At 41.6% G+C, this 62,387-nt stretch overlaps 1 protein-coding gene across 1 annotated transcript; it reads right to left on the minus strand.

Annotated features, from left to right (window-relative positions):
* Window positions 1-40,377: 40,377 nt before the first annotated feature.
* SUCLA2 (succinate-CoA ligase, ADP-forming, beta subunit) lies at window positions 40,378-60,658 on the minus strand. The gene is made up of 10 exons (XM_010282738.1): window positions 60,472-60,658; window positions 50,199-50,298; window positions 49,843-50,005; window positions 47,484-47,612; window positions 46,897-47,035; window positions 45,376-45,537; window positions 45,152-45,294; window positions 42,783-42,903; window positions 42,387-42,475; window positions 40,378-41,334 (listed from the first exon to the last, which is right to left on the minus strand). Exons 1-10 carry the CDS (start codon window positions 60,566-60,568, stop codon window positions 41,260-41,262), a joined length of 1,218 nt encoding a protein of 405 aa, XP_010281040.1. The 5' UTR covers window positions 60,569-60,658; the 3' UTR covers window positions 40,378-41,259.
* Window positions 60,659-62,387: the final 1,729 nt, after the last annotated feature.

The following is a 62,387-nucleotide window of genomic DNA, read 5'->3' on the forward strand; positions in this document are numbered from 1 at the left end:
TTCCTTCTTCTCCCCAAAGCTATAGGTAAGGGGCGCTCCTAAATGCTTTCTATGATGTTTCAATATAAGAGAAAGCAAATCGGAACAGGATTATAAGTGAAGGTTAATTTCTTTTTTGAGCATTATAGTCAAGGCATATATTCTGGAGCACAAGAAGAAAGTTCAACAGCACTACCGAAAGCCAAACCAGAACAAGTACTTGCTCAGTAATGCAATAAGGATGGATGACCGGTAGCACATTGTACAGAGCTGAGGAGCAAACATCTGTACTGGCTATGAATTGGCCATATCCGAGCTTTGGGTCAATGTTGGTCTTGTCAAAGCCACCAGTAGGGCTGCACCTGTATTTCAAACATGCCTTTTTGGTGGACCATATAGATCAAAAGAGGTGCTTATTCTAAGGAGGTCTGCACTGTGAAGAGCTGGGACAAAGACAACATTGAACAACTGCAGCAACTTGCAACTATTTGTGCTAGACCCATCTTGAGAAGGTAACATGCAATGTCTGAAATCTTTTCCAACCCTGTTAGCCTCTGGTTTGAATTCTTTTTGGTATAACACAGTTACATTTCATTCATGGTGCTTTCCTGCTGTGCTCTTTTGTCTTCAGGAAAAATTAGAGACCAAGCTCAGACATAAACTTGCTGAAGAAACAAAGTATTTTACGCTCAAATTTTTCATCATAATGTAACAATACGGATGCTGCCACATTTAATGAGGTGGCAAACGACATGATACGTGTCCCCTATATCTGCTCTCAGTCATTTTTAATAATTCTTTGCTGGGACACAGGGGTTATGGTGGAAAGCACCATCTTGCCAGCGGGTGATTTGGGCTCAATTCCCAGGCCCAGACTCTCCTGTTAAACTAACACTATTCCCTCATCTTCTTCGTCTTCTCTGTCTCTCCACTTCTATCCCTGCTCTAAACCTTCAGACAGTGCAATGCCCAGCACGCTTTGGCACAACTGTCATACGGCAGAGAGAGAGGCGTTTAGTTATGTGTGCAGGCAGCACTGAGAGAAAGGTGACACAGCTCATCCCCCTCCTTTCAGACATCATCTGTCATTCAGCTAGAAAAAGCACTACCAGCGGTAGGGAGGCAGAGAGAGAGCTGACGGGCTGCACGTGCTAGCAAGAGCATGCACTTGATGGCTCCTGCATCAAGCCCTTCCTCAGCTTGGGATGCTTCCCACTTCTGTGGACCCTTAGAATAATGGACTGGCAGCTTCTGAAAAGTATTTTGTGCATACTGTTTCTGTCTTAATGTACCTGAGTTCTTTCAATCTGTCACTTAAAACCTTAAACTAAAAATGCTGTGGTGTGGGAAACCCCAGATATGACACTGAGAAAGGGAAAGTTCATCAGCCCCTTTCCCCTCCCTGCTTTCAGCTATACCTTTGGCTGCAAATGCTTGCAGAGACACCCAGGATTTCAAAATCAAAAAGTTTTAAATGCAGTTCTGCTTCTTTTTTATCCTGTAATTCTGTCAAAATGTCAGATGGGAAGTGAGCCAGTAAATTGCCTTCCCGCTGGAGGTACGAGGAAGAGGGGAGAGCAGATTGACAGCAACCACCACCATTTGTGTCATCAAACAAACTCTGCGTGAGACACAGCTTTCACATCTGCTCCCAAACCTGATGGTTCAGAATTTCTTCTGATTAGGAGATTCACAACTATTTTTTGTGATGCAAAAGCAGTTCAGTGGATTGATGATACAGGCTGATGGTAATTAATGACTCCAGGGTAACCAAAACCTTTCCCTCGTTCCTCTGGGTGTCATCTCCAGCAGCACCTACATGCTCTGCACTTCCCCAGTGCTAAGAGGCTGAGGTTGGCCAAAGCCAGGGAGGTCTTGCTGCACCCCTGGAAGAGGGCACAGGGCTGTGAGAGGCCTTAAAACATCACGTGTTTTATGCTCTGTTTTCTCAAACCTTTATAAGGAGTCTATAAGTAGTAGACACTTGAAAAAAAAACCCAAACTTTTGCATCTGAAAACTTTTTCCACACATGTATTTACATGCTTATGGACAAATACAGCTGTTCACACCAAAAAATTATGACAAACTTTGGGTGAAAGCATCAGATACCCTCATTATGCGTATCCAGTTGTGTTAAAACATTTCCCTCGCTCTTTTACTCCTCCCTGAGGAAGCTTGTGGACTATTGTACATGGTTTCTGTATGGCATATACTGTGCCATGGTGTTTCTGCTTTTCCTTTGCAAGTCCCCAAGGAATAACCTACAGTCTTAGTACACCTGAAAAACAGTTTTGGAGACGGCAAAATAAAAGATGGCATAAGATCAGGGTTGTTTATGAAATGAAGAACTCAAAGATGAACCCTTGGCAGGATAGAGCAATTTATAGTATTTATTGGGTGAGTAAACTTGGAACAAAATGCTATCTACCCCACAGTCCCCAGAATTATCTTTTACAGAAATGTCAGCAAACATTTTCATGCCAAGTTTTTAGCAATAGCTTTGAACTACACCATAGAGAAAGGGACATTTTAACAGTTATTCCGAGTAAAGTTATGCTTTGTATCTGCATGCTTACTCCTAAACCATTTTACTTGTGAGTTGATGACATGAGATAATAGAGAGTGTGTATATAAATCTTACATGGCGTGCACTTGATGTCTTCCAAATGTGGATGCTACTGAGATTTGGAAAATAGACAATCCCTTTAAATAAAAGTGTGAAAGTCAGAAGAGGTCAGAGAAGCAAAGGAACAACTTCATCTGCTCCCTAATCCCTGAGATAGAAATGGGTAACGTGGTGAAAACGCATTTTCAGTTACTGTTGAAAATTACACAACAGGAGTAACAACCAGGAAGAGTCTCAGTTTATGCCAATAAAAAGGTGTCACTTCATGGGAGGTCAGATCCTTGTGCTATTTCCAACGCTCTATATTGCTGGGTCATCTTCTCCGCTGCCCTATCCTCCTCATTTGCTCCTTATAAGCTCCTAATTGCTTTGCAGAACCCATTTCTTTCATCCAGTCAGAGGCTCTGCCACGTTCACGGTGGCATCAGTATGTGCTTCTCACTTCTGATGGTTTTAGCAATCCTGTCACCTGCATTTTCCTCCTGCTTTCAAATTGTCTCGCTCCAGCCTATGGTGGCATGGGGCTAGGCTGAACACAAGTCAGATGTGCTTTATTAGAGAGCCAGGCCTCCTTCTTTGCTCTGTGTCTGGCAGCTATCTGTATTACTTTAGGACTTACACTCTGGATTTTATTCCCTTCTGTGATGTCTAGGTAACAACACTTTAAATTTATTCTCAGTGGCATTTGAGTCAAAAACCCTTCATCTCAAGCACAGCTGACATCAGTTGCCTGTGCTATGCAACAGCCTCAAACTATTTTGGTGAACAGGGGCAAATAAATGGAGCTATCTAATCAATATAGCCGGCTGAACTTGAAGTACCCATCCTTTATTTAAGTATCTTTGCTGAGAGTCAGTGTTTTATTAATCTTAATCCTGAGAACTGTGGTAAACTGAAGGAAAGTAATTACTGACATTCACTACGCTTAGCCAGGAAAGCATTTCTCTATTAGGAGTTCTGCAGGAATACAGACATGCTTTCAGGAATGAGGGGTCATTAGCAAAAAGTGGGTTTTATGGAGAACGTAACCTGTCAGCCATAAAAACCAGCTGGAAACAACCGTGGAGGGGCACATGGGAGCACACCCCACGCTCGGTGACTGCGTACAGCCATGCGGCTGCTTCCAGCCCTACGGTGCTCCCCGGCTGGGGCATGCGGCTCTCAGGATCAGACCCTGCTTTGGGTCCAGGTAAAAACAGAGACGAACACCAAGTGCCCAGGTGTGCAACTTCCAGCCAGGTGTTCTGTCAGCCACGTTTCACCAGGGTGCAAGTCCCTCTAGAAAGGTATGAAACCACCACCCCGGAGGTGTAATCACTCAGTGCTTTCCCTGGGAAAACCTAGGAGTAAGTATTTGTGCAGCAGCAAGTACCAAGGCTGTGCCTGAAAGAAGACTTGGTATCACTTTCCTCCTTCTCAACAGTACAACAGCAGAATAAGAGCCTCTTCTAGACTTTTCAGCCCATGGAAACACAGCCCACTTTGTTATAGCTCAACGTTGAATACGGTGTCTCTCTGTCGTGGTTTTAGCCCCAAATGGCGACTAAGCCCCACGCAGCCGCTCGCTCACTCCCCCATGGTGGGACGGGGGAGAGAATCGGAAGAGTAAAAGTGAGGAAACTCATGGTTTGAGATAAAGACAGTTTAATAGGTAAAGCAAAAGCCGCGCACGCAAGCAAAGCAAAACAAGGAATTCATTCACTTCTTCCCATAGTTCAGCCAACTCCAGGGAAGCAGGTCTCCATCACGTGTAATGGTTTCTTGGGAAGACAGATGTCATCACTCCAAATGTCCCTCCACCCCTTCCTTCTTCTTCGTCCCAGCTTTATATACTGACCATGACATCATATGGTGTGGAATATCCCTTTGGCCAGCCTGGGCCAGCTGTCCTGGCCGTGTCCCCTCCCAGCTCCCCGTGCACCCCCAGCCTTCTTGCCAGCAGGCCAGCATGGGAAGCTGGACTGTCCTTGACTGCTCAGCAACAACTCAAAACATCAACACCTTATCAACATTTTCTCATCCCAAATCCAAAACACAGACTCATACTAGCTTCTATGAAGAAAATTAACTCTATCCCAGCTGAAACCAGGACACTCTTGTAACATGAGCGGAGGGGTTGCTCTGTGTGTGTGCAGAACGTAATAATTCTACTAAATATCAGTTTGCAGAGATGTCCCAGACTGTGATGTTCCTCCAGAATATTAATCTAGTATGGGGTAGCAGAGATGCTGTCAAAATACCCACTTAGGTACCATCCTGTAATCATTTCCACAGGTAGCTCAGACCCAGGGTTAGGAAGAAGCTGAAGCCTGGCTGATGGGTCATACCACTGCCATAATAAATAAATGAGATTAGATTGTCTGTGAAATAGTATAACATTGTGAACAGAGTGCCTCCTCTGTTGGGTTGAGATAAAGACAGTTTAATAGGTAAAGCAAAAGCCACACAATGGCTTTTTGTAGAGACAGTGCATCTGGCACTGTCTGTTTGGGATCGTTAGATTTTCCCCAGGTTTTTTTCTAGTGTTTCAGGGTACAGGAGCCAGACATTTCCTTTCACATCAGAGCAGTGGCTGAGCTAATACTTGGTCAATCCAGAGTGTAAGCCCTAAAGTAATCCGTCCAGAGTGTAAACCCTAAAGTAATACAGACAGATTAGTAATACTGTAAGTATTAATAAGTAAGTAGTAAGTAAGTAGTAAGTAAGTAGTAAGTAGTAAGTAATACTGCCAGACACGGCCAATGCTCCAGCACTGGTTATTAATGTACGGGGGTGGAATATAAACCAAATGCTTAAAAACTGCTCGGAGTGCCTTCAGTTGTGTTTGTCTCATGCCTTCATAAGTGACATTTTGTCCTTTCATATCACTGATTTTCGGGAGAAACTGGAGGTTGGGGAGGGGGAGGAAGGGGCACAGCATCCTTGCACACCTATAAGCACAAGGAAACATTGGTGCCTGTTCCTTTTCGTAGCACAGCCTGTGGTACGCCTGCTAAGCCGTGACTGCATGCAACCTGAACAGAAAAGGCACTGGATGATTCATATGCCAAAAGGATCTTGAAAGCTCCCTTTTTGTGCGGATGTGTAGCAACCCCTCTGCTGTTATCCAAGTGTTCATTTCTCTGATAGTACCGAAGGGCACAGCTCGATGATCAAAAAAGTCCTGCGAGCACTGAGCAAACGGGGATGGAAAAGGTTCTCTCCTGTGTGAAGTCTGCCGGATGACTTCACCTGGTGCATGAATGCCCGATGCCTGAACTGCTGGAGCCTTCAGCCATGTAGAGCTCAAAGCCTACAAGGCTGAAGCCTGATGCATTTTGCATTTTTCCTATGCTGTGATCATTAAATACAAAGATTTGTTATTGAAATATATTTATTAGGAATAAAGTCAAAACTCTCTGATAGAAAATATAAAGCCAAATGGTTTGTTTCCTACAATATAGAACAGATAGGCAAAAAGGAGTCTTTCCCTCTGTAATTGCCATGAAAAACTGAGAAATCTTTTCCTGGTTGAAACTCTCGAGTAAGGATGAGTGCTTCAAGTGCCACAGAAAGCTCTTTCTAGAAATCTTGCTTTCTTTTTTTTTTTCTTTTTGACTGCTTGTGCCTGGATGTCTGGGACTGGGAACCAGCTGATTTCAGAGAGTTCAGTCTTAGCACCATGGCTGTCTCTGCAGCACAGACAAGGCTGGGAAGTGGCGAACAAGATCACCAAAACTCAGCCAAGCTCACCTTTATTTGTTTAATTTCAGTGGGGAATTCATGCTTATGCATTTGAATCCCAGGGATCACCTGCCCCACGCCCTTTGGATCAGGCAGTGCCTTGAACGAATGACTAAGACACTGGAAAGGTTTCCACCACACTGACTGCAGCCAGCAGGATTCACAGGAGGAAAAGTGCCGGTGGCTCAGGTTTCTGCCAGCCTGTCAAGGAAGAACCATCCCAGACACAATGGGATATGTTCAAAAAACTTGTAGTCGTGGCGATTCAGGACGTGGCACTTCAGGACGTGGCTTAGCGGGCATGGTGGTGTTCGGCTGACACTTGGGCTGGATGATCTTAGAGGTCTTTTCCAACCTTAATGATTCTATGACTGAATTCTGTAGAGACAGAGCACAGCACCGCAGTAGAGTTCATTCTCCTAGCTGCAGCGTCAGCTGCACTCACACAGGTATTAAGAGCCCTCACACCCAGACCGTGTTGCCCTGAGGGATGCACTCACGTGCGGGACAGTCCTAGGTCATACAGCTGTGAAGAGAGTTGCATTTGTATTGGATAAGAAAGCCACACGGTGACTGACACAAACTTGCCCAGTCATTAAACGTGGTTCATTTCAGCTGATATATCTGAAGCAATGCTTGTTATTACATCTGCTCAACTTGTTTTTTTATTAACTGATTCAGCAAGCCAAAACATGATATGAGTAGAAAGTCTCAAAGGAAAGAAGCAAGATTTTGCTAACAGTTACAGTTTGGAATCTTTTCAGGGAAACTGGAAAAAAAATTGAATGCTGAGCAAGGCATTTATAAAGGTCAGTCCAGCTATGGACAGCCTGCAAACAAAAAGGTAAAGTCAGAGGAAATCATTTCCCTATATCTTTATCCACCTGGAAAGTAGGTGTTCAGCCTACACGAATCATCTACATTTGTGTAGGGTGCGTGGAGGGGTACCTCCAGACAAGAGGGATACCTGCTGCGCCTTATGCACCAGCCCAAATAGTCTAGATAGAACACTCAAAGGAGGTGATTCTGCCCTGCTACTCTGCTCTGGTGACACCCCACCTGGAGTCCAGCGTCCAGCTCTGGAGCCCTCAGCACAGGAAAGACCTGGGCCTGCTGGAGTGGGTCCAGAGGAGGGACGTGAAGATGATCCAAGGGATGGAACACCTCTCCTATGAAGAAAGCCTGAGAGAGTTGGAGTTGCTCAGCCTGGAGACGGGAAGGTTCCGGGGAGACCTTCTTGCAACCTTCCAGTACTTAAAGGGGGCTTATAAGAAAGATGGGGACAGATTTCTTGGCAGGGCCTGTTGCAATAGGACAAGGTACCCTCTTTAAACTAAAAGAGGGTAGATTTAGACTAGATATAAGGAGAAATTTTTGACAATGAGGGTGGTGAAGCACTGGCACAGGTTGCCCAGAGACGTGGTACATGCCCCATCCCTGGCAACATTCAAGCAACCTGATCTAGTCGAAGATGTCCCTGGTCATTGCGGGACTCCCTTCGCTGCTGTGGGGGGGGGGGGTGGACTAAATGACCTTTAAAGGTCCCTTCCAAGTCAAACTATTCTATGAAAAAAAACCAAAAGGCCTTTGGTAATGTTAAATTGTGCCTCTTGACTCAGGTGTGCTGGTCAGCAAGGGACTATGGGGCCATATGCCAGCTGTGCCTCCATTTTTAATACTCCATCTTCCTGTAACAGCAGTGCTGTTCCAGCAATAGCATATGCTGCAATGCATAACACAGCAACCTGGCCAGAGTCTGCTGTGAATCGCAGCATCTTGTTTTTAAAGTAGTTATATGTTTCCCTCTTCCCGGCGTGCTATGTATTGCCAGCTGTATGCTGAGGAACATGGTTCAAACTGCTGCAAATTGAGAACGAAGTGCTCATGCTGTGTGGTGGGTCAGGAAGAGGGAAGGTTTGATGCTGTAGTGGAAATACAGTGGTATGAATATTGATAAATGCAACTTGAATATTATGTTTGGAAAAAAGGTCTTTCTCAGTGTCTTACTGATGCCAAAGGTTGCTAAATAAACCCAGGGGCTGTGATCACAATGGTGCTGAAGGCAGATCCAGAAAGCCATACCCGGAGGTGCTCAGTGCAGTACAGTCTGTGGCATCCCGACCTCCTCCTCGACTGCCTGCATGCAGCCTGCAGAGCCAGGGAAATCCCTCCTCCCTGGGATGCTGAAAACACCATTTTCCTCCTCTCTCTGCTCTGGCTCTCCACATGTTCCCACTTACTTCTCACACTGCACTCACCACCTCTTCTCCGTCTCACTGGTTCTTCTCAGCCCATTTCTAGTTTGCTGCCTGGTCATACCTGTAGGAAGAAACAGGCTCTTCATTAGCACTTTCTGAAGCTAGATCTATGTATTACCGTGGGTGTGAAGGACCTCACACCACTCTGCGATGGTTGGGATAGCACATGTGTGATCCTGGAAGAAGGATGATAGTGGCAGCAGTGGCAATTGCTGTGCCTGCAACCCCATCCATATGTCTATAGCCTTCTGGATTGCAGAAGCCCAGCCCTGGAGTTGATCAGTATTCAACTTCACCCATTGTCTAATCCTGCAAGCTTCGAAGAGTAACAAACCTTTCTCTCACGTTCGCTGTGCTAATAATTCTGCTTCTCCACATGCTGAATGTTTCACACCCATTCTGGGATCCAAGAATCCAAGAACTAAGAAATGTTACATACATATAAAATTTTACCAAAAACAAGTTGGTGTGCCACAGAAGCCAGAGCGCAAGAGTGCCCTGCTTTGACTGCCATGGGAGCCAGGAACGAAATGTGAAACTAATATTAAGCTTTCCAAAGTCCCACATTGCACAAGGTACACCAATTGCCCTACAGGGCAGCAAAGCTAAATTTAATTGCAAATTACACCACTTCCAGGAGGAGAATGTAATGATGGTTTACATGACCCAGTGAATAAAACTGCCTGAAACACCCAACCTGATGTTTGTAGAGCAACCCATCAGGGATGCTTCATTCCAGTTACAAAACCTCCTAAATCGCAAGTCAGGGAATTCACCAACCTTATTTTCCTTCTTTAATGAGAATCACTACAGTGTAAATTCATTCTAGCTACCTTAAGTCTCCTTAATTAGGAGGATAATAGAAAGGCACAGGGTTCTTTAAAGGACAATCCAGACCTTCACTGGAGTGAAGTGTAGTCTCTAGAGGGGCAGAAATAGCACAAGCTTTCATAAAAACTCCACCAACAGATTAGGAGCTATTGTCTGGAAATGATCCAACAAATTCACTACAAAGTATTGTTGTCAGCATGAAATAGAAATGTGATAATAAGAAAAACAGCAATAGCCCTCAGAATATTTATGTTTAATATTTTTTATATCTCTATGTTATGTTTCTGATTTTGATTTTGATTGTAAGTTCTTCTCCCTTCTTTCCCTCTCTCGTTTCCCTCTCTTTCTTTCTGACACTCATTTATTTCTGTCACCAGATGCCTCCCCAATTTCCTATGTTCTCAGACTTGCCTTTCTCTTCCCCTCCTCCTTCCTTTTGCTGTGAAAGTTGAGGGTCTCAGCCTGAACACCCCTATTCATTGTGAACAAGGCTTTTCGGAGCAGTTTCTGGGTATGTGCAATAGGGAATACACATCCCCCTTCCATAAAGCACACACGTGGAGAAGGAACATGAGGCAGAACTGCAGAATGCAGTGCTGAGAGGTGAGGAAAGTTGCTACACAGCCATTGCCCCTAATGCCCAGAAATCCCAGAACTGATCTCTACAACAGATGTTTTCATACAAAAAAGGAATAAGGCACCTACATGGGGACTATCACAAGAAGTTCAGAGAAATTTGGCTTTTTCTGTCATCCCATGAGGTCTGAGGTTGGGGACAAGCACCAGCACACAATGAACCTAGTTCAACTATCCATCATCAACATCTGGCCCACTCTGTGGGGATAGTCTCACCCTGGCAGGTCTCATACCATCAGCTCCTGTTTCTCTACAGCCTGTAAAAATTAAACCAGAGAGCAAAGATCATCAGCCTGAGGAGTTTACAGACCACTTCAAGGAGCAGAAGGTGAAACAAAGCATCTGAGGGACAGAGCAGCAATGTTGTGGAAGACAACACATGTCAGTTCAATAAATAAATAGGGTTTGATACACACAGTCATCCTGACAGCAGTAGGTCACACCAGAGGAGCTGAGACAAGAAAGTGCTTTCACCATTGTAAACAAATGACCCCACTCTACGCAGAAACAAGGGAAGAACGGAAGAAAGGCTGGTCATATCAACAGTAACAATGGACAGGGGTTAGGAGAAAAAGGAAGAAAGAAGTTGGAGAAGATAGACAGACATGATGGTGGTGAAGTTCTCATAACTGCTGCATTCAAGAAGGCATGCAAGGAAAGGAAAGTCTAGACCAGGTTTATCCCACAGGAAAAAGGGTTCACCCATAATGTGACCATGTTCTGTATGGCTGTAAATGTTAATAGCTACTGCATTCCTTCACACAAAGTGGTGACGGTGTGACACCTTCTGTCGTCCTAATTACTAACCAGGTGCTACTGGTTCCAGTGCCATAGAGGGAAGAGATAAGGGCTTGTGATTGGGGTGGAGGTGTAAAGATGTCCATGTTCATTTGCCTCACCATGAGATAGCCACTGTGTTTGCCAGAAGGACATACACTCCTCCTTGCCCCTCAACTTGTTCCAAACACGCCCTCATCCCAGGGAGAGGGCATAATACCTCTCCTGACAATGTCCATGAACTCTTCGAGAGACCCTGCAGTTCCCAGCAGCTTTGTGCCCTGGCACTCCTCAGGAACCTCCCTAACCCAAGGAGCCACACGAGCAGAAAGCAAACGTATCCCATCTTGGAAGAGGGCAGGAGGCAGCGCATTCCACACGCTGGTCAGCACACCCACAGATGAGCCTTCCACAAGGAAAACTCTTTAGCTGAGGAAGCATTTGCTGAACTGGGCCTTTACTACCTCCACTGCAAACCCTTACCAGAGCATTTTCTCAGCCTACAAGTTGCAATGGAAATTGTCAGAATGGAAAAGTTGTCAGAGCGGCGGAGCTAGCATGGAATTATCACATCAGTACATATTAAAATTGAATGGTCAGAAAAAAAGTTTCCCTATTCCAATGAGAAAATAATGGCGGCTGCTCAGATGAAAAATGAATAGGAAGACAGGAAAGAAATCCTCAGTCCCTTCTGCAGCTCAGCAGTCATAAGCCTTCCATTAATTTTAGTTATAGAGAGATGATGTATTAATTAGGTTTTGCCTAGGGCATGTCACTTTAATTAAATATCTGTTCAAACTAGGAAAACAGGAAAATGGTTTATTTTCTTTCCTAATTCCTCAGCAAGAGCTGAATATTTTCTTACATCATTTCAAAGAATACCAAACAATTCTTATTAGGACTGAAGTCTGAAATCCTTAATGAGGCACAGAAATTAAATCAAAGCATAGGATTGTGTAATACATGATTTACAAAAATTATTCACATATGAGACTGAGAAAATACCAGCTTGTTTAAATAGCTGTATATTTTATATTTGACATGAGATGAAATCCCTCACAGTATTGGAAATATCACAGTGCTTTCTGTAAGCCTTCGCTTGCTGAATTGCATGATTGACTGGTGCCATATAAATGCTTCCAGGAGGATCTGACCTGCTCCAAAATAGCAACGAGACAGCCTGCCAGGTAGAAGCAGTGTTCAAATTGCTGGGATATGACTCAGCTAGTTCATTCCTACTGCCCTTCGCTATAAATAAAAAAGCAGTGGAGGGATCCATTTCACATCCAGATCGTAGGTGCTTGAACTAGTCCCCTCAAATAAGTACCAGAGCTCCCTATCAAGAGCAGAGAGAACAAGGCAGGTGTCCTCAAAGGTCCTGAGAGGAAGAGTTGTCTGCCCATCCACATCTGTCTTATCCAGCACTGACATCAGCCAGATGTAATATGTCTCTGGAGATCCTCAAATTAAAATATTGCTTGACCTTTGGGGCTTTTCCCATCCCTCTGCAAGAGTATTTCAGTATAATCTCTGTTTGGCATACAGAGAGCCGTGTCCCTGCACAAGTGGCCTTCCTGAAAAGGCTATTCCTGCCTCCTCCAGAAGTTACCTGGAGGGAGGGGAGAGGAAGGTATCTCTTTAGAGGAATGTAGTTAGAACTAAGTCAATATTTGCACAAGGTACCCAAAATCCACACTGTTTCACGAGCTTCTCATAGTTTTGATTTTGTAGACTAGGAAGACTACTTTCTCCTCCTTCCGTTTTACATAGCACCTTGTGTAATGGAGCCAGGAATCCTATGGGGAGACACACGTGAGGTTCAGCGATGAAGTCAGGAACCCGAACTTTTACAGAAATCAGTTCACTTTTTTCACTTTTCTCACTGGCAGGAACAGGAAAAAAATTAAAATGTGCTTTCTATATGTTCTGTTCTCATGGAAAAAAAGGAGGGGGAAAAAAAAAGGAGCCTAAGTGTAGAAAATTGACGGTCACTGGTTAAAATAAAGCTCTTCACAATGAAAGCTGAAGACAGCCTATCCAAGGAAGCTGGTTACAATTTGTGTCCTGTGTGATAAATTGCATCTTTTCATACTTTTTTTTTTTTTTTGTAGTCTGACATCACTCATTTGGCCCTAGTCATTCATGCCTTTCAAAAGGCATTTTATCTATTTGTGTTTATTCCTGACTTCAGTGAAGTTCATGAAAAATAAACTAATATAGTGACTTGAGCCTTTCGGATCACTTAATCAAATCTGTTCTTGCAAGCTGTGTGTGAAAAAGACTGGCAGCTCAAGGCTTATAAAGAAGATGAATACATTTTGCAACAACATGTAAACCACTGACATTTTTCGCATGCATTTATCAGTAAGGAAGTTGTACAAAATCTTGTTGTTTGTCAGTCTTACTAAACCAGCTAACAAAGAAGGTCATTTCTTAGCAATGCAGATGAGCTCTGAAACATTCCATCTCTTTCTCCAGCCATAGCACTATTGTGAATTTGTGCAGGAAGTTTCCTCCTGAAGAATTTCATAAATTCATAAATAAACAAACATATAAACATGTTTATTCTCAATAGTGCTAACCATATGCTATTGTGCAAAGAGAAAAGCAAGCAATGTCTTTTCTCTCATGAATTTATTGTATAAAGACATTATATGTGTGTTTGATGCATATAACACTAGATGGTCACACCTCTACTCTTAGGAGACCATTGGGGTAGAGCACAGGAGCCTTGCCTATGCCTAGCTAGCAAGCTAACCAGGGTTGTCCCTACTCCTTCTTGCTTTTGCCTTCCTCCGCTTTCTCTGGCCTACTGGCTTCCCAGATTGGTAAGCAAGAAAGTAAACTCACCCCTTCAGCATTGCTCTCATCTCTTTGACTCTGAAACTCACTGGTCTGACAGCAAGACCCTTCTACTATTCTCTGCCCTCATTCTCTCCACTACATACCACAAAGCATCAGTAATGGAGAACAATACAATGAGACCTCAATAGCATTGCATGTATCTTCAGTTAAATGAAGGAGAACAACAAGAGAGTTACGCACAGAGAAAAGAGGAGCAGAGGGACATTTGTAGGACATGTTGGTGAGCTCTGACTAGGCAGGGACATGGAAGGTTTGGATCCTGCTGGAGGGTCCCTGAGAGGAGCATGGGGACTTCCTTAGGGGCACCTGAGAGAGGAGGGCTTTGTGACCTGTCCTTCAGGCAACAAGCCAGGGAGTATGTGCAGGTGGGCAGAGGCATCGGGGATATTCCAAAGCAGAAAAGGTTAGGAAACAGTAAAAGGATCTGCAGAGTTCCTCAGGGAAAATTGGTGAAGGGCTCTCGTGGGAATCGGTAAGGTGGTTGTGAGACAAGCAGAAAATGAAGAAAGTTCTCAAACGGTCAAAGATGGCAGAACAAGGGGTATTTGAGCTACTGTATGGTGCCTGGGACAAATGGTTGGGAGGGAAAACATGGTCACCTACTAGCATAAAAACAGGTATAAGTGCAGATGTGAAAAAAGATTAATTAGTATTTATGTATACATCCTGAAGAGTTGCTTTCTAAAATCTCTCCGTAGCATACAAGCATGCAGATGCAATTCTTCACTGGAGTTACAAGAGATGCTGCACCTGCCTGGGATCAGAATGGGAACTCATACCTACACAGCTTTGCCCAAAACACCTTGATTGCCATTCCCAGTGTTTCAAAAAGTGCCATGAGACTTCCATGGCTTTGCTACAAGAGTGCTGCTTTGACATGTCATCTTTCCAGAAGCAGAGAGGACCTGGCCAGTATGACAGGGCAGCAGTTAAATACCAACCCAGAAGAGCTGTTCTGCAGAGCAAGGTGAACTCATAGGGTAATATCCACCACCAACAGCTGCAATCAGCTTCAGAGAAGATCTACCCACCTACTCACAAAATCACTGTATTTGTCCTCTGGTATAATTTGGTAGGTGATCAATGTCAGTGAAAACCCAACAAGATGCATGAGAAGGGGCATGTGAACACTTGAAATGGAGACGGTTCTGAATCAAAAAAGATAAAGCATCTTCATCTGAATCACTTTAATCATTGAACCTCAGCAGATGTGGTGAGAAAAGGGTGAATTTCATGTTGTAAGGTTTTCTTTTTCAAAGCTGATAGATGAAAAAGTGTGGAATTGTCTTACATGGAGTCTCTTGCATTCTTTTTTGTTCTAAAAGCAACATCTTTGGAAATATCTCTCTTGGTGATGATTCAGTGCAAGGAACTGTATATTTAGGGATGTAATTGTGCTCTCTGAAAAAATTACAGGGAAGAGGAAGAAAGATAACTCTTCTCTTTTGCTTAGAATGTCTTTTTTTTTTAAATTATCTACTACCTATAATGAAAAATCCCTAATAAAGAATAGCACAACAGTCCCAGAGATAACAGTGCTTACCTCTTCGGTTAATCAAACCAGGGACGCTCCTTACTGAGCGAGATATAGCAGAAGTGTGCACAGGATTTTGTCAGTTATTTGCAGAACTGACAGGGTCATATACTCGAAGATGGCCTCATTACATAGATGTCTTAGGGTTATGATAAGAGATAGATTGCCTGCTAGAAACAACATAATACATCAGAACTGCTTTTTTTACTGGGCACTGTTCATGACTATATGTAATCAAAGCTGCTTCTTCCCACCAGATTTGCAAGAATCCTTTACTTCAGATGTACAATTTGTGAAGCATTCAGGATGCCGAATCAAATCAGCTACCTGTTCTGTAGGTTACCTTTTCTGTAGGTTCAAAACAGTTACCATCCATACCTGTACCTGGTAAGACACAGTTAGCTCTCCATTTAGCATCCACCTCTGAACATTCTGTGTGGAAGTAAAACAAATAAAAGACCTGACACAACCTGCAGTATTTTTTCTCCAGTAACTGAGAGGATAGGACTTTTATTGTAGAGATGTGCAAAATTGTCAAGAGCAAGTAATTATCACAGCTGTCTCAGTTCTTTATGGCCAACTAGAGACATTTCTTACAGTTCTGATGTGAACATGTTGCTTCAAAAGTCAGCCCCTCCCGCGGGTCACACGTAGGAAACCTAACCCGTGCAATGGAAATACCTGCTGGCTCACAATCACTGCTGTCCTGCATGCTTCTCCACGCTTATGCAGAGATGACCAGTCTCAACAGTAACAAAGAGCTCCTTTTGAGGAATAATCAGTGAAGCAAAAGACTAAAAATAAGCTAAACCGTGTCTGATATGAAATCGATGTTGACCATGCTTTGAGAAGGAGGGTGGACTAAAGACCTCCTGAAGTCCCTTCCAGCCTGCACCATCTATGATACTGTGTGTAGCTTCTAGTGATACCTCTGCTCAACTCACATGTCTGTGAGGCACAGGATGAAAGAAACTCACGTCAGATCAGCTCAGAGCAGCAACTCTCGCTAGGCACAGGGTTTGCTGTGCAAGCAAATGGAGAACAGGAGGGAAATGGATGAGGACATAGAGCTCTCGGCACTTGGAACATATCTCCATGGGTTAGGTCAACTGCTGCCTGAGTCCCCTGATTGATAAAAGGGTCAAGAGAGGGAGACTGCCCTAGACAGTGCTTCAAACTCTGACACTGGTTGACACCTACCTCTATAAACATGGATCCTTGCCCTGTGAAGGGCAAGTGCTTTGTCATAATATGGCACTGCTCAGTGATCTGCAGTACTGACCTTCCTGAAAAGAAGAGTGAATTGCATTTCAGTAAGAACCAGCTTTTAAAAGAGAAAACAATAAAGATGCCCTTACTGGGGCATCTCCCTGAACAAAAAAGATGATTCCACAAAATTGATATGGCTTTACCGTGGGCTTCATGCTGCTCTTTTACATCAAGCTCCATTACACTTGTTTGAATTTGATCCTCTGGAGAGTAAATACGTGTTTTAAGAGAGATGGAAATTAAAATAATGATTCTTAAACAACAAAGTAGCTTCTGAATTGGTTTTGGGCAATCTGAAGGATTAACACTTCTGTGAATACTGCTGGTGAGAAATCTTTCAAAATGAAATAACTGAAAACAAACTACCTGGTCTGGCTCACATATGCCAGAGGTAGCCTAAGGAAAACCATTGTAGTCTTTTCTTGGAAATATTTCTACAGAGATCTTTTGGAGCAGCCAGAATAATTTTAAAAAATCAAACTTTGAATGACTTCTCTTATTTTACTAAATATGTCTGTGCCTTGGCTATAAGAGATGGCTGCACCATGCTCTGCTATGCCAAAGAATGCAGAAAGGACACGCGAGCAGGTTTCAGGAAGGATGGAAACAAACATCTGAGGCTGGGGCCCACCAAGCAATGCAGGTGCCCTGTGTGTGCAAAATGAAGCACTGATTTGAAATCCTGAAGGCTTCCACAAAAGCAGTCCAAACAACAAACACGTTTAGGTGAATACTTAGAAGTAGCAATGAATGCATCAACCGCAATGCTTGTTCTTCTTCTTCTGGATTATTATCAGATTTATGTTAGGAAAGTCCATTTTAAGTGTGAGTTGCATTACAGTCCAATCTGCACTTGAATTGGTCTGGTGGCAATCAGAGTTCACTGGTTGCTAGTGAAGTGGACACCTCATGAGAAGACTCTTCTCCGATACTTTTTTCCAGCATCTTTTTGAAAAGATCTTGATTCTAGAATGTCACCTGGCATTCCAGTGTGGGTCGGACTTGTCAGGCAATGGTAGTTACATGTCCCGATTTGCTGTTGACATCAAGGGATGACTCCACTTGCCTACAGAGTATGATGGCTTAAAGCCAGGTTGTTTCTTTCCTAGAACAAAATGAAACATATTCTTAGAATCATAGAATCATAGAATAGTTTGGGTTGGAAGGGACCTTTAAAGGTCATCTAGTCCAACCCCCCTGCAATAAGCAGGGACATCTTCAACTTGATCAGGTTGCTCAGAGCCCCCCCCCAACCTGGCCTTGAATGTTTCCAGGGATGGGGCATCTACCACCTCTCTGGACAACCTATTCCAGGGTTTCACCACCCTCATTGTCAAAAATTTCTTCCTTATGTCCAATGTAAATCTACCCTCTTTTAGTTTAAAACCATTACTCCTTGTCCTATCGCTACAGGCCCTGCTAAAAAGTCTGTCCCCAAAGGTTCCTCAGTGCTTCTGCAAAGCCAAACTCTGATGCTCCTTTTAGATAGCAGAGTAGGAAGAGTGGAGAAAGGGGACCCAAGAGGTTTAGGCTGTGCCTGACACATCCTTGTGCTGGCAATAGCAGCACATACCCTGTGTCTGCTTCCACCACTCTCCTGGGGGCTTGAGGGGTGCTCTGGGGGTTTGCAATCCCTGTGGTTTGAAGAACAAGCTCATGCTCCCCAGTAGGACAGGTCTCCAGGGCTGGGCAGCACAGACAGCAGGTTCAGACCTGCACCCAGCCTGCCGTCCTCCACAGGGACACTCCATAGCATCAGGAGACCCCAAATCTGGCCAGACACACATCTCCCTGGGACTGGCTCTCTGCAAGCTCCCCCAGGACCTGCCAGTTCTGCTCCTCCAGACGGGCCAGGCGACCATGCAGGTTCTTAAAGTGTTCCGCAGGTTCTTAAAGTGTTCCAGTTTTTTTATGAGTATTCACTATGCTACTCTGGTAACCTTAAAAAAAGCATTAAAAATAGAAAGAAAACTTGTCATTTCTAAAGTCATCAAACTCGTGTACTGCAGAGCAACAATTTCAAAATTACAGTAGTCTTCAAGGTCTGTGGCATAGGACCTTGTGGGCTCTTCTACCCCATGCTCAATAAGGGTCAGGTCTTTACATTTGGCTGCAATAATATCTGTCTTTTTTTTTTTCTTTTCCTTAAAAGCACTCTTTAAAAGCAGTACGTTTCCTCCTCCTCTCTTAAGCAGTGTTTTCAGAGCAAGTTGTAGCATGGTGCAGCTTTATAGGGCAGCAATTTTACTGAGAAGTTTTACAACAAATGGAAACTGTGAGCTCTTTTCCCTTTCCATCTCCTTATGTGGAGAGTCAAGACTCTTGCTGTAAGAGACATGACTCTTATTTGGACAGTCAAGAATCTTGCTGTAAAATTAAAAAAAACCCAATAATTCAGTACAATTTAGCCTTGTGCTGTCATGGTGACTGGGAAAAGGAAAGAGTAACAAAATTCACCAAGGTGAAGAAATATGCAGTGTTTTTAAAACAAACAAACAAACAAACAAAACAACCCCTAACAAAAGTCTAAACAGTTTTAAGGGAAAAAACTTTCAGATGTGGTGGGGTCCAAAAAAAACACAGACACATGTACAGTCAGATGTCAATCTGTTTGTAGCCATAAGAAGCCATAAGAACATAGACGAAGTGAACACAAAGTAAATGAACCCAGAAACTAATTTTCAGGATACATCTCATTTCCTTCAGTGCCTGTTGCTGCCCTGAGGCAGAGCAGCCAGGGAACACGCAGCAGCATCCTGGGGACGTTGTGGCAAATACCACAGCAAAGGCAGCCCTGTGCAGGCTCTGTTTTATCTCTTCTGTTTACCTGTATCACTCGATCGTGCTAATATTTAAGCACATAATTTTATGGATTTTTTTGCCTTAGGACTCTCACTTCATTCACTGGCGCTCAGCTCACGAGCAGCAAGTCAACATGTTGTTCTCTTGTTGTTAAGAGTTCACTCCTTGACACATAGTGAAGTATTTTAAGCACTGCTCTGGCCACCAAAATGTTTGCATGGACCCATCGTTATCACATCGATTTCTTTGCACGAAGCCCCTTTGTGTCAAGGCAACATTTTCCCATTTTGTAGGTGGGAAGAGAAGCAACAAGACAAGATGCTGAGGGACATCCCTAAATCCCGAGTTCTCAGGTTGGGAGACCCAGAGTCGGATCTTTGAGTAGTTGGTACGAAATAGCACTTTACATGCACAGTCCAAAAAAACCCCATCTTCCACAGACCAAAAAGTTGCGGCTCGTAGCACGCAGGCTCTGAGTCACAGTTCAGCTATACAGAAAATAAGGAGCATGTGAGCAGGGAAATGCTTGACTGAAAAACACTCATGTGTCGCGTGTAGGGCAGGGGCAAGGCAAGGATCCAGCTCTCTGACGAAGCACTGGGGCTCTTCCTGCATGGTCCCTGCTTTGTCCACTGCACACCAGTCAACATCTCCCAAAAAATGCAGTTTACAGTCCTGTATTTATGGGCTTTTCAGAAAGCGTTACAGAGAACTCGTCTTCAAGTTCTTATACATGAAATCCTAGAAAATACGTAAAAATCATTCCCAACTGACTTTCAGTGAATGTGAATATATAGTTCCCTGGTAGAACAAATGTTTAAAAACATAAATTAGGAAACATCTCTCATAGTATTTGGAAAATGTGAATATATATATGTATGTGAATAATTGGGAATAAGTCTACCTGGATTCCTCATATAGCATTAGCCTCAAGACCACTTTATACAAACAGATGGTTTTGGCATAACACCTGTATTTCTTTTTTTTCAGCGCAAAAATATAAGCATCCTCTCTCTTTCAGTGGTGACTGCTCAGTCCTTATAGTGGGACCATGTCCCCTGGACTGTTTAGAGATGGAAAGGTTCTTAACGTCCACCCTGAAGATACTTTAAAGGCCTCTCAGCACACAGACATTAGGCACGTCCATGTCCAGCAGTCTTCTAGCGCTTGAGTTAAAATGAACATGGCAAGTGGTTACACTTCTCCAATAACGCAAAATTTTAGCCTTGCCTAGTGGCCAGTGGAGGCTTTCCCTGAACCTCAGTGTAGTTTTAAGTTGTGCAGATATCCTGGGATTTGCGTGCTATATAGATCACTTGTTCATCCATTTGTGTAAATAATGCATGAGTGAAAGACACCTGAGGCTCCTTGTGCCGTAACAAAAATACATCCACTATAGCCTGCTGATTGATTCTTGAATTCCAGCCTGGCAACACAAACAAACAAGGTAAACATTACAGAAACAAAACCAGAGCTTATCAACTGGCACTCCTTCACTGCCTGCCTCCCCAAAACAGTGCTGACATTTATGATTATTGCTGCGAGTCCCTCTCAAACCCTTCATCCAGAGTTACTATGTAGACTTTTCAATGTTTTCAGCAATGCCTTATTATTCACAGAATTAATTACTAAATAGCATCCTCAAATGCCATTGTATGAATTTGGCATCTAAAAGCACCTATTTATTCAGTCCAACAGCCCACTGGAGTATGTAACATCACCCCTCTTCCTGCGTTTGCAACAAAAGAGACACAGGAGAGTTGCTTTGAACTGTCAGACTTGGATTTCCATGCCTGCTGTAGAGTCCTAATGTGAAAGCAGGGAATTGTATAATTCATGACCACGAGCTGTCTCCATTTGGAATTTTCTCCTGAGGATCCTACTGAGACAACAGTGCAAAAGGCAAAGCAGTTGCTGTTGCAAGAGCCTCATCTCCAGGCTGGACGAAGAAGGTGCAGATCTCCCTCACCCCCAATGAAGCCGTGCTGAGGAATGAGCACGGAGAAGCTGAGAGTGCTTGCTCCTTGGATGAGCCACCTGCACACTGGGCCTTTTGTCCAAAGAAAAAGCCGTGCAATGTGACTTTTTCTGACCCCTCGACACTGATCGCATTCATGGCAGGGTTGGTATCTGAAGCTGCATGGTGTAAATCAAGCCATGCTACATGGCCAGTAAATGAAAAATATCACTCTGAGTGGGTCAGTGAGCCCACACGGCATGCTGTAATCTAAACCTGGTTTTATACTCCTTTTGAGTTGTCATTGGGCAATGTCTCTGTTTTGAAGACGCGGTCATGCAAATGCTTTCAAGGACAAGATGCTAGGAAGCCCTGGGCACTACATCATCGTGTCATTAGCTACATTCATCTTACCTTTCAGTGGCAAATTTTCTGTCTGTGTAAGTTGTGCTCAAAGCAGGCTAGTGTATGGCCATATGCTCTGCTGACACTTCCTTGTATCACCCGTGGCTAGGTTGCCAGTTTTAGGCAAATATTCTTGCCACAGGATGTGGCTGGTGCTCTCTGCTCAGAAGGGGCTCGTTGCTTGAGGACGACCAAGTTGCCCTGTACATGGGAGCCTTGCAAACCTGAGCAACCAGCAAAGGGCACAGGAGTTGCAAATGCAGGAGAACCTCCCAGCTCCCGTTCCTTCCTGACCCCAGCGGGTACCTGTGTCAGGGTCAATGCCTCCAAGCAGTTGTCAGCAGTATCTTCCTTCTGTGCAAGGGTCCAGCTTGCAGTCATGCAAGGCAACAGCTTCTGCTCAGACACCCAGCAGCTCCTGAGCCAAACTCTCATTCCAGCACTGTGCCCTGTACCATATTCTGTGGCTTAGTCATCCTGTCCCAACCCCTCAGGACCAAGTAACCTCAGTTTTTGGGCTAAACATCCTGATAGATGTAGATGTTGGGAAAGGCCTGGACTTGGTTGAGAACACAGGACAGAGGAGATCTCCTGAAGGCACCTTCTGTCTCCTGCTGTCACAGTTCTCCATCTCCTGAAGTCTCTTCACAGTTGCAACATTATCATAATGCAGCCTTTGGAGCCAGCCTTTTCCATGAGGTACATGGCTAGCCTCAAGTGGATTATTTTTTTTATTATTGTTGTGTGCAAGTTTTCGCAAAAATGAGAAAGGGGCAACATAGGTTCAAGCCTTTTCAGGTTAAAGAGGACTTAGAAACCATGTCTCTCACTTCCTGAGCAAGAACCCAAATAAGTTACTAAAAAGTATTCAATGTTTTCTCACACACTCTCTTCTAAAGAGAAGAGGAGAAGGCCCCAACTTATGCATATCAAAAAGCAGGTATAAATACGACGGTAGCAGGTAGTGAGTTATTTCAGGAATACCTTCACTTCTTTCTCATTTCCGCACTCAGACTGATGAAGGATGCTAATCCCACTTTGAGGCACCCAGCTCTCCCTGCTTCACTGGTGAGGTGTCACTCAGCCTTGGGAATTCCCCTCCTGGAGGTAGCAGCTCTGTTCTGGGCACTGCAGCACTTGAGTATCAAACTATGGAAGTCCACTTTTCACACCTCTCGTCAAACAGCCACAGGAACAGACTTTTATTTTTGATGCTAAAGATGCTCCCCAGGCTTCTGGCTTGAAGAGTGTTGGCAAGGTCTACCCACCTTCATGCAACAGAGATGCCAGTATATAAGATAAAAAAACATAAAGTGGCTGAGAACTAGAAAAAACTCTGCTTTAAAGGAAATAAAGAAACTGGTCTAGAAGAAAGCCCTTAGCTTTCCTGGATGAGTGGGTTCTTGCTGCATTGTTTATTTTTAAATGCAGATTTTAGACATTATTTCCAGCTGTCAGGAAAATAATATCGTAAATGCAAAGACTTTGCTGAACACGAATAGGGCAGGTGGCAGAAGGAAGTAGAGGAGGGAAGAAAGAGAGAAAAAGATTAACAGTAGAAGTGAACATGATGTCTTGTTGTCCTGCACGCAGAAGCCTCCATGCATAAGTACTCACATGGACATGTTTTGCAGCAAAAAGCTTTTCTCCAGCTCTGGCAAAACCAACATCCAATGCAGTCTCACCCCTAAAACCATGCAACCCTGCTGGACTGTCCACAGCACTTACGCACTTCTCCACAGACAAAAATGGCCCATAATCTGGGAGATCTAGCCCCAGTAGAGTGAGTAGATTGAAGGCAGAACAACAGTACCGCAAAAGCCCCTCTTCACCTTGCAACTTGAACAGGGTGTAAGCTCTTTGGGTGCCATCACAGATCCTCGGCTGCACGGATACCAGCCGCAGCTTCCCAAATGCACAGTCAGCTGTGGGTGGGGGAAAGCCAACCCCAGCAACTGCAACGTTTCTCCTCCTTTTCCAGCTTCACCCACCACAGATGCTGGGGATCTTTCCACATAGCCACTCTTCAACAGCAGCACAGACCCAGAGAGTCAGCATGCTGGATGCGTGGCTGTTTCAAAACACTTCTCTTTTAAGAGTAAGGCATTGGAATATTATTTATTTCATGCACTATTAAAATGAATGATTTTTTTTTCTCCTGCTGTCAAACTTAGATGGTATCTGGAAAAACTCAGAGGAATGGATGAAGGTTCATATACAAGAAATTACCAAGGCTCGTAGGGAGATACAGCAGTCCTGAGGAGTCTGGGTGGGTGCTTATCCACAGAGACTGAGCTACCTGGTCCCTTCTTCCTCTGAGCAGAGGGATTTAGAAAGAAGGCAGCTTTGCTACTTTGATTGCATCTCTGCCCATTGCAGCAGTCAAGACAGACACTAAGTTTGAACAATAAGGTGAAACTCGACATTGTCATCCAGCTACAGATTTTCCTTGAAGGTTTACCCATTCCTCTATCAACAATAACCTTTAATAAATGTAAGAATTAAGCAAGGAAGCACCTAGTATGCTCACTTTTTCCCTTGTGCTGTGTTGCAGCAATAGCTGCACATATCCTAATGATTCCTACCATATGTCTTCCTTCTTAATAATGCTGCCTCTGTGCCATGGTTTCCGTTTTCATTAATTTCCTTCCTTTCTCCAAAGGAAGTTACATTCCCACTGCCTCTTTCCAAAGCATGCATTGGGTTATTACGCCCATAATTTCATTTTGCACTAGTTCTTTTGGACTGTAATACACCGTCCCCTTGGAATGGAAGAGCTGTAGCTCTTTGAACCATGTTATTTTAGCTATTGCTTGGCTGCACCGTAAGAAAAAATGCACCTGAAGGAGCACAGAGCCTTGCGGTCCTAGCCTTGTACCATGTAGTATTCCATTGCCTTATTCATAAATAACGACCTCCTGCAGTGTGGTCAGGAGCAGAGCTGTGCAGGTAACACTGGGATGTGCCACAATGGTGCAGAGATGCTTCAGCACTTTCAGCACCCTTCAAAAAACTTTTAAGAGGTGAACTGGCAAGCTCTCAATGGACAAAACTGGTTGTGGGGAGAATAGTAGGAGTTCTAGGAAATGAAATAACAGGAAAGGTGATGAATTAAAACTAATGCATTTAACCATATAGGAATTTGATCCCCTATGTTTGACTATTCTTTTCTTTCCTAGAAACTAGAGATTACTCATCTCTTCTATTTATTGTGAAACTTTTACCACTTGAGTGAAAATTACATTGACTTTTTATACAGGACCCCAGAAACCCTGTGTGCCATGAAACTGTAGCAGAGCAAGGTAAAAATCCTCCAGTAACACTAAGCGCATTAAAAATGGAGTTTTTACTGAATAAAACATGAACATGAATAATGTAGTCTCCACAGTATTCCTTGTGTTATTAATTTGATGGTAAGTTTAATTAACTTAATGCTGCCCTAAATTTTAATTTTCCTTCTGCTGCAGAATTTCAGGCTAGAAATGCCGAAGGGCATTACAGAAGGTTTAGAGAAATTATCGGGTATTGGTGTGGGTGAAGAGGAGACAGCTGGAGTTGTTGGGGATGTAAGGCATGGGCGACTGTGCAGAAGAGTGGAGCACAAACTTTGGTACCTGGGTCTTCCAAAATCATCCGTAATTAAACAACCGCAAGGCTAATGCTGAGGGGAAAAAACCCCACAGAATTTATTTCTGCTACCAGCTGGGGTCAGCTGGGGTAGATTGGAAGGATATGGAGTGCCCCATGAGCCTACCCTGAGGTTAAGGAGGGTTGCTGACTGAGATCTACGTCCTTGGAGTCACGTAATGATTATTGTTCCAATGGAAATTTACATTTCTGAGTCCAGTTCGATGGCTGACTCATGGCAAAGTCCATAAATCTGGCAGGTGTCAGCAGGCAGTATGAAGGGCATTTTGTATGAGGAGTATCTCCAAAAGAAAGTATGCTCTAGCAGCAAGGACCATCATTAATAAAATGTTGTTTGGATGTCAGTGTCCTGCTGATGTGCCCTCTGAGTTGTCAGCAATGCCATGATCTGACAGATTTTATCTCCTGGATAATTTGCCCACAGGGCTGCAATCATCATCCTGCAGCTGACACTGCTGTCTTCATGTACTTACATCCAGCCACTAAAGATCTGCTGTAGGGAGGATTTTTCATTTGCTCTCCAGGCAGTGAGACACATCCAAGGAAGAGACATTCAGGAAATTTCCTTTTATCTATATATTTATTTGGCCAGGCTCCAAGTATAGCAGGTTAGAACCTGTCTACCCTTACACAAGGGGTAAGAGCCTGACTGTCTTAAAGCCAAGGAGGTCCAAGGTGGTCCAAGGGTTGTCAGTCATGGACAAAGGCACTCAGGAGAGGAGAGACCAAGGTACATGCAGAGTTACTCTGCATACTCTAGTTACTCCAGCAGCTAGATCTTGTATGGTTCAGTAAATCTGGGTACACAAAATACATTTCTGTGATCCTTCAAATTTTTCTTGGATTTTCTGTTGCGTGAAGGAGAAACACAGTCTGCTGTATTCCAGACCTGCTTTCTAGCAAACTTTCCCATTTCCTCAAAGTTTTCATGATCTCATCAAGAACTGAAGAGAACCACAGGAGCATGAGTGCTTCCCATATGGAGGAGGCATGACCTTCACCACTGGTTAAAGATCCATCAGAAGTGAGGGTGAAAGAGGGACCCGGGGAAGATTTAAATGCAGAAAGGATCCCATGAAGACCTCAAAGAAGAGTTTAAATACCAGCAAGAGTTTAAATACTCAGAATGCAAAGTGTGAGCTGGGCAAGCAAGCATGACCAAGTGCACAGTAAGAAGGACACACGATCTTAGAATAAATCAGCAAAATGTAGTTTTCTTTTGTTTTCCTAACATACTTTATAAACCTGTATGACAGACTTCTCTAGTTTAGGTCCATTAACTAGCTACTTTTATTTGCTTTAACTAGAACCTGGCTTGCCTTTCAGGTGATTTCATTCAGTTTCCACCAGCAGAGGGACAGGTATTTTGAACATGTTCATGCAAAGCCCCTGAGGTCTTTGCCAGGCATCCAAGGGCACCATGTTACATCTCCACCTGGCTAGATGATCTGCAAGGGCTTATCTTTGTTCCTGGTATTTGGTGTTCCCCACTCCCAGTAAGTACCACACATTTCTTCAGTAACTGGGGTGATATTCACAGCGAAACCACGAAAGAGCAAAGGCTCTGCCTGTTAAAGATACTTAGCTACCCAAATAAGCCGCCAGGCACTGGTAGCTTCTGAAACCAGAGAGAGGCATTAAGCCTAATGCTGGCAGTCTCTCATATCACCAACAGAGACAGGCTCCTCTTAAGCACAGACTTAGGACAGGGGCCTGACTTGGAAGATCTCAGGCACCTTTGGAAAACCTGGAGTGAGGCTGCTGCTCCCCTTGATCAAGCTCAGTTTTCCCCTCTGACTGTCAGGAGAACCAGACACTGACCTCCTGCCACTGAAATTTGCTTTTTATCCTTCCTCCTCCCGGTGCAGCATCTACTTGCAGGTATAGGCAGCTATATGCACTACAGTTCTGTGCGAAAAGTTCTCACATCTTGAAAGCAAACTTTCAAAATCAATAACGAATGTATTTTAACTGAATACATTCAGGCTCACTCCAGTATTAACTCCAACATAAATAAGCAAGAGAAGATCTACCTAGAGCACAGCTTTGCTTTATGTATTTCAAAGGATTCTATTTGCAGAGTTATACTAGCACTGGTTTTCCTTGAAACACGTGATTGTCACTTCTTTTAAAATTTATTCTTTTCATTTAGTTCCTTTTTCTAGAGGCTGGTGGATATTCCTTCTCACCTCTTCCATGGGAAGGTGAATAGCTCCCTCAAGTGCCCCATTCAGTCCCTCACCTGATGGAAAAGTAGAGCTAACATCTCCCTTGGGAATCTCTCTGTCTTTTCTGCAATTCAGACTGCTCCTTATGACCCAGCAGCTAGAACACGAATCAAAAACATAGTCCAGGAGAGCAATTACCATCCAAGCTGCAGCCTTGCCCTCCCTTTTGTTTAAGTGCAATAAAAATGGAGAAAATGCTCATCCAAAAATCTGGAAGTTTGGAGAAGGAGAGTAGGTCTCTAAGTAGGCAAAGAAACCCTAAGAATATCTTTAAAATAATTGCTTCATTGCAAGTAGTTTTTCTGTGTCTCATTTTGGAAGCTTTCATTCTGTGAAAAGTGACATTACAGACATCAGTGGTGTGAGAATCCCACACTTCAAGCTAACCTTTATTGGTCCAGTAGGAAATATTGGTAAAATAGATATGACAGATAATAAATACTGCTAAAAAAAAAGCCATTTGTCTCATTGGAAAACTATTGTTCATTTCAAGCTGAATTTACCAGCATGACAATAACTCTTTTTCACAAAGACTCCTTCCACCCAACAATCCTAGAGGTTGCTCAGGGCCATGTCCTGGCAGGTTTTGAATACCTCCAAGGCTGGAGACTCCACAGCCTCTCTGGGCAACTTGTGCCAGTATTTGACCACCCTCACAGTAAAAAAGTCTTATGTTTAAACAGAATTTGCTGTGTTTCAGTCTGTGCCCATTGCCCTAGGCACCAATGAGAAGAGCCTGGCTCCATTTTCTTTACTCCTTCCACAGGCATCCATCCACGTGTATAAGATCACCTGAGCCTTTTCTTTTCTAGGATGAACAATCCCAGCTCTTTAATCCTCTCCTTAAATGAGAGATGCTCCAGTCCCTTCATTATCTTCATGACCCTGCACTGGACTCACTATCGTAAGCCCACATCTCTCTTGTTCCTGGGGAGTCCAGCACTGGACCAGCACTCCAGATGCCTCACCAATGCTGCATAGAGGGGAAGGATCAGCTCCCTTGACCTGCTGGTGAACCTCTGCCTAATGCAGCCCCAGAGGATGTTGGTCTTTGCTGCAAGGGCACACTGCTAGGTCATAGCCAATTTGTTGTCCAACAGGAGTCCCAGAGCCTTTTCTGCAGAGCTGCTCTCCAGCTAGTCTTCTCCCAGTGTGTACTGGTGAATGGAGCTGTTCCTCCCCAGGTGCAGGACTTACTTGGCATTTCGTGTAGCTGAACTTCATGAGGTTCCTGTCAGCCCATTCCTCCAGCCTGTAGAGATCCCTCTGGATGGCGGCACAACCACCTCGTTTATCAGCTGCTCCTCCCAATTCTGTGTCATCAGCAAACTTGTTAAGGGTGCACTCTGCCACCCAGGTCATTAACAAAAATGCTAAACAATACTGGCCTCAGCATGGACCCCTTGGATACACCACTAGTGACTGGCCTCCAGCTGGACTTTGTGCTGCTGATCACAATCCCTTGTGCCCGCTGGTACAGACAGTTTTGAATCCACCTGACTACCCACTTACCTAGCCTGCACTTCATCCCTTTCTCTAAGAGGATGTTATGGGAGACAGCTCCAAAGCCTTGCTAAAGTCAAGATAATCACTGCTCTCCCCTTGCTCTCGGAGCTAGTTGTTCCCTCGTTTCATTGCGGAAGGCAACGTTTGGTCAAGCACAATTTGTCAACCATGTCCCTTCCATTTTGGAGGGTAAGAGGGTATAACAGCATGGGCAGAGGCAATCCCATGCCGGTCAGCCTCTTACGCACATTTCATTGACTAGTGTGTACGTGGCCACCGAGGTTTAGGTGTGCTGTAGGGGAGTTTTCCTGGAGCAGGCATAGCTGTGTGCTGCGCTTGAGTGCTGTTCCAATACCGCAGACAAGGGGACAACATACGTCTCTGCTTTTTCTCTAGCAGCTGTGTGGATTTGGGGCATTTGGTTTATTTTCATTATCACTCACAAAGATAGTCCATTTGTTCAGCATGTGCATGTGAACATCTCCATGCATGAGACAAATGTGTAAGGAAAGAAAAGGCAGTTGCTGATGAAAATCTGACTCTGGAACGTGACCAGAAGCTCAGTCTTTAATCCAATCAGGGCTTCAGATATTTGAACAAGACAGATGCAAAGAAGAAGGCAAGTGTCAAAACTTCACTGCTTCTGGCCTTAATCAGCCTAACACTTGTATTTGCTAACAGATTAAAAATTCATCTGGGCAGCGCTCTGTATTGAAACACTCAGCATCATCTCAACCCTAGTCTTGGGGCCAGAGACCCTCTCTTCACAGCCCACTCCATTCCTCCAGGATGAACTTCTAATTCTTGAAGGTGTCCGGGAGAGCAGCACGCAGCCACAGCGCTGCTCGGCCACTTCACCCTGGCCTGCGGGAGGTGCGGAACCTCCGTGTGCGGGAGGTGCGGGACCCCGGCATGCAGCACCCGCAGGATGGCCGCCTTCCCAGCAGGCTGGTGCTGCAAACAGAAGCGGTTCAATGCCACGGACCTCCTACAAGATGCGGGCTGGGACTGTCAAAACTGTTCTCCACAGCGTGGTTTCTAACATCTGCCAAATACTTCATTAACTTTCCAGGCCGCATCCGGATGAAAAGCAAGGCAGTGCTACTTGTTCCAAGGAATCGTTGCCATACACTTGGTGTTTGCTCATGCTTGTGGCAGGGGGGATCACCAGCTCCAGACTTGGACGACTCCCTACTAACCAGCCACCACCAAGTCCTGCATTCTCTGCCCCTCTTCAAACGGGTAAAATTCCTCAGAATGGTCAAATATGGACTTGTCTAAATTAAAACAGGACACGAAAAGGAGTTGAAGGCAGAGGAAAATGAACTCTGAAAATAGCTAAGAGCCTCAAATAAATCTGTGTCTATGTATTAATCTAATGGGTGAGGTAATTACAAGGTACTTCTGAACATTAAACAGTCACAGAGCTCCAGCAGGTTTGGGTTGATTCAACTCCTTCAGTGTGCATGTCAACTGGTGAGAATCCTTAAATGCAGAAAACTGCACACCTGGTATGAGAAGCTGTGGTAAGAGTGATAATACTGATCAAGCTGTGTAATTACAGGCAGGGACTAATAAAACCAGGATACTTCCAACTTGCACTTTTCGGAGCAATGTAAATGGGTAGATGTGTTGGAAGCCACATTAGCCTGCGTGAAGCGTGCGAATCGAGACAGCAAATGTGTAATACAGGGCAATGCAATATAGACTGTATAAAAGGGGAGGCAAAACCTCTCAGCTTTTGGACTGTTAGCTGACAGAAAATGATGTCGTGTTGTCCCTGCCCCTGCTCTTGCTGGCAGGCGCACTACTTGAACGAGGGAAACCTGAGCCCAGCAGCCGAGCTCTCCGGAGGGGTACGTGGCCAGAGAGAGCCGGCGGCAGAGCCAGCTGCCCTCTGACAAGGTCACAGCTTCCCACAGTGAAGGACAGCAGAGCAACGCGAGCTAGGGAAGCAGGAAAGACTTCTGTAAAACATTTGGATAATGCAACCCAAACACGATGCAGCTAAACCCAAGGGCCATCCAGCTGTAGCTCAGCCTGCTCTCCTCCATTTTTTTCTGCATTATTTTCTCTTTACATCACAGTCATTCTCTCTGCCTTTAAATCCTCTGTAATTGGGGAATGCAGACTGGGCTTCTGAGAGCAGCAGACACGGGGGACTTGAAGGAATTTAATTTCTGCTGTCAAAGAGGCTGAAAATTTGAGGCAGGCAATGGGCTTTCCTGACAGCTAGGAACAAGGAAGCATTTTCAAACAAGGAGGGATGTGCTTTAGGGAAGAAGTGAGATCTAATGTACCTCTGCTCTGCTAAACCAAATCAAGCTGAGGACCCCTCATTGACCACCCCGATTACTTTTTAGATCACTTTCTGTTTTGGACTGTTCTAACCAGCTTTTTCCAAGAAATATCTCACCTGGAGGAAGACAGCCCAAAGAAGGCTCAGTGTAAACCTATCCCTGACTTTTAATTATGAGCATAGGCATAACCATGGAGACCAAGCTGTCTTCAGTGACACAAGTCCTGGAAAACAAAGCTAGTCCAGTATACAATAAATGCCGCTCCATCAAGAGGCTTCTCAGGAGCCTCTCAGCCCCAGGAGCATAAAGATGCATCTGTGCTACAGGCTTCATCTGGCCTCACAAGGCCCTGGACTGATGGAGGCAGCAGCTCTACAGTGGGATGTCTTCTGTAAAGAGGAAACACATGATGACTATTTGGAGCAGTTACCCACCAGCAAGGGAGGCCAGGTGGGATTTTGGTTGAGATGGCATTTCAGAACCAAAGGTGAGTGAGGTGGTTTTAGCTTTACTTTTAAGAAAAGACAAGGGGGAGGTTGGTAAACAAATGGAGGGTGGCTGGGACATGCCTTGGCTTGTGAAGACGAATGTTAAATAGGAAAGAGAAGTCATTTGCAATGAAAGATGGAGAGCAGAAACAGCTAAAAGGAAGGGGCTTGGAAGAAGGTGCGTTGTTCCTACTATTGTCCCTATCACTCTGTAGGATATGTATCTTTTCCTTCCCCTTTATTCCAGTTAAACTTGAAAGAACTGGGCAGGAACCGTGTATTCTCACCTGTGTGTTGCAGTTAAGTAACAGAGAGCTCTGACTGCAACTAGGACACCCAAGCAACTTCATCACAAAGATATCAAAGAAATTAGTATGCGATGGTAAGGTCAAGCATTGAAAAAGGAGAGAGAAAAACTCCCTGACAGCACACCAGCTAGGTTTGCAAAACTCAGGTACACACTGAGATGGGCAGGTCATGTTCAAGCATGGGTCAGTTGCTATAAAAATAAGCAATTCCCCTGTCTGTGCCAAGTCCTCAGTCAGGTGAGTTAGGTGACTGTTTCCTCTTGAAACGTTCAGCCTATGACTTCAAATAGGCAGCACTCATGTCTAGCAGCTTAGCCATTTACAAAAAGCTAGGTAGGAAACAGGCATCTCTCTCTCAGCCTGAGGATCACTCCAGCAACCACTGCAATAGCCAAATACTTCTTAAAAAAACCAGGAACCTTAAGGCATAGCTGTGCAGAACTAGGAGAAAGCATTTTTTAACTTAGACTTAAATGGCTCTTCACAATATACCTATTCCAAGTGAGCTTTGAAGAAACAATCCGTCTGATGGGTAGAGCAACATAGTTCAAGGAGGACCTTTCCGCAACTACACAAGCATCCACACAGCCACTCGCTCACTGTCCCCTTCCCCTGTAGGATGAGGGAACAAACAGGAAGACCAAAAGCGAGAAGACTCATGGGTCAACATAGAGACAGTTTAGTAAGTGATGCAAAAGCAGTCACTCACCACCTCCCACAAACAGACCAATGCCCAGTCTTGGAGCAACAGCCAACTTTAAAGACAAAATCCCCAGTGTTATTGCTAAGCATGACGTCATATGGCATGGGATATCCCTTTGGTCAGTTGGGGTCAGCTACCCCAGCTGTGTCTCCCCCCAACCTCTTGCTCATCCCCAGCCTACTCGCTGGGTGATGCAGTGAGAAATGGAGAGAGTCTCGCCATTGTGCAAGCACTGCCCAGCAATTGCCAAAACATCAGCGTGTTATCAACGCTCTTTTAATCACAACTCCAAAGCACAGTGCTATATGGGCTGCTCTGAAGAACGTTAACTCCACCCCAGCCCAGTACATCTTGAGGACAGGACTTTTAGATTAAAAAACCCTTTGCATAATACAACAATAAATTAGGTACTACCTAAGGATATGTATACAAGGATTCTCTAACTGCAAATGATGCATCGGTTAGGAAAGTGGAGTTATGGCATTACTTGTACTAGACTTGGTGTATGAAAGCGTTCCTTGACAGACAGCTGTGAGAGAATAACAATCAATCAGCAAAGCGACACAGTGGATGCATATAGGCAAGCTGCCAAGAAGCAGCAGAGCAGTCAAAGGAAAAAGACAAGTAAAGGGGTGTAGTCAGCTTTAAACACACAGAACATGCAGCTAAGCTGCTCTAGATGCAAGGAACACCAGAAAACAGTAATATGTGCTTAAAAAGTCTGGGTTGTTTGGTTTGGTTTGGGGGCGGTCAGGGTGGAGAATAGAAAAGTTTTTCTTGTTTTCATTTTTGAAGGAAGGGTAGTATCAAGCTGTCAGAGAGAGTGTCTGACAGAGAGCTGAGCTGTACAGGCATTAGTTTCCTTCCAAGAACACCAAGGACAGAAGCTGCTTTAAATTCATTTTCTTTGAAATGGATTTGCTCTAAGCAATTTGGTGTTTCAAGGACCCTGTCTGATAAGAGGTCATGGCCACAATTGCTCTCTGAGGAAAGGAAATGGCAGGTGTCAGAGGTAATCGGTGCTGATCACTGCAGACATGGGTCACGGGGCTGCTCCAAACTGTACTAGACCTGCCATGGCAATGACAGGTTAAGGACATGCCAGGGAGACCAGGAGGGTGAAGGGTGCACTTGTCTTGTGACAGCAATGAAGGCACCATCCAGTATCCCACAGCTGCAAGTTTAGCTTCTTTTGTTCTTTTTTTTTTTTGTCCCTTCTAGTGTGAGGACAACACTGCAAACTGTTTGGGATCATATCACAGAACCACAGAACCACTAAGGTTGGAAAGGACCTTCAAGACCATCAAGTCCAACCATTAATCCCACGCCATCATGTACCCTAAACCATGTCCTGAAGCACCACATCCACACGTTTTTTGAACACTTGCAGAGATGGTGACTCCACCACCTCCCTGGGCAGCCTGTTCCAATGCTTGACCACGCTCTCGGTGAAGAAATTTTTCCTAATATCCAATCTGAACCTTCCCTGGCACAACTTGAGGCCATTCCCTCTCATCCTATCACTAGTTACTTGGGAGAAGAGGCCAACACCCACATCGCCACAACACCCTTTCAGGTAGTTGTAGAGCGCGATAAGGTCTCCCCTCAGCCTCTTCTTCTCCAGACTAAACAACCTCAGTTCCTTCAGCCGCTTCCCATAAGACTTGTGCTCCAGACCCCTCACCAGCTTCGTTGCCCTTCTCTGGACACACTCCAGCACCTCAACGTCCTTCTTGTAGTGAGGGGCCCAAAACTGAACACAGGATTCGAGGTGCGGCCTCACCAGTGCCGAGTACAGGGGCACAATCACTTCCCTACTCCTGCTGGCCACACTATTTCTGATACAGGCCAGGACGCTGTTGGCCTTCTTGGCCACCTGGGCACACTGCCAGCTCATGTGCAGCCGGCTGTCAACCACGACCCCCATGTCGTTTTCAGTCGGGCAGCTCGCCAGCCACTCCTCCCCAAGCCTGTAGCGTTGCATGGGGTTGTTGTGGCCGAAGTGCAGGACCCAGCACTTGGCCTTATTAAACCTCATACCTTGGCCCATGAATCCAGCCTGTCAAAATAGGAATGGTGCAGCTCGCTTACCTGTGGAATCATGGTAAATTAAAAGTGAATATAAGGAAAAACATTAGAAGCATACCTGGCACTCCCCTGAACAAATTAGATGATTAGTTCAGAGAAAAGGGAAAAGCAGCTAGTAAAGACTGAGAACTGCTGCTGAAGATTGCTGGCCAGGAAGCAGCTTTGGGCCTTCCATCATCAGCCAACTTTACAAGGTCCATGAATGTTGTCCACCTGCTCAGCCACAGTGAGTAGACCTGGCCGAGCCACAAGATCAGGACACATCCAATACCTGGTATGGCTCTTTTTGGCAAAAAGTTTTGATGTTGTCTAGTGCAGGAAAGGTCGAATGTGTGGAAAAAGAAGAGGAAAGAGCTTTCTTACTGCTAGCTCATAGGACTGAGGAGCCCCAAGTCCTGGTGTTGTCCCTCAGGTATGGTGTTGTTTTTCGGTGAACACAACTCCATTCCCATTACAGCCTGAATTTGGCAAGTGCCAAGTGCATGGTTCACTCCCAAAGCTACCAACAGCTCTGCTGACACAGACCTTCTGCGAGCAGCACTTAAAAGGGGTAACAAAGTTAGTGGTACTAGGGAGATGCATAGTGCAACAACGGTACATCGCCCCTCTCTCTTAGGCGATGCTCAAAACAAGCAGCAACACTGGCTCTTTCCCCCAGCCAATACATCTTCTCTGTTTAAATGGGCCACAAATAATAAGAACACTTACCATTAACACAGTGTACCGATAAACACTGTTCCCAAATTCATATGTATTAACCTCACTCTCAGTATGTTTATACATACACATGCACAGACACACATACACACATATAAAACTACTGGCATGCGCGCGCTCTCTCTCAGAATCTGGGTGAAGTATAAAAACAATACAAACAGTAGTTTCATGTTATTTGCAGCAAAGTCTTTTATTCAGGCTGTACCCATTCAGATCCCTTCTCATTTCCCTCCACATGTTGCCCCTCAACATTTGCAGAAATCGGCCATCATTGCAAAGGAAAGGACAGGCTGGTGAAGGTTCAAGCAGCAGCAGAAGTACAGCAGGAAGCAGAAACTGTAGGGAAGAGGAACACAGATAAAGGCCCCTCACAGTGTTTTTGAGCTTTGGTGGAGATGGAGACCAAACAAGATCATGATACAAGTTCAGAAGAAAGGGAGGGAGGGAAGAGAAACTTTCTGAATTTCCCTTAAGAAAACTGAATTACCAGAAATGGAGAGTTTAATACACAGCACCTCAGGCTCTCTTCCTGTACTTAGAATTTCTGCTTTCCTAGAGCCAAGGAGTCAATTAGTGCCTGTGAAACCAAAGACAGCATTCCAGAAATTATCTGCCCTGCAGTCACAAAAGACCACAACTTTGTGTTAGGAATAAACTAACCTCATCACTGTGTATCTATTGCTCACACACCATTCCCTCTGTCTCTGTAGACAGCTGTAGAGTTTCTTGTGTTTTAACATACAAAATTTGGAGTCAGGTAAAGAAAACAAACAGTGCTTTGTTAAGAAATAAAGGTCTCTCTTTTAGATTTTATTTTTGTGAGCAAAAGTGTTTACTGGCTTCGTATCATCTACCACTCCTGAGTGACTTGACTCCTCTGTTCCCTGTTCTCCATGGGAAAAACCATCCGCCTGCCTCATCATTCCCTGCTTATGGGAGGAGGTTGTCACTGGTTGTAAATGAGAGAGGAAAAAAAACCACCAACACAAAACAAGCAGTTGAACACCTGTGTGTATAGGCCTTTCATTAGGTTTCTTGAATTTTAACACACACTTGAAGAAAATCTTTCATTACATTTTAAGTGTCCCTTAATTATGACATACCATCTTACAAAATTATTTCAATGACTAAAAAACTTTCTTTAGTTTGCAGGGTGTTTCAGCTATTCACCTCAAGTGAAAATAAACACACCTGATGTGCTAAAGCTCAGCTGCAGAACAGCAACTCCAGGGCACAGACACTGCCAGTTTTGAGTAGTTTTGCCTCAGTTGTGTCTACCTCTGACTAATGATACTCCAAACCCCAAATCCCAGCTGAGTATATTTGCGAGGCATCATTACTGCTTATCCAGATCTAATACCTCTCCCATGCATCCCCTATTATTTTACCTGACCTATGCAGTCAGTCCCTGTCACATAGAACAGCTGTAACTCAATTTCAGTGGTGTTTACAGTTCATATTGAAAGTTTTGCAGCAAGTACACACCAAGGCTGCCAACGTCTATCCAGACTGCCTGGAACAGCAAGGCTTCAAATTAAATCTAGTAACAAATGTTTCTCTTTCTTCCTCAGGTGCTTGGTACTTCAACTCACTGCCAGGTAACTTGCTGGGAAGAACAGATAGTTGAGGTCTTCTCCATTCCCTTGGCCCCAGTCTCTGTTCACTAAGGGAGGTCAAGCTCCACTTTTTTCTCTTCCTTACCTCCCCTCAAGATGAAAACCTTTCGGCACATCTTTCACAAAACGCTGGCCAGTACAGAAGTTCTCTTACGCTGCAGCTTCCCATGACTGGGATAGAGCAGATATTAAAAGACACCACCTGTGGTGATAATCTCTGTCAGGCAAGGAGGTTATTCATGACATCATGATTTAGAAGCAAGCCTTGGTACGCAGAGGTACAGGTTCCCCACTACAAAATACTGGCAATTCACTACCTTCTGCCTACAGTCCCTGCACAGCTCAAAGGTGAGCTATTGCTTCATGCACATCCTAGATCAACCTTCTCTGTTGTTCCTATCGGCTTGATACTTCAATTTAAATATTTCTTTTAAAATAATACTTTTAGCTTGCAGTTAAGCCTCCATTAAATCCAGGGCAACTCTGTCATCTGCACAAGGTGAGAAGCTGGATAGTTACTTGAAGTTTAGTCGTTTCACTTTCATGAAAAAGGAGTTTTTCTGCTTTCCGCAGGGAGTTCTTCACAGGGTACCTATACAGGCCTTCCCCACATTACATGCATTAGACCTATTAGTAATTTGAAATACAGCTTTATTCCCAGCTCCTTCAGAGCTTAATTTTTTACTTTTCTTTCAAAGTGTTTAACATTGGAATTGTAGCCCAAGAATTGTTTTAACCAAATCTGAGTATGTCCACCAACAATATCTGTATTAATACTACTTAGGATTCTATTGTCTGTTTTTCCATGAAGGTCAATTATTTCACTGAAGTATCACAATAGAAAATGGGTTAATATATTAAATAGAAACTGGTTCAGTAGATAACACATTAAAAAAAAAAAGAGACAATCTTTTTGAATACTTATGGAATATGATTCAGCCTTAATGTCCACCAGAGCCATCTTCAAGCACGTTGGCCACAACGTGCCACAAGTCTAATGCTTGAGGTAGCTGTGGACCACGAGAACAGCTAATTTCTGAACTTCAACGTTGGTAGTGGTTACACTATTCTGACAAAAAGGTATTTGCTTTTATGACATCTCAAAACAGTTACAAAACTCTGCATTGATAACAAAAGGCAGCAAGTCATCTAATACAAATCCTTTAGTGCCATTAAAATTCCTGCTCCTTTGAAGCTCTCATCCAAAAAGTTGCTTATGCATTTTTCATGTTTTGTTTACTTTGTTAGAAATTTTGCTTTTGGCTGTACAGACTAATTTTAGTAAGTTTCCATTCTTACACATCTTTGACTATTAATACTGCAGTAGAGTATGGGTAAGGTGGTTGTTTTTTAAGGCTTTCGGTAGATTCAGAGAGTTCCTACATCAGCTTTGTTCCTACATCCACACCCAATGGATCAACATTCCTTGGTTGCAACATACTTTGATTTAGGCACAACAGTCTAAAGAACATTTAAAACATACACATAAATAAAAGGCTAGTATCTTGTTAAGTCAAGCAACCTCCATATGCCTACTTAGTTTCAAGATACTTAAATCAATCACAATGTTTCCAGATGCTTATCTTTGGAAAGAGGCATGCCTGCCACCCATATACACCACCTATATACCCCATCCTAGTCACAGTCCTTCGTATTGCTGTTCACACTCCTCCCATGCTTCTCACCCTATATGCGACACCATATTCAACCCTTTACACACTGTTGTTTCCAAAAGGAAATACAATTTTTTTTCCAATTATGAAGTATTTGGATTACAAAGCCATAAGCATTGCTGAAGTAACTTGAAGCAACTATCTTCCATTCTACAGATTGTTATTTTAGTGTTAATGAGTGATTTGGCACATTCTGAACGCTCTGGTCAGGAAACTGTATGCAGCCACCTTCCTATCCCATACCTATTCTTCATCCTTTGTTAAAGGAATACTATGGGCTTTAGAATTACCCTAATGACAGAACACTGCTTTCTGTCAAGTCTATTACTTGTGAATACTTGTTACTGAGAATGTCAGTATTTTACATTTTTACTCTCAACAATGGAAATGACTTTGCCTTGGCTCCTGCTCCCCAACTCAACTACACTGAACAGTTCAAATAGGGTATAAGGAAATTCAGGACTAACAGCAGGACTCTAGTCTTGCCTCCATTCTAGTCCAGTATCTGTACTAAAAGACCATTTCCATTTGTAATTTTTTGCTTCATCAAGTCACTTTTGTCTTATTGTTCCTCCCTCTGATTTAGAAAGACTTCGGCTGGTAAGTTTAGGTACGCTTAAAAAAAAAATTACCTCCTTACGAACCGGGAACATTATCATTCCATACAGATTTTAAAAGTAAAAATAAAAAAACGCTAGAAGGAAACCGACATGCTAGAAATGAATAACATTCTCTAAATTATTCAATGCTTAACAAATCTATTCAAACTAGTTATCTTTGCAAATCCATTCAAGGCCATTGAATAAAAGCAATTCCAAGCATACTCACAAGCCCAATTTAGCATGCTGGATCAACAGCACACAGTAGTCAGTTGTAAAAGACCAACTAGGATTGAAAAATAATCCAGTTTAAATTCAGAGTGAGTTTAATTTCTGTTGATTATCTTTAGCACTGCCAAAAAACTACTGAAATATACCACGCTAGTTTAAAGTTTCTTCATTTATCACCCCACCTACCTCAAAACTGTGTATGATTGACAGTAAGTTTCCCTTTTAATATAATCCTTTTAAGTCCTTAATTCATGATTATATGATTTCCCATTTTGAAATCCCACCATAGACAAGTCTTCATTATTTCCTAATAAAACTATGCTATCATTAGCCAAGAAAATAGCATTTTAACAAAAAAAAAATCCACTATGAAATACAAACAGAAAATGAGTAACAGTAATCGAACATCATTTGGAAACTAAGTGGTAAATGGATCGTCAACAGCATTGTATGGTAACAAAAACTAATGGTTAATACTGGATTTGTCAGTAGAAGCAACATTTCCCCAAAAAGCAACATTTTCCTACATATTTGTTTGCGCAGAGATCAGTTATGGCCACTTGAGTAAGATGTTACATGTATCATATCTGTTTAAGCTTTTCAACACTGTGAGTTCACAGGTTTTTAATCGTGCAATGCACTTCAAGGAGGAAAAAAATTAACATATGTGCTATTGTAAGTTTACTCCTAAATTATGGTTTAATCCATGAGTATATGCAGTTTATCAAAATGGTGACATATAAAGAAAGAGATAGAAGAAGTTTTGGGAGACATTTTATTAATGTACAATTTTATTAGCAATGTACAATAGACATTTTAATTTTCTATGTATTCTGTCTCCTTGAAGTTTGGTAAATGCTCGTTCTATATAAAACTACACAATGCTTTTTTGTAAGGACCAGAAATAGTGAAAATCTAAGTGCTACAGCATATTTTGTAGTGATTAAACACGTTGTCCAGAAGAGTTACCAGCCATTTCAGTGAAGCACTTCTAAAAATGTTTCTGATCAAGTTCAAATGCACCTGTTCATAAATAATGATTGGTTTGCTTATGTCCATTATACTGCTAAGTACAACTGTCCCCAATATAAAATACCGTTTCAATACATTTCTCCACATGGACAGATAATCTAGTCATATTTACTTTTAACCAAGGCTAATACAAATTTACAAGTAAAGTAACTTCAGAATTTATTCAGAATAATTATTTTTCAACCAGAAGCTTTACTTTGGACAACGCAGAAGTATATTGCAAGTGACATTCTGCAGCAGAAGCTGGAGGCTCGAGAACGACAACTAAGAAGGACTAAATATCAGCAACACACACTTTTACAAGATCTCTGACCATTCTGAATGTTAACATTAAAGACCAGGTACTTCAGTTTGTGCGCCTGTCAAACAACCAAAACCTCCACACAAGAAAATGAAAAATATCCCACAGAACACAGTATTTCAGAGAACATGTTAGACATTGGCATGACATTTCTCAGATCAAATTGGCAACTGAAATTTAACATCCACCTGAGCTTGTTTTGCTAAGCTTACTATTTCAGAGAGTTTCACCACCTGAAAAACAGAAAATAAAGACTTAATTTCAAAACAATCCTAACCTGAGTGAGCTGGACCATTTTTTTTTAAACACAGTAATGCCAGAGAATCATCAGCAAGATCTTAAAGGGGAACAGGGGGTGGGATTATTACTTAGTTCAGTGCTCCTTAAACACTTTTGAATGAAAGATCAGTCAAGTCTTTACAATGTCTGGTTCTTGTTTAAAACCAGTTATCTTGATAAAATGCTACAAGTTTTAAACTTTGTGTGCCACCTTGTTTTTTTGGGAGGTGTTTGGGTACCCACTCTTACAAGAGATTCTATTGTTTTTCAACCAGAAGCTTTACTTTGGACAACGCAGAAGTATATTGCAAGTGACATTCTGAAGCAGAAGCTGAAGGCTCAAGAAGAACAACTAAGAAGGACTAAATATCAGCAACACAAGCTTTTACAAGATCTCTGACCATTCTGAATATGTAGAAGTTATTTCTCCTCTGAGTTTTTGTTGCAAACATTTCTGGATCCTATTTTGATACCTTATGAAGCCTCAACTCAACTCTTGCATAATAACTCAAAACCCCTATGAATTATTTCCTGCTTAGAATCAAATATCATAACTAAGTGGTTCTTTAGGGAAAAAAAGAAGGTTCAGAACTGTTAAGTTTCCCCATGATACTAAATCCAGTAGATGCCCTCTAATTTTTTGCAGATGAAAAATTTTCATATTCACTGTTGCTGCATGTTTGTAGTATGTTTTTCTTGTTCACATTACCTAACTTCAGAAGCACCTAGAATACTAGTTAGCTAACCTGCTTCAGGGGGGTGAGGCGGCAGGGAATGGGAGTCCCAAACACAGAATTTTCTGGGGTATAATAGCTTCTGACTGCGTAGTTCTCCTTAAAAAATATGTACGTACTAAGTTCTAAAATATTTGCTTCAGGCCCTGATAGTAACTGGCACTGTGATTTATCCTAAGCTACTTTTAGTTGACTGAATGGAGTTTCAACTTTTCAATATCCTGCAACAGATGCTATGTTCTGAAAAGAATATTCATAACCAGCCATCTTACCATTTTTGCAGCTTCATCCAAGTCATCACACGCAAGGATTTTGAGGCCACTAGCTGTTATTAAAGCTTTGGCATCATCAACTCGTGTACCTTAAGAAACACGTAAAACACCACTGTCATCGATCAGAAGACAACTACTACCAGAATACTCTCATATTTTCTGGGAAGCCTGTTCCAAAAGTAAGTTAAGTGAATAAACCTAGAAGACAACAACTTCAGTAGTTACAAAAACAGGAAATCTCTTTTTATTAACTTCCCAATCCTCACCACCTAAATTCAAGGTTTCCCTTATTTTTCCATGGTCTTCAGCTTACAGGCAACTTGCTACACAGTATGTAAGCTCAAGAACATTTGTCAATATGGACAGAATATTTAACATGTACTGAAGCACACTCACCTTGCAACCGTACCACAATAGGTATTTTTAGGTCCAAATCCTTTACTGCCATCACGATGCCTTGTGCTATCACATCACATCGCATAATGCCACCAAAAATATTTACCAGAATAGCCAGTACCTACAGAATCAATGACAACATTCATGTTAAAAATGGCCAGAGGCACATCAGATAAAAGTACCCCACTCAGCCTTCCAGCCTAAGGAAAATTCAAGCTCCATAACTGTAATAAGAGACTCTGCAAACGACAGGGAACATTTTTGTTCTAGAGAACATCAGCAACAAAAGTACAGTTCTGTGAAGTCACATAGAGCAGAACAGTTATTTCAGAAAAACCCTACTGCAAAAGTCCCTGTCCCAGGAAAATTCTACGTCGTGCTTCAATCCAGCATGAGTTGCAGGCAATAGCCATTGCTCTTACTCACAGTGTGTATTCTGCAAAGCTACCTGAAAAGACATACAGCCATTTTCTGCATGAAGCCAACAGTGTACATTACTTCAGAATATTCTGGGCATGATTAGTAGAGAGCTGTTTGATTTTCTTCAAGTGAATCAAACAGATGAAACTTCCGTAAAGTCACTGAACAACTTAATTTGTCAACTGTTTATCTTTCCAGTTCTAACATTACTCACCCCAGCAGAGGTACCTCCCACACTAGTACCTCCACATACTGAAGAAGCCATGCTAAAGAACACAGAAAATTTACAAAACTCATACAGAAGACACTGTTTATACAGCTTACTTAAAAGCTAGCATGCTTAGACGTAAGCTATCTGAAATATGTTTTATTCAGGAGGACTAAGCCCAAGGTTAAGGGAAAGTCTTCTCATACTCAAGTGGTGGAAAGGAGGAGTAAAAAGGTCATGGTCAATGATGAAAGATGGAATACAGTAGGAGCAAAAATGGGTAGACAGCCTTGAAGGACAGAATAAACTTAACAAGACAAAACATTAATGTGCAGCTGGTTAATAAACAGCAGATTGGTTCTCATTATCTTGCAATTAGACTACCTCATCTGTGTGACATTGTTCTTGCTCCTGCTACTAATGGGTAGAAGCAACTTAGATTGACACCCTAGAAGGCTGTTCCAAACAACCCTGAACTGAACCCAGAGTGCAAGCCAGAGTGCAGTCCACCACACCAGTGGGCTGTCCTGCCGTTTGACTTTCAGCACCAGGAATCCCAGCTACAGTCATCATTTCTTGAGAAAAATAGCAAGCAGCTGAAGGAAGGCAGAAAGGCAAAGATATATTAAGAGTCTGCTTGGACACTCTCTGTCCATGCATCAGCACAGAACTGGCATTGCAAGAACTTGTCCCAAATTAACAACCCTCAGATTCTTCCTTGCTTCTTCACCTCTTCTCTCTGTAATTCAGGTGCTCTGTGTCTGTGTCCCCCATTTTTCCTCAGTTTGCTGAAAGCATGTGAAGAAAGAACATGCTCAGAGAGTGTGGCAGACTCTGCATTTGTTAACAAAAATCTTTTCAATGGGGAAGAGACCAAGATACTCTGTAACACACTCGCTATTTGTTTCTGGCCCTTTCCAAAAGATGAGCAAGACGTACATGAAATTCTGGTGCAAAAGTAGCATACCATTACCAGCTCCTGCAAGTCACTCTCACCTTTTTTGGTTACCTCTTTTTCATTTTTTTTCTTTCTTTTTAAAAAGACCCAAACTGCCATTGAGTTCCCACCGGGATAATCACTTCTATGCAGACCATCAATCCAGCCCTCGCATTGTATTTCTGGGATGGTAAAGCTCTTTCCTCTAGTTTCAATCGATTTATTATTTTAACAATATTCAAACGCTTCTGATAAGCTTTTGATAGAATAAACCATTAGTCCTTCCAAGCCTATTACAAAGTTATTTTATCTTACATTACATATAACTAGTACCTTAGAAACTTGTTGTGCACAACACAGTGAATATTCATCTCTACAACTATATGCACAAAACAGACCCAGCTGCAAAACAGGCCCAAAAGCAATTTAAAAAAAAAACAACAACAAAGAAATGGAAACACATCTGAATACTGGTTTCTGTTTAAACAGCAGGCTGGGGGAGCTTCTGACTCAAATAGTTCTGGAAAGATTCAAATACAGCTGTAACTTCAACCGGAGGACACAAAACTGCCTACTCAGTACACAGCCAAAGAACCTATTTTTAAAAAAGGGGAAAAAAAATTCAACAGGTTTTCAGGCCTTCTTCATTTGCACCAAGATTAAGCCAACATCTCCGTTTTCTTCCCTTTTTAATTCTATGCTTATAAAAACATGTTATCTGGAGAACGTGCACTAAGTATTGTCTTTCAAATCATAGCCTGTTTTACCACTATGTAGGACCTTAATATGCCACTCTTCTCTCACCTTTTTGTCAGAGGTAATAAGCTTAAAGGCTTCTGTCACTTGCTGCACTGTAGCACCACCACCAACATCAAGGAAGTTTGCTGGAGTTCCGCCGTGAAGTTTAATTATATCCATTGTGGCCATAGCTAAACCAGCACCATTGACTATATGAGAATAAAGATAACATTTAGGAATTCAGTTTATAAATGCATTAGGTCATTTAAAATTCATTAAATAGAATATACCTAAGCAGCCTATGTTTCCATCCAATCCTATATAGTTGAGATCTGCTTTTGCAGCATCCCTGTCTCTTTGATCTTCCTGTGTCCAATCCTGCATATCAAAGATCTTCTTCTGACGATAGGCTGAATTACTGTCAAAGTTTATCTTTGCATCCATACACATCACTGAAAGTAAAAAAAAAAAAATTAATATTAGAATAATAGCTCAACTGCTACATGAATATGTTAAAGTATGTTAAGTCAAACTTGGCAGCTAGCTTATGCAGTCCAAACTTCGAGTTTTACTGAAAAGACACACTTATCCCTGCATGTAAATACACAATTCTCTGCAGTTTACCCACACAATCAGTTAAGTCCCTTTAACTGCACAAAAAAGGAAAATAATTGTATTTCTTGAGACACTCTAAAAATAAAGAAGCTTACAACAAGCTGTTTGATAAATCTGGGCAAATTATGCTTCATTAATTAGCATAAAATTAATCCCTACAGAAGGTGTCTGCTTTGGTGGTTTTTTTTAATACATCTTAGTTTTCTGCTTTTAGGTTAAATATATTGTGTGTGTGCATGCATATAAGCACACAGAAAAACAACAAAAAAATATCTGAGTTGGAAGAAAAGGTGTCAGAAGAATACACACAAAAGTAAGTTTCACTTAGGTATAGCAGGTGAAATGGAAAAACTAGAGTATTTTTTACACCAGAACTAAGTTTCTGTCTGGACAAATGTAAGACTTCATTTCCACCCCTCACTACAGACAATATAAAAATGACAAGGCACAAAAAACAGATGGGAAAGACTGCTCCATGCTGTGCATTTAAGCAGTATCATTTAAAAAACGAAACCAACAATAACAGCAGAGTAATTATAACCTTCAATGAAGGAGCTACATTCATGTTTAAATTTAAAACTGTTGTACCTGAGTACAAGTATAAATATTCTTCCAATTTATTTTTTGGTGAGAGGGGAATTGGCTGTGATTGAATATAAACTAACTATTCTGCAACTGGATATGCTAAGAACCTGATAAACATCAAGATATCCTTTGAACACCTATAGTCTTTCAATACATCAAACATCAAACGCAGTCAGTCATTGATGCCTGAGTAGTAAATGCAGAAGATTTCTAAGAAGGTGCTACTATTCTGGTTACCTTTTCAGTACCAACTTCGAATACACAATATAGCTCAAGTTTTAATTCATTAATTTTGAAGAGACACATTTTCCAGGAGTGCTTTATGCTGGGTAGCCAAACACTCAAGAGTGGAAGATATGTTCTTATTAAACAAATAAAGAATTCAAAAAAGGAAGCTATTTAAACATAAGATCCTGCATAGCAATTAAGAGTAGCTATCTACTATGCTTAGATTCTCAAATGTATATGCTTTATTAAATACATTTTACAATATACCATGTTAATGCCAAGTCCTCTTGCTGAGAACAGGTGAATTTTTTTAGCAGTGTAAAGCAGCTAAGATTTACAAAATGTCAAGCCATTATATAAAGAATATGAAGAAGAAACATTACCAACTCCTGATGCATCTTCCACCATAGGATTTATTTCTATCATGGTAGCATCATATTTCAGAAAGAGATTATATAATTTGATCATATTTTCAGCTGCTTCATCCACCAGATTAGGAGGAAATCCCATTTTTTGGGCAAGCTGAAAGTAAAAGATTGGTTATCAGTTTCCTGATGTTCGGCGTTTGTTTTAGTTACAAATTAGGAACATCCCAGCTTAGCTGTTATTTCAGTGTCAATTGAATTTGTAGATGTAGAACCTCTCCTTGCCTTCCTGGAAAAAAAGGACTCTTGGGTTTTAAAAGATTGTTTTCAATACAAAACACTACACTTATCCTAAAAAAGAGCTAGTAAAAAGTCATCACATATGCCTTTACAAAGCTGTATAAAAGCTAGATAAAACACTGCCATGAAGACTTGGATCTACATTAACTATGACCTGAAAATACTTAAATATCTAGTTCAAATCTGTTTCAAAATGTCAAAAGGGTTTAAGACAACTCAGCAGGTTGAATGCACACACACTTTACAAATTTTAGAAGCAACCCTCCCATCCTTGCTAATGTGTACTTTTCCACATTAACAATTACCCTAACAGCTTGCTCCTTTTTTATGCCTTCTACTATATCAATGGGTTCCTTAATTATCGCATCAGGATTCTCTGCAGCAACATCTTCAATATTAACACCACCCTGAGAACTGCCTATCAGCACGGGACCCTAGAACAAAAAAGGAAAAAAAAAAGCATAAGTAACTTTACACCATGTAATTGAAACTTAGTTCTTCCCATAAGATACCTCACAGCAATAAAACCATGTTGTTAGTTGAAATTTTTTTCATTTGGGCATTTTACTTGTATGCTCTGAGAAGAATGTTACTATTCAATACATCTATATAAAACCTTTTAATACTTCTTTCCAAATTTTAAGGTGTATGTTGGGTCCAATTTTTCTTAACAAGGAAAACTTTCCTTTGTATACACTGTAGCAACACAGCAATTAACACAGACATACTAGTTTTAAATTTTGATAGAAAGATCCAACTTAGTAATCATATACGTTTTACATTCTAGGTTGCAAGAAGAACAACAGCCTTCTCATCTCTCCCTTCCCCATTCACCTCTCACAAACACACACCAAATGCTAGGCCCTCATTTATACATTCTGCCATGCTCCAAGGACAAATCTAGGTCTGCAGAACCTAGGGACAAATTATTGCAAACTATTCCCATCCAGTAGGATCACAAAGCTCAATAACTATAGCCATCACTGAAAGTAAGTCACAGAGTTCTGACAAAACAGCACTCAATTATTCAATAATAAAAGAAATTAAGAAACCAGAATTGATAACATTTGCAGCAAAGATTTTTTTTTTAAAAAAAGCTATCTAAATCTCAACACAAACATCAAGGACTCACTACCATGGCACCTAAAAATCTCTCCCCACGGAACACTTCTACAGTTTACAGTAAAGACATACTCACTTGTATGATCTCAAACTACCTTCTCTTATCACCACCCACGCATGGATTATGATAGCTGGTGTACTAAGGCAGCATTTCAAATCAGCACGGGTCTTAAACATTAAACAGCCTGATAACTGTTGACAATTAATTACAGAAAGCGTGATACTGGTTGAGAGAACATGCTTAATAACCACACCACTCCCCTCCCATTACCATCCTTCCAAATGGAAACATAGATGGTGAGTTATCCTACATCTAATAGCAAGGTTCAACACAATGAACATTTCTGGATATTCATATCCTGAACAGTCAGGCAGCTACAAACACATTATAACAATAAGTCATCATTCCACAGAACTGACCAAAGTGAACAGTTTTGCTTAAAACATAAGAAGTCTTGCCCCTGGTGGTGAATAACACCTGAGACATCAAGTTCCACTTTCAACTGACTACTTTACAGACTTTTTTCCCCCCTTAAAGGAAGAGGTTTGCAACAACATTGGGAATACACACAGTGTGCTATTCAACCCTCACACTTCCTCCTTTTGAAAGGCATTTCCCCATCAAAAGCATCCTAGACAAGTTACAGCAATTACAAGCACATCTAAAAACAAGACTTGTAAAGTTAGCAGTAAAAACAAAGCACATCCCTATCGGAAGACAATAATCCACACAGTTATGTTCAATATACACTAATAAGATTTATTTTTATATATGAGAGCAAGAACAAGTCAGGAAAATGTTTCCCTTCTTTATCTAATTTCCTTAAATCAGTTACAGTAAATTTTATTTCCATAAGGACACTTGTTTATTGCTTACACAATTTTAAATTATAAAATCCAACCATTTACAGTATTTTAATGCCACCTTGTGGTAAATCTAGGGTGGATACTGTAACGTTTGGATCTTCCCAGCTCTGTTAGAGTGCAACAGAATGTAGGTGCCCAAGTCACATAATACTACGAAAACCTAACACAACTGATACTTTCCTATCAGAAAGGACACTACAGAGGAAGAGGAAGGAACAAATACAATATTTAAGTCCTAATTTTGCAACAAAAAAATAAAAGAGTAAGACCAGTTTTCCTCATTCTTCCACTGAAAATTATTTCATACTCATGCCAGAGATGCTCCTCTAATTACCAAGAGCAGTGCCTCTGCAAACTCTTAACCATCTGGATAGACCCATTCCACCCATCTCCCCTTCAGCCATATGACTCTGAACTTCAGTTGGGGCTACCGATACTCATTTATTATTTCTTAAACTGTAGCATTAACTTTTTAAAGCATTTAAACACTAAAACAATCATATAGTTAGAGATACTAAGAAACAAAATTTAGCTCATGAACATTTCTGATTTTCAAAAGCAAGTGACCAGTACAGTAAACAGGTTTGGGTTTTTCCTTTTCCCCACCCCGCTGCCCCCCCAGCTATAACAAGTGAACTATAACAATAGTTTACTACTATTTCTAATATTACTCACTTGAAAAGACCTTTCCATTGTTATTGCAAAATAGTACTCTCTCCTGGGATATCTGCGCTCACAGATAAATACTTGATTGCATATCCTGCCCTTTTCTCCTGTCTGCTTGGTAAACAACTTCTTTCCAATCATTTTGGAGGAAATATCTTTTGCTTCTTCTGGACTAGAATAAAAGAAGCTCAGAATGTGACAAAGAAACTGCTGGAAAAACAGAAGTAGCATAAAAAAATTATCTAATTTTTGTTATTTTGAGGTTAATAATAAAACACTGATTTTAAACTAAGCAATAGGTTCAATTCATAATCTGAAATTTTGAAGTTCTCCCCACTTGGTCAGATAATTTAGAAACAACTTACGAAAAAACTATTTTCACTCCTCCTTTGAGGCCACCTTCAAATGTTCCTTTTCCTCTACCACCAGCTAAAACCTGTGCTTTTACCACAAGATCCTTTGAACCTAGAATGAAAGAAAACCCAAAATTTGTCATCTATGGCTACTAAAACAAATTTCTCCAGGTAGAATAATAAAGGTTGTTTTCATTTTACCCCCCCCTCCATCCTCACCCCTCCCGATTCAAACCACAAATATGTCAATCAAAGACTGTACTGTAACTCACATAGGTTATTCCAAAAGTCTCAAACCATCCACAAATTGCAGCTTTATGCTGTTCTGTGAACAAACCTTGGTGAGTTAGTATCCAAAAGTGTTGATACTTTGAGTGTTCTAATGTATCTTTTAAAAGTGTTTGAATCACAAATGATTAAGCGCCCAGTAAGAAACAGTTAGCATCTCACAGACTATTAGCAAGATAAAACTGAATATCTGACACACTATAATCCAAGATTTTCCTCAGTCAAGTACAAATACCCTTTATCTGTAACCACTACCTTCTCAGCGATGATATGTAACTATGGCACTTACCCACGTCAACTTGCAGGTCCACTACGGCTTCCATTCAGCAGAGCACTGATGCATAAGCTTGAGTGCTTTGCAGAAGTCAGAGGCCTAAGCAAATCCACAATTTTTCCCAGGGTAGCCAGAATAAGCCATTTAGTTAGCTTTAAATGTTTAAAAATCCTTTACAAAATATTCTTCTAGGTAGGGGAGACTGTGCATTTGGATTTAAAAAGTAAAGTATAAGAATATAATCAAAATCAACTGGGATATTCTGAAGTGTCATAGAAAGAGAAGAAGCAAGAAAAAAAGTTCATCAAGTCATCTAAGGTGATAAAAGAAGAAAAACAAAGCCCTGAGTTATTCAAGTTGAATTACACTGAATACACTGCAGAGAGCAGCTAGACTGCACGATCTTAAGAGCTGCTCTATTCACATTTGTGCAGCACATCCGACCTTGTCTCATGCCACCATTACCTGAGCCAGTCTGGTCTTTCTGATTCTCTTGGATGTCAAAAGGCAACCATGGAAAAGCCTAAGAAAAATTACAGTACTCGAGCAAAACTGGCCACTATGCATACTGGAAAAGATTATGGCAGACAGAAAAGTTGTGTTGATTCCTATTTTGACCTGCATCCTTTCTGGCCAGATAAAATTAAACTTGCATGATATCACAAGCTAGGGTAGCTGTAAGCAAAGGAAATGCTAAAGTTACTACTCCCAACTAGCTACTTGTAGATTATACTTCTTAACTGCCTACCTAACAACAGATCTCTGAATTCACAACTGATACAAAGTTTTTTGGCACAAGAAGCATGAAGGTTATAAACATGCAAGCATATGTTGCTTTTTGTTGTCTATTATCTAATATTTAATTCAGTTCCTGAAGATAACTATTTTTTATAGCTACTAAGTACTGGCAATCAAGTTAACATGCTTTACAGAAGCCACATAAAACAAGACTTAACTTTATGCAATTACTTTAAGTACACAGCTTGCTTTAGGAAACACTAAGCCTCATGTATTAATAAGATTATAAATAGTAAATATAAATTATAAATAAAAAGCCACATTTAAAAATAAAAGTTCCATCCATTTGAAAACAATTTACCTTTTATATACATACAAACACAAAATTTGGAGGAGTTGGACTTCTTAGTGTTAGTATAAAAAAAAGAGAGAGGAAAATACTTTCTTTTCTGTGAAGAGATTTTTTTTAAAATCAAAATAAACAAAAAACCCACACACTTGTTCCCTTGCTCACAGAAGATTCACCTGGGCTCCTTCACCAGGATCTGAAATGACTCAAATATTAAAGATTTAAAATATTCACAGCATTATTTTACTATTTTGAGCTTTCTACAGAAATTCTATATCTGACAAAGATTCAGAACTGATATACTTAATAATCAAGTCTAAGAGATTTAACTTACAGTCCACTAGGACGTTCAGAAGACAGGGTCCTATTTTCCCACCCTACTTTTCATCTCCTGCACTAAGTCCAGAAGGTAAAAGCTGCTTATGCAGAGAAGTTTTCAGGAAAGCCATGAAGTTCACCCACAGGCACCTTCTTTGTAGTGATTACTCCTCCTAGCAATAAAGACCAGAATCTGAACAAGTCAGAACCAGATACCAACTAAAGCCCTGGTAAGATCTCAGCTGGAACATTACCTTTAGCTCTGGGCATGATCATAAAAGTAATTTTCAATTGGAAAGACTGGTTACTAGGATGATCGCTGAAATGAAGAGCTTTGCTTAGAAGACAAGACTAAAAGTGCCTGGCACTTCTTTAGATCTATCAAAGGAGAACAAAGCAAGAAAATTATTTAGAGTTTTTAGCCATACCAGGTGAGGAACAGAGCAAGAACGCACAACTACACGTACATCATACATTCCGTTTCCTGCTCTACACCAGCCAAAACCAAAAGCCACCTACCAAGGGAAGTCAGTTTTAAAAAGGCGCAAGAAAAAAAAAAAAAAACCACACTTCTTTACACAGAAGATAGCAAAGCCTGCCAGGAGACATGAAGGAAGAATAGGAGATTCAAAAGGAAATGGGCAGAGATATTCCTTCTGACATTCCTAAGACAACAATTATGAATGCTTAGGGGGAAATGAGGGATATGGACTGCAGAAAACAGCCAGGCTAACAATCTCCCTAAATAGCACGTTCTTTTGCCACCATGACAGGCAGAGTATTGGGCTAGATGCACCACCTGATCCCATAGGGTATTTCTTAAGAATTTAATTGTTATGCATGATTACACTTTGGCAACACATAAAGACATCCGGAAAAAACTGTGTGAGAAACTACTTTAAACTTCTCGCAATCAGTTTTGGCCATAACAAAGTTGACATTGGACTATCCCTTATGCAACACAATGCAACAATTGTGGCATTAAATGAACCGGATATTAATGATTTGTAATTTGTTTTCCTACAGCACTGCAAGCAAACTTGCTGCTTGATTGCATAAACACGTAACAATTCAAGGGTTATTTGACCAGCTATGTTTACAAGCAATTAAGCTGCACAGATGTACCCGAAACAAAATTTAAGATAACATGTCCTGAGAAAACCTTAGTTTAACCCATGCAGAAAGTTTATTGTTCAATAAACATTTTTTTCCTACAGCTCCTATTTAAAGTGAGCCTAAAACTAGGGGACAGAAATGTCTGGTCACACACCTCATCTGCAGTGTTAGAGCTGCAGCACTGTCACACAATCTGACGCAGCAGTGAAGTGCTGATACACAGTAACCCAAGAAAAAACTTGGCAACCAGCAGCTAACATAGTTTTCTACGCAGTATCAACAGTTGTGCCCTTCCATTTTCCTTACACTGCTTTGAAATATTGCTAGGTTTCTGTTTCAATGAAAAATATCAGCTTCTGCCCTAGAGCAGCTATTGACATACAAAGGTAGGCCAGTTTATGCCAGCCGACACTACACCACAGCAGCAGTCCTATCCTGCCTTCTGTCCTCAGCTTTTCACTCCAGTCTCCTTTCTTGTAATAAGCATTTGTGCAATCATGCCTTGAAGCATATCAGAAAAGTTACTCCGCTGAAGGCAAAAGCTAATCCAGCAGCTAGTACTTTTGCAAGCCTGTGCACCGTGTGACAAGCACATGCACAGGGACACTGGAGTGAGTAGGACAGAAAGCAGGTCATCTGCTTTCAGCAGCCATAACAAACTGTAAAGCCTTAACACAGGGCACCAGAACAAAATAACAAACCTCTAGTACAGCTAATGTCTCAGGTAAACGAGCTACAGACCAATGCACAAAATTCAGAAGGAGCATTTGTTAAAAGCTGCTTTTCCATATTAATGGTAGTTAGCACCGAAAGCATATGTAATCAAAACAGCCTGAAAAGAATCTGGAAATGTTTAGAAAATTATGACTAGATACCAATGAGAAGAGGTGCCTGAAATCAGCAGAACACTGAGTTATCATCTATCTGTTCAGGACAACAAAAAACCTATACAGTTAACACTACAGGTTTCACCTTCAACAGTGGTTTATTAAGTAGACAGTGAAAGTAAAAGAGCCAGGAAACAGCCCAATCTTAATTTCTAGCAATATTATCAGAAGGAGTAATTTCTGATTCCATAACCTAAGCTTTCGAACTGGGAGAAAGGTCTCTTTCTCCTCGCTTTCATGCATTGATCTATGTTAATAGATACAAATGTTACGGTAAGCTTATTAAGAGGCAAGAAGGCTTCTTGTTCTGTTGTATCTCTGAAGTTTTCCATGCAAGTTGAAAGTCTGATGATTAAGGCAGACAACCTTTATTAAGTGTTCTGCTTTACAAGTTTCCATTCCGACTTTTGTCAAATTGCTTTATTTACCACTTCTCTGCCCAATATTGACTGCAGCAGCAGTACTGCTTTCCATATATTATAAACACCTTCACGATAACTATGCAAGCCTAATATGTTCTGACAAAACAGACAGTTTCACTTTTTAGTAAAAGGCAGTAATAGGTTAATAACACAAGGCCAATCAAGTTCTCAACTACCATTCAACTGCAAACTTAACTTAGGAGGAAGACAGAGACCCATAATTTTTGCCTCAGTTACTCTGTATTTAAAAGTTTTTAGTTCCAGGAAGAATCTCTCTCCATTTATAACACAAAGCACTTTTTTTCTTGTTGTAGAGATATAATGAAAACTCTAAGTTTAAACAATATAGTTGTATTTACTTGGATTAGGGAGGGAAAAGATGGGCTTGTAACTAACAATGTTATCAACATTAGTTTCAACATAAAGAGTATGCTGACCCTGCCTCTGCCAACATGGGCAGAGAATCTCTTCAGAGTATAGTGTCTGTGTTTTGTTAATAAGTATAGTTATTTAGAATTTAACTTAAAAATTAAATTTTTTCAACATTTTAAACTTTTCAGTGTTAGAAAAATCACTGCATGCAAATCGAAAGTATGACTACTGAAATAATCTTCGTACTTTCACTAAAAGGACCGTACCAGTCAGGAGAGTGAACAAGACGTTTCACTATCACAAAATACTATTTTCTACACATATAATTCCTGACATTAATCGACTGCATCGAGTTTTTCATCAACTCATAAGACAGGTTTATTTCTGGCAATAGCTTAAGTTAAGCAATTAAAATGCAGCAGTCAAAATTTGAATCTGCTGGTTAGACAAGTTATTTGAACTAGTGAATTATTATTAACAGCATGCTTTGACATTAGAACTTCAAAGGAATGAAGTGCTATAGAAGAAAACAAAGGCTGAAGCAAAACGTAAGCTTCACATGCCAAAAAAGTAGCGTTTGCCAGAATTCAAATAAATGTTTGGTTTCTAGACTATTACTGCAGGTTATCTAGAGATTTTGACCAGGTAAGCAGGAATCCTACAAAACTAGTGGAAGACAAAAAGCTGCTTTAAGGCCTCAATCACTTCAGAAGTCTTACCTCTTAAATAGTCATGAATAGAAATATACACTTTACATAACAGAAAAGCAGGCTTTTCTACCGGCGTACAATATGTCACTCCCCTCCACACAACTGCTAACAGAGGAAGGTGTCAGGAAGCATCAAAGCTTCAGTTACAGCAATGCATACACTTTCATTGGTGCTGTCTACACTATAAATTTCAAGGAGTGCATTCTGCTGAGCTATCTGCTATTACACTGATGAAGCATCTGTTCTTCAAGAAATAGTCTTTAGGTTCGTTAGTCATGTTCTTGATAACGAATGTGTACCAGCTTCTAAATCAGCACCGGTCCCAGTGCTAGCTGGAATTCATGCATGGGCTGAGAGTAAACCATAAACTTAGAGGTGATCATCAAGACATGCTGCAGCCTCTTACCAACACTCCAAAGAAGAATTTACTCATCTCATTTTCTCAAAATTTAACTGAGACACTCATGTAACATATGAAGAGCCACATATTGTAAAGCCCACAAATAACATTATATTTTTTTTAATCAATAAAGTCTTGAAAGACTTCATCACACACAAGTCTTCTCAATTCTGAGTAGAATGCATTCGTTCAGTGGCACAAATGAGATCTGGAGGTCTTGAATGGTGAACTACTGGAGGAAAATTAAGTGAGCAGTGTCATTTACAGGAGGTCCAAACCTGCTGAATTACTCAGTAGTAACTATTTTAAAACAATAATGGTTTCATGAACCAGTATGTGGTAACAATTAACTTGAAATGAGATGGAGGGCTCTTTATAGGGAAAAGCTGCTTGTGGTAAGTAACAGTAAGTGTTAAGTAAGTAATGGTAAGTAACAAAACTTCCATGATGACTCTCAACAGTCAGACAAATATGAAAAGAAAGCTACATGCAAAGCAGTGTTGTAATAATTACAATGGCCAACCTTCCCATGACACAACATAAGACATTTAAAAAAAATAGAAGCAAAACAATAATCATTTGCAGAATCCAGCTACAACAGCACTTTAAGAAATCTCATACCTGCATCAGAAATATTTTTTTTAAAAAACTGCAAAAAAATTCAAGGTTTTTTTTCCTTAAGACTCAAATCATAAATGTGATCAGTCATCATAGCTCAAAAGTTGCTCACAGCATCTAATTTCATCTCAGTTTCCTTCAAACATATTAGAAAAATGTTATAGGGAAGAAAACAATGCAAGCTCAAACACTGTATTTTACTTCACATACATTTCAAAATTACTTCACATGTAAGTAAACAATTTGCCCCCTTTAGGACACTTTGGTCTTTAGCAGAAGAAATATTTAATACAAAAAAGACTGGGGGGTGGAGAGGAAGCAACCTTTCTGGCTTCCAGATTATTTCATCTAACTTCAGACCTCAAGATAAGCATAACTTAGAAAGAAATTCTAACAAATGTCATTGTTTTTGTTATTTAAAGAATATTTAGTGCACTCTTCTAACTAGGCTCTAAGACAAACTGCGATATTCATATGCCTGCGCTTGATTCTACTACACACTAGTTACCTTGCAGAAATAATAATCCTCCTCAGTATCATCAAGCTTTGGCTTCGTTCATACAACAAGGTGACACTGATTTAGCCACAGTCACTGCTAAACTATGATAATCTCTGTTAATGAGAACATTGTATTTGTTATACACTAGGATAAAAATTTCTAACTGGAATGAGGTACCTGCAAAAGGACAGAAATCCAATGCCAAACTCAAGTTTACAGAGAGCGGGTTTCTGACTAAAGGTTATCAGGATCATGCGGATCAGCACTAGGGAGACAGAGCAAGCAGTGTTACCAACTATCTTTGTAACAGTTTAGACAAACATTTGAAAAACCAGCTTAACACATAAAAAAAGTAGTAAAAGATAATCTCGTATCTACCGGCAACAACTCTTACACAACAAAAATAAACAATGAGCAGGTGGACAAAAAAAAGCGATTTTTTTTTTTTTTTTTGCTAGGGATTCTGTTTGGTTTGTTTATGTTTTTTTTAAGTACATACTAAATGAAAACTAGTGGGGAAATGGCTACAATAACAAAGAAATCCAAAACACTAGAACAAAACATAATCTGTCACCATTCAGAATGAGTTCTGGACAATGTTTGAACAATGCCTCAAAAACTCAAGCTCCTACGGTGTGTTCTCCTTTTGGGAAGTGTTCCTTTCCTCATCTCTAGTATCAGACACAGCCATAGTGTCAAATAAACACCAACTTAAAACAAAGCATAAGGCTGACAACCAGAAGCCCTGAATTCTTTAATTCTAGCTTACTAACGGATCCCAACTCACACATTTCACAACTTCATTCTTCTGATCCCCAAGAAATTGCGCAGGATCACATACTCCAGACAAAAGGCATACCTATGAAGCCACATGGATGAGACAGAGCTATAAACCAGCAGTCAGACATGCCTACTTTGCTATAGTGTCCTCTCTGAACAAGGAACAAAACAAAGGAAACCTGACCTGCAAGTTCCCCTACTGTCTATCAAAAAGCCACAGGCAAAGGTTGTCTTATTTGCCACTAGCAGGAGGTCTGTGCAGATATTAATGTAAGCAAAGGGGCATGCCCGATTTATGAAGTTTAGATCATGCTACAAGCTCATCTCTAACTGAAGGTAATGGACTGAATTTTAAGCCATTTTCAGAACAGAAGTATTTTCACACCTCTCCTTCATACTTATGAAGTTATAATCATGTATCATTTAATCTCTAATGGGAACAAGACAAAGGTGGCAGGCAGAAAATATCTGAATATCTAGGACATCTGATCTGGAGGGAAAGCAGCTTTGCAATTCCTTTCTACATTACAAAGCAGCATAACTTGCTCTAGAAAAAAAATCTTTTTCAGATCTCATTTCATGCATTAAATCTACACATGAAACTGAAATGAATCTAAAAAAATTATAACCTCAGGAATCACTCCAAATGTATCTGCTTGGAGGTAAAAAGAGATTTAGGCAATTGCATACAGGAGTGGAATACAACAAGCAATGACCTCCATTAAAACCATGTGACTAGCCTACTACATTTTTTCCCCAGGAGAAAAAAGCTCTAAACTAAAAAAAAAAAAATATTAATGCCACAAATGACAGCAGATGACTTCTATATTATATCCAAATTAAACCAAAAAATTGTACTAAGACACCCAGTAAGTGAAGAGGCAAATCAATAAGCAGTCCAAAACTACAGGTCCACTCTAAATTAAGCACTAGGCAAAGGGGATTGGATGCTTTTTTCTTCAGCAAGCCAGGAATTTAGTCATCAAAGCCCTGCCCTCCTGCATGAAGAAGCTGCATTCTACCAGAATATCATGTTCACAAAGGAAGAGGATTTCACCCTTCTTTTGCAGCCTAAAGGTAAGTATCCTTTGCATCTTCTGCTCTACAGGAAACCTTCGACTACAGAAGCCTTACCTGCTGTCACCACCACTGAATCTCTTCACACAAGTTTTCCTCTACCCTTGCTTGAGGGTGAAAAGAAATCCAGGATTTGCACAAAGCAGAGTCTATTACTCACCACAAAGAAGTTCAGGTAGTTGTATTAGTCTAGGGTAATACAGTTCAGACCTGCCCCATTCCTTTTAAACAAGACTCACAGGTTACATACAGGAAAAGTATCTGCAGCAAGGTCAAGTGCAAGGTCCTACACATGGGTGAGGGCAATCCCAAGCACAAATACACGGTAGGCAGAAAATGGATTGAGAGCAGCCCTGAGGAGAAGGACTTGGGGGGTGTTGGTTGATGAGAAGCTCAATGCAACCCAGCAATGTGCCCTTGGAGCCAAGAAAGCCAACTGTATCCCAGGCTGCATCCAAAGAAGCCTGGCCAGCAGGTCAAGAGAGGTGATTCTGCCCCTCTACTCTACTCTCCCCCACTTGGAGTCCTGTGTCCACCTCTGGAGCCCTCAGCACAGGAAAGATATGGACCTGCTGGAGTAGGTCCAGAGTAGGGCCATGAACATGATCAGAGGGATGGCACATCTCTCCTATGAAGAAAGGCTGAGAGAGTTGGTGTTGTTCAGCCTGGAGAAGAGAAAGCTCCAGGGAAACCTTATTGCAGCCTTTCAGTACCTGAAGGCAGCCTACATGAAAGCTGGAGGGGGACTTTTTACAAGGGCACGTAGTGAAAGGAAGTAGGGGTAACGGCTTTAAACTGAAAGAAGGTAGATTTACATTAGATATAAGGAAGAAATTCTTCACTATGAGGGTGGTGAGGCACTGGAACAGGTTGCCCAGAGAAGCTGTGGATGCCCCATCCCTGGAAGTGTTCAAGGTGAGGTTGGACAGGGCTTTGAGCAACCTGGTCTAGTGGAAAGTGTCCCTGCCCATGGCAGGGGGGGTGGAACTAGATCTTCAATGTCCCTTCCAACCCAAACCATTCTACAATTCTATGATTCATTTGGGATATGTAAAAGATGATGTCTGAAATATACATTCACAGCCTTCACTGGAAGGAGGGTCAAGGCCTTCCCCATTAGCATTTCAGGGACACAGTTTAGCTTCATAATCCCGTCTCGATACACAACAAGTGCCTTGACAACTAGGTCACTTAACTGATTTCACTGTATGCTTCTGCACTGAGCAATCTTAAACATTAGAAAACTTCGTATTACGAAAATATCAGGTCCGAAGTAAATATTCAAATCTGCAAGAAAGTTGCTTCACAGGAAAGGCTCTCTTTAAGAGATGGTGTATTCAGAACTCCAAGAAATGTCTTACCAGGAAGACAGAAAATGTAGTTACACCTTGTATCAATCCCATGCCTATATTGTATATGTTCTCTTTAATATTATACCTATTTCTTTTGCTATTTTGTAAGCTTCGTCTGGTGTCCTGGCAACTAGTCCGTGTGGAACAGAAATGCCAGCTTCCTGCAACAGTCCCATGCTCATGTATTCATGCAGTGACAGCTTCCTCTGTTGCTGTTGTTGCACCTGAAACCCATGATTATTGAGTATTCCTGGATTTCCACCAAGTACCTGAAGAGAAAAAAAAAAAAAAGAAAACAAACAAAAAAAGAACATGACTGTATTTTGAAAACTGCCCTCTTTGTTCAGGTTAAAAAAAGTCTACATATTAAACAAGTATAGTTTAGTGTACCAATGCAAATACCTGAACACCAAATCCTACACGTGTACATTACCCTTCCACAGTAGTTATTCATGTCAGGTCTGGTTTGGGGATGTTTTCTTGGGGCAGTGGGAAAGAGCTGAGGAAGTTGGTAGCTGTGACAAGGACTGGCAGGGTTGAAACACTCTTGAGTATTTAGTTAGCATTTAAGTACTTTATGGAATATATCTGTAGGGAGAAGAACCTTGAGGAAGCTTGGAGGCATAAAAGAACAGAGAAAAGCATGCAGAATAGGTTAATTCAAAAGTTTTGGTAGATTGCCTCCTTCTGCCAAACTAAGAACAAAGCCTTGGGGAGGAGGAAAGGCAGAAGAAACTAAGTTACACCACCTTCATTGGTTGTACACAGTGAATCTAATTTGCTACAAAACAGACTATTCAGCTTTCATATGACTATCAGGGAACAGAAAAAACCAGCTATGACTCACTTCAGACATCTACACTGAATCAGAGGATTGCCAAAAGTGTGAGATAACTTCAACATTTCAATTGCTAAATAAAATAAAGCATGCCTAATATTCAGTCCTGGAAATTCCAGTGTGGAGAGAGTCTTAATTTCATCTACAGAACTGATGTACAGAACCCCAAGAATTTATGATAGATATTTGGTATAAACCAAAAAAAGGGAGAAAACCATTTTGATTATAAAATATCAGAAATGGTCCTACATGAGCAGTGCCTTTTAAAGAAGAACAGCTACCCCATGGACTTTTAAGACACAGATTTCCTAAGTGTACCTTGTAAAGTAACTGTATTCCATAACAAGAAAACTATCAACCACAAAAGTCAAAGATGTTTGCAGCATTTTTCATATTTCACTACATAGGAACAAGACCTTAACTTTATACATGTATGAAAAAGCAAACCTACTGAATTCAGCTAATCCATGTACAGGTTAGCACTGAAGGATTCAAAAAGACTACAAAACAAACACATACAAGGAAAATTTTGCTTTTTTTTTTTTTAGTATGTACCATCAGCACAAATACCACAAAAATCAGACTGTATTAGGCAGTCTCTAACAGACAGGAATATTTAAAGTTTCGTTTCGTCTAAAATAGAGTAAGCACACAAACAAGTTTTCCTACAGCACTTCAAGCTAGCGAATGGACAGAGCCTATTTAACCTCCAAAGAATTCTTTCTGCAAACAGCAGGCCCCTTCCTTGGCATGAAACCCAAGCGAGAGGTGTTGACCGCTGTAGCTGCTGCTTCGAGCGTTGACTGACCAGCCGGCCTCTGGGAGGCTCCGCGAAACACGAGAGGGGAACTCAAAGCGACCTTCCTCTATACGTGGAAGGAGAAGAAAGTCGTCCGGACAGTTAACACACTTCAGACTCCCTAGCTCCTTTGTTTGCACCGCTTTCCAGGGGTTCTGCAGCCAAAAACAAGGCCATACCCCGAAAAGACATTCACGGGAAACAAGAGCAAAGACTGAGGAGATGCGAGCTGGAAGAAGAGTTTACTGGCACTGCCTGACCCTTCGCATGAGTGAGGTGACGGCGGAAATGGAAACACTAGGATTTACAAGCAGGTTAGGGGAAGGAGGTTTAGAAAGGAAGGAAAAGGGAACCACGCTGGGAA

This window comes from Phaethon lepturus, unplaced genomic scaffold, assembly GCF_000687285.1.
Source record: "Phaethon lepturus isolate BGI_N335 unplaced genomic scaffold, ASM68728v1 scaffold7332, whole genome shotgun sequence".
NCBI classification, from domain to species: domain Eukaryota; kingdom Metazoa; phylum Chordata; class Aves; order Phaethontiformes; family Phaethontidae; genus Phaethon; species Phaethon lepturus.

What these genes read in the sequence shown, in the direction of transcription:
- SUCLA2 (XM_010282738.1), bottom strand. Translation starts at nt 60,568, where the DNA reads ATGAGCATGGGACTGTTGCAGGAAGCTGGCATTTCTGTTCCACACGGA. An exon ending in CAAAATAGCAAAAGAAATAG is followed by an intron (nt 50,299 to 60,471) that starts GTATAATATTAA and finishes CTTTCATTCTAG; the next exon opens with GTTCAAAGGATCTTGTGGTA. An exon ending in TATTGTGGTACGGTTGCAAG is followed by an intron (nt 42,476 to 42,782) that starts GTGAGTGTGCTT and finishes GTGTTTCTTAAG; the next exon opens with GTACACGAGTTGATGATGCC.